The 70,739-nt window shown below is 34.1% G+C and overlaps 8 protein-coding genes and 1 long non-coding RNA gene across 14 annotated transcripts in view; 3 read left to right on the forward strand and 6 right to left on the reverse strand.

Annotated features, from left to right (window-relative positions):
• The window catches only part of LOC112767412 (structural maintenance of chromosomes protein 3), a gene marked incomplete at its 3' end in the record, with an annotated part of 3,333 nt that extends 3,321 nt beyond the window's left edge, over positions 1-12 (reverse strand). Inside the window, 1 exon segment of the mRNA XM_025813271.3 lies at positions 1-12. This exon segment is cut by the window's left edge and continues 110 nt beyond it.
• A 2,979-nt stretch (positions 13-2,991) lies between these two features.
• LOC112767422 (protein CHLORORESPIRATORY REDUCTION 42, chloroplastic) lies at positions 2,992-4,217 on the reverse strand. Its single transcript, XM_025813278.3, has 2 exons — positions 3,791-4,217; positions 2,992-3,271 (listed from the first exon to the last, which is right to left on the reverse strand). Exons 1-2 carry the CDS (start codon positions 4,081-4,083, stop codon positions 3,163-3,165), a joined length of 402 nt encoding a protein of 133 aa, XP_025669063.1. The 5' UTR covers positions 4,084-4,217; the 3' UTR covers positions 2,992-3,162.
• Positions 4,218-4,771: 554 nt separating this feature from the next.
• On the forward strand, positions 4,772-8,757 carry LOC112765694 (uncharacterized). 4 transcript variants are annotated; one of them, XM_025811567.3, is made up of 7 exons: positions 4,772-5,067; positions 5,494-5,752; positions 6,210-6,290; positions 7,204-7,324; positions 7,770-8,072; positions 8,180-8,245; positions 8,471-8,757. In XM_025811567.3, the coding sequence occupies exons 2-7, from the start codon at positions 5,562-5,564 to the stop codon at positions 8,561-8,563; spliced, it is 855 nt and encodes a 284-aa protein (XP_025667352.1). In that variant the 5' UTR covers positions 4,772-5,067; positions 5,494-5,561; the 3' UTR covers positions 8,564-8,757. The 4 variants fall into 4 exon arrangements, with proteins under 4 accessions (XP_025667352.1, XP_025667351.1, XP_025667353.1 ...); XM_025811566.2 differs by having other exon boundaries at positions 4,788-5,067; positions 5,473-5,752; XM_025811568.3 differs by lacking the exon at positions 6,210-6,290 and having other exon boundaries at positions 4,799-5,067; positions 5,473-5,752.
• Positions 8,758-9,512: 755 nt separating this feature from the next.
• On the reverse strand, positions 9,513-16,835 carry LOC112764765 (serine/threonine-protein kinase TOUSLED). Of its 2 annotated transcripts, none has more exons than XM_025810537.3 (17): positions 16,699-16,835; positions 15,480-15,722; positions 15,044-15,133; positions 14,606-14,809; positions 14,117-14,167; positions 13,777-13,884; positions 13,247-13,291; positions 13,009-13,121; positions 12,854-12,920; positions 12,522-12,588; positions 12,042-12,136; positions 11,789-11,968; positions 11,352-11,562; positions 10,966-11,230; positions 10,652-10,706; positions 10,335-10,496; positions 9,513-10,185 (listed from the first exon to the last, which is right to left on the reverse strand). In XM_025810537.3, the coding sequence occupies exons 2-17, from the start codon at positions 15,699-15,701 to the stop codon at positions 10,090-10,092; spliced, it is 2,031 nt and encodes a 676-aa protein (XP_025666322.1). In that variant the 5' UTR covers positions 15,702-15,722; positions 16,699-16,835; the 3' UTR covers positions 9,513-10,089. The 2 variants fall into 2 exon arrangements, with proteins under 2 accessions (XP_025666322.1, XP_025666321.1); XM_025810536.3 differs by having other exon boundaries at positions 16,014-16,735.
• An 11,249-nt stretch (positions 16,836-28,084) lies between these two features.
• Positions 28,085-32,762, forward strand: LOC112765805 (ribonuclease III domain-containing protein RNC1, chloroplastic). 2 transcript variants are annotated; one of them, XM_025811655.3, is made up of 5 exons: positions 28,085-29,085; positions 31,059-31,260; positions 31,503-31,703; positions 31,808-31,894; positions 32,011-32,762. In XM_025811655.3, the coding sequence occupies exons 1-5, from the start codon at positions 28,274-28,276 to the stop codon at positions 32,326-32,328; spliced, it is 1,620 nt and encodes a 539-aa protein (XP_025667440.1). In that variant the 5' UTR covers positions 28,085-28,273; the 3' UTR covers positions 32,329-32,762. The 2 variants fall into 2 exon arrangements, with proteins under 2 accessions (XP_025667440.1, XP_025667441.1); XM_025811656.3 differs by lacking the exon at positions 28,085-29,085 and having other exon boundaries at positions 31,513-31,703.
• Positions 32,763-37,001: 4,239 nt separating this feature from the next.
• On the reverse strand, positions 37,002-40,563 carry LOC112764792 (uncharacterized). The gene is made up of 7 exons (XM_025810576.3): positions 40,025-40,563; positions 39,584-39,721; positions 39,320-39,481; positions 38,707-38,868; positions 38,426-38,542; positions 37,911-38,018; positions 37,002-37,744 (listed from the first exon to the last, which is right to left on the reverse strand). The coding sequence occupies exons 1-7, from the start codon at positions 40,418-40,420 to the stop codon at positions 37,295-37,297; spliced, it is 1,533 nt and encodes a 510-aa protein (XP_025666361.1). The 5' UTR covers positions 40,421-40,563; the 3' UTR covers positions 37,002-37,294.
• A 13,719-nt stretch (positions 40,564-54,282) lies between these two features.
• LOC140180465 (uncharacterized) lies at positions 54,283-56,481 on the forward strand. The gene is made up of 3 exons (XM_072221645.1): positions 54,283-54,915; positions 55,001-55,930; positions 56,023-56,481. Exons 1-3 carry the CDS (start codon positions 54,283-54,285, stop codon positions 56,479-56,481), a joined length of 2,022 nt encoding a protein of 673 aa, XP_072077746.1.
• Positions 56,482-62,505: 6,024 nt separating this feature from the next.
• LOC112766642 (cysteine proteinase inhibitor) lies at positions 62,506-63,542 on the reverse strand. The gene is made up of 2 exons (XM_025812540.2): positions 63,320-63,542; positions 62,506-63,043 (listed from the first exon to the last, which is right to left on the reverse strand). The coding sequence occupies exons 1-2, from the start codon at positions 63,419-63,421 to the stop codon at positions 62,804-62,806; spliced, it is 342 nt and encodes a 113-aa protein (XP_025668325.1). The 5' UTR covers positions 63,422-63,542; the 3' UTR covers positions 62,506-62,803.
• Positions 63,543-63,722: 180 nt separating this feature from the next.
• LOC140180850 (uncharacterized) lies at positions 63,723-65,376 on the reverse strand. The gene is made up of 4 exons (XR_011874874.1): positions 65,031-65,376; positions 64,620-64,692; positions 64,422-64,517; positions 63,723-64,119 (listed from the first exon to the last, which is right to left on the reverse strand). It is a non-coding gene; the product is annotated as an uncharacterized lncRNA (long non-coding RNA).
• Positions 65,377-70,739: the final 5,363 nt, after the last annotated feature.

Genomic DNA, 70,739 nt, shown 5'->3' on the forward strand with positions numbered 1-70,739 from the left:
GCTATAGTGGCGCACCTTAGCCTACTTTTTCAAGGGGGGACGTGGAGGAAGCGGGAAAAAAAAGAAGCGGCAAAAATTGGGATATTTTTCGGTTTTTGTTTTTAATACAGGATTAAAGAAGAAAGAGCGCAATCAGTACAATTAAATTTAGAAAAATAATATCAATATATTTTTAAAAAATATCATTCTTTATATATTAAAATTTAAAATATTATAAGAGACTAATTTGAATGTCATATTTGTTACTAAAATTTAATTTTTATATATTATTAGTATAAATAATTAGGATAAATTACATATATAAATTGATTGAGAATTAAAATTATGTAAATGTCCTAAACTGAATTTAGTTGCATGCATATCTAATTTGACTCTTTATGTAAATCGAATCAATAGTATATATATGTTGTGCCAATAGTAAATCGAATTAACTTATTTCTATTTTCTATTAATACATATATATATGTAAATCTATTGTACAACACACATATTAAATTGAATCAGCTTTGTGATTCGTTTATTTATTATTTATTGACTTTAAAATATAAATGTCAATCAAAAAATATCTCCCATTTGAATTCAACTAAAATATCAAACAAATCAAAATGAATAATAATAGAAATTTAAATTTTGTATTTTAGTTCAAATTTCAAAAAATTTACATTTTTACAAACTTATAAATTTAAAATGGAATAATAAATAATTTCTAAAAATTCGTTAAAAACATCATTTGACTAATTATTATCTAAAGAATCATTATGGGACTTTTAATATTAAAAAATTTAATATAAAGTCCTCAAATTGGTATAGGTGTTAAAACCCGAGATTTTTTCAGAAATAACAGATAGTTATACAATATAAAAATACCAACTATTAATAGAAAATCGAATAAATTTACTACTAGATATAACATATATATATATATATATACTAAATCAAATCCAATTAATTCGATTTATATAGAAGATCAAACGAAATATACATATAACCAAATTCAGTTTAAGACATTCGCATAATTTTAATTTTCTCTCAATCTACTCAAATAATTAAATATTAAAATTTTTTAAAATATTAATACATTAAAATTAAGCTCTTATAATTATTATAAATATTAAATAATAATAAAAAAAGGACTAATTAACAGATATGAAATGTGCTCATTAATCCATTAGTGGATCTAATATGATCAAGAATGATTACTTTTTATTTATTTTTGGTGACTATACTTTTTATTGATTCGTAATTTAATTAATTTGTATAGCACTATAAGTTTAAATAAGGATGCAGCTATGAATGTTGTCAATTATATTTGAATTAGTACATACTAAAATTAGTCACTAATATAAAATATATATTAAAAATAAATTAAATAATATATATTTATATACAAATATATAATACTAATTTTAATATACATGTGGTATTTTTGTTGAACAAATATTAATTGTTTTGTAATTTCCGTGCAAGGCACAGCTTGGACACTAGTTATGAACTTATGGTAGAAGAATGGAGTCATGATAAAGGTTTCTAATTCTCTATCAAATAAATTTGTTTCTTGATCAATATAAATTCGTTCATTTAATATTTGATTTGAAGGAAAATCTATTATTCAGTTTAAAAAAACATAGATGAATCATTTATCCGTTAAACATTAACTTCCGATAATCAATTTGAAAAACAAATATCGTGTTTAAAATTATAAATAATGGTCCAATGTTTCACCGTAGTGTCCTCTCCTCCTCTGAAATTGTTAATTTTGTTGAAATTTATGAAACTGTTGTTACTTGTTAGTATTGTGTTGTTGAAATCAGCTATAACAATGGAGGCTGTGTTGTTGACATTGGTCGAATTGTTCTTGAGACTGAGAAAGAATTAGTGGTTGAAAAATAAATTTGATAGAATTCATTTGCTAAAGATTTATTTCACATAACAAATTGTTAGAAATATAGAGACAAATCGAGTCCTATTTATTTTTCATTAGTTAATATAATATTTACCAATAAAATTATTACCGTAAAATGATTAGTAATTACCTTTTTCAACATTTAATGATAGTAGGGTTGGCAATGGGTATGGTAGGGTAGGGTTTGGACCCTACCCTAACTCTACCCGCGGGTTGAAAATTCTATTAAAACTCTACTCTACCCTACCCGCGGGTTGAGAATCTCTCAACCCTAACCCTACCCGCACCCTAAAGTTCTAAACCCTACCCTATCCTACCATACCCGCAGATATATCAAATTTTTTCAAAGTAAATACAAAATTCAATCATTTCAAATTTTATACATATTAATAACATAAAAAATAACAAACTAATACTCTAAATTACTAAATTAACTAACTAGTTTAGTGGTTGTTCACTTATTGTAAGTTATTACATAAAAGATGTTGTAGGTTCAACTTTCACTTCTTTCATTATATACCTAATTTTTATAAAATATGTGTTATATATTTGAGGTGCGGGTAGGGTAGGGTAGGATACACCCTAAACCTGTACCCTACCCTACCCTACCCTACCCACAGACATACCCAGACCGTACCCTACCCTACCCGCAGCGGGTAGGGTAGTACCCGAACGGGTTGGGTACCCGCGGTAGGGTATGAATTGCCAATCATAAATGATAGTCTCATGTTAAATAATATTAGGGTGTGTTTGGTTTTTTTTTTTTGGTGACTAGGGTGTGTTTGGTTTATATTTATATTTTTTATTTTTATTTTTAGTATTTTTTATTTTTTGAATTCTGAAAAGAAAAAAATGAAAATAAGAAGTGAAAATAAAAAAAATTATTATTTTCACTTTTTTCTTCATAAAATTTAAAAAGTAGATTGAAAATAAAAATAAAAAATAAAAATACAAACTAAATGCACTCTAAAATTTCAGGGTTATTATCCTTTTTCTTTTTATAAATCACCTTGTCTTTAAAAAAAAAAAAAAAACTGAGACTTTGAGAGAAATTTTATTACTATTTTACTTTTAATTAAAGACTATCATTCACCTAAAAATATATTTACATTTATCAACCGTACATACAAATTAATTCCATATAATTTTTAGATAAAATAACATAGAGGAAAATAGTTCAGTTACACAATGTAGCACAGGATATAAAAAATAAAATTAAAAAGTAAACCTACCAAATTTGTAAAATTATGAATCATAAATCAACTATACTCAGCCAGGTCCAAGGGTTTGAAGTATTTCCCATCTATGAGGAAGGTTCCAATGCTAAGCCGCACTGCCCACACATCTTTGGGTTTTCTTGACACGATTCTGCAGAAAGATATGCATTTAATTGAAGTCTTGATGATAATAGATGTGCACGATGAACAAAATAAAATCAAGCTAGCATGATTTTAACTCTTTAAATAATAAAATTATAAAAGAAATTTTCTTTTACCAATCTGTATTTTATATAATTACATCAATATTTGTTAAACTTTCGCACACAACAATATTTGAATAATGCACATATAAAGTAATATATTCTGCACATATATAATGGTCAAAATACTAAAAATTACTGGTTTCAAAGAGTTTCTCATAAGTATTTCACAATTGTTACATTGCCAGTTCATCAACTCTAAATACTTGTTTCTCCAACTTAAACTACAAACTCTGACAAGCTTTATTTTCAATGTATGTTTCAAATTATTGAGTATCACTAGAAAGAGTGTTAATCCAACTAATATCATTAACTCAAGTTTGTCTGAACAATTCATAGAAATAAAAAATAAAAAGAGAAAATTAATAGTCAAAAGAAGCAGAGATGAATGAAAGAGTTTGAAGTACCTTCCAACATCACCAGGCTTGACCAAACCAGAATTAACCCTAAGACATGGAACAGAAGCAGCAGTCTTAATCATTTTAGGAGCCTCTGTAAAAATAATAGGTGAACCTATCTCTAGCTTTGGACCCTTTGCTTGCAGTTCTATGTTATCTTCTGATGAGTCTTTTGATTCACACTTTACCACAGTAACAACATTTGCTCTTTGTAGTTGATTGTGTTGGAAGAAAGAAGTCTTCTGAAGCTTTGAAAAAACTGAAGATTTAGTAGTAGTAGCAAATGAAGAAGGTAAAGCCATGATTAGTTTATGCAGAGTTATCTTTATTTTCTTCTAAGAACAAAAAGAGTAATTGAAGGGCAGGACAATCTGTTTGGGAGCAAATTAGATATTTGTATGGTTCATATTTGAGAAGGCCACTCAAAAGATAACATAAAAGAATAAAATATTGAAAAATATATTATTACTCTTATTTTTTTATATGATATATTTGTATAAATTTATTAAAAAAAAATATTTTCAAAATAAAAATAAAAATATTCATTCTTAACAGATATTTTTCATTAAAATATTTAACTATTTTATCTTATCATATTGTATTGGATAATGTAGATCTTTTATTTTTCTATTTCATCAAAAGTCTTTCTTTATAATTTATTAATTTTAATCGATACTAGATAATTAGATTTTTTTTTTGGTGACTTCTAGATAATTAGATTTAGAAGATCAATTTTTAATTAATTAATATTAATTAAATGTTTTTATTGTTAAATTATTTTTTTCTCTAATTTTTTAAACAATTTAGGTTTTAAAATTTAAATTTAAAATAAAAATATTTTAAAATAGTAATTAAAAATTAATTTTTAAAGAATAATTAATTTTTATATTTATTATTTTAAAAATTATTTAAATACATAAATCTAATATGACACTAAAATTAAACTTATTGGTATTTTTCATTAAAAAATTGGAGGAAAAAAGAAAAGAAAAAAAAAAAAAAACCTAATTTACCAACACTCACACAGACACTCTACCTAGCCTTCCTAAAGAGATCAGAGAAGAGAGAACCGGTTCGTCGTTGGTGGTTCGCCTGCTGCGTCCGCGTCTCTTCTGTTTCCGACGCAGCTGGCTGTTCTGCTCGTGCATTTGAGTCCCGCCGTCACCGCTGGTGGTTCGCCGCATCTGTTCGCGCTTCGGCCTCTCCTCGCCTCTGGTCGCAGCTTTTCTCCTTTGCTCGCCGCTTCTGTTTCTCTTGCTTCGCTTTTGCGCCTCTGCTCATCTCTGGTGTGTTCTTTTTTCTATTTTGTCTACCTAAGTTAGTTAATTAGTCAACTTAGGCATTTAGCTAAAGTAATTTGTTGGTTAATTGGTTCATTTAGTTCTTCATTTAGCTAATTAGGTTGATTTAGTTATTGTTTTAGCTAATTAGTTCATTGGTTGATTGAGCTGCTAGTTCGTTAATTTGTTCATTTAGTTCTATTTCACTTTTAAAGATTTCTTAATCACAAACACTAGCTCAAGAACAAGCATCAACTCCTGAGGCTTTTAAATTTTTATTTAAGTTTTTTTTTTTTATAGTTTTATATGTTTATTTAATTATGACCTGGTAAAAAAGGTGACCCTGTACTGACAGATGCCGTATCGGTTCTGTTAACCATGCTTGTTGGTGTTGGGGTTTTAACTTTTTAGGGTTTAACTTGGCTTTACCAGAAGTGGCACTAGCTGTAAGCTGCACTTCCATAATCGCCAATCAGCGCTTTGAGTTCTGAAAGGCGGAGATGAAGGTGAAAAAGCAGAGGAGGCACAGGAAGGTTCTAAGATTCTTCACTACTTGCTTTGGTTTGAGGAAGCCATTCAAGGTTCTCTGCGATGGCACCTTCATTAACCATCTCATTGTTAATCGCATAACCCCTGCCGACGATGCCCTTGCCAATATCCTCACTGCTCCCGTTAAGCTTTATACAACGAGGTCCTTTCTTTATTTATTTGTTATGTTCTTTTTTGTTTTAATTTCTGTTCATGGAAATAGTATATACCCTTGATTAGCTTTATCTGTAGGCAGTATGCAGTTGTAGAATGTATGACATTCTTGAGAATTTTACACTAGGAATCGTATATCGGAATAGTATATACCTTTTTACTTTCTTTAAAGTAAACAAATAGGTGTTTGAAGAGTTTTACAATAGACTTAGAAGTCCTAAAGTAAAAAAAAAAAAACTGGTACCAAATAACTTCCTAGGAAAATCTGTGATCGATTTATAAGTCCATGGAAAAAAAATTAAGCCCTTCAAAAATTGTACCTCTGGACTAATGTCTATAGCAAAATTCTTCGTGACATACTTGCCTTGTCTTATTACTCTTTTTTTCTTTTTTAATCTCATTGATATATAAATGCTTAATTGGGAAAAATGGCTTCAACGCTGCAGATGTGTTTTAGCCGAGTTGAAACGACTTGGTAGCTCATATTCTGAGGCTCTTGAGGCAGCTCAACAACTCATAATAGCAAGGTCATATTTCTTATGTTCCTTTCTACTTCCAGGTTTTCCTTAGTGTTGAAACAAATATGGATACGATGCCAAATAAAATCACTTGTATTGCAACCTCTTTCTCGTTTACCTTCTATTTATTTTATTTTTTCTATCGTGACATATATCCTTGACCCCTAAGTTGAATAAAATTTTGTACTACTTTCAATTGGTTAGACTCCTATACGACACTAGACTTTTCTACAGAGTAAACCAGCATCGAATTCCACAAAATTATACTCTTCGTGCAATCTGAATTTCATAATTATACAAGATTATCCTTGAGGATACAAAATTTGGGTCATTCCTTAGGAGTAGAGGGAGATATAAAAAGTATCTAGGTGCTTAGCCCCTTTGTTCATCCAACATTTTTCCTGAAATATTTGTAAATTATTTTATTAAAATAATAATGTGGTCCATGTAATTAATAAAACTAATTCTAATTATAGTGAGTTAAATATGATGGCTGTTACTCAATAAAGGAATAAAATTAGTGGGATTTTAAATAAAATAAAAGGTATCCCTCCCCTCTCTCTTCAGAACAGAAAAGTAGAGGTTACATTTTAAAAAGAAATAATGTAACAAAAGAAAAAAAAGACCTCTGCTCAACTCAACGGTTTTCTCTGTGTCATCAATGAGAAAGTGAAAGGAAAGAAGGAAGAGAGGGGGACGCACCCAGAACTAGCCGCATACTAAATCAATTTTGATTTCCGAGATAATGATTTTGAGGATTTCATCTTTTGTAGTGTATTTTCCAGCTGAGTATATACCGTGTTTAGGGACTACTGTAGAGTGTTGATATTTTTCTATTAGATGAGTTTCAAGATGTTTGAATTTGAGCACCAGTATTTATGTTGATATGGACATTCACTTTTATCTAAATTCTAATTTGCAGATGTGAGCATGAAAAATGTACTGGGGCAGAAGCCTGCGTCATACAGGTCATTGGAGAAAATAATTCCGAGCACTTTTTTGTTGCTAGTCAAGACACTGACCTGCGGAAAAAATTGCGAGAGGTTAGTATGCTTTTATGTATAGATTTTAATGTTGATTTTGATAATTGGATGGAAAACGTCATTCACATAATTGAGGAACAATATATTTGATAAATATCTAGAAAAGAATCTCTCCTGTTTGAATATGTTGTTGGTAGCAAACATCTTTTTCTTTTAGAGATAGGAATTTTTTTTTTTTCGTGGCTTTCTTTGGTGTTTGTTTAATGGGGTTTCTTTAACTGATATTAAATTGCATTATTACATAGCAAATTTTTTTACATATTACCTATGCATTTTGTATCTGTGAGGATGGATTATCCCCTTGTCATTTTAATAAAATTTCTTTTTTTACAGAAAAAAATTCCAAAACTTGTTGAAGTGTTGTTATACTGATGCATGCAATACACGTAGAATTGTACCTTCTGGTATAGGTTTATTTTGTTTTAATGATTTAATCTGTCTGTAGGTTCCTGGTGTGCCTCTCATATATGGTCTCAGAAACACACTTTTCCTTGAACCTATATCTGCATTTCAGTTGCAATATGTTAAAACTGCTGGAGAAAAACGATTGCATATGGACGATAGAGAGTACCAGATATTTAGGAGTAAGGTAATGAATAGATTATCTGGTGAGGAAGCAGACGAAATAATGGAAAACAAGGATTCAAGAGATGAAACTATAAAAGTAGAGGCATTAAAAAGGAGCAGCACCGCAAGGAATCCAATGGAAATCAAGGATAAACCTCAGTTCAAGAGAAAAAGAGCAAAGGTATTCACAATTTGTGCTGTAGCTGTTGCAAGAACATAAGTTAGACAATTTTTTATTACGTCAAATAAATTTTATTACTTACCATTCCCATTATTTCAACCATGCAGGGACCAAACCCACTTTCTTGCAAGAAGAAAAAAGGTCGTGAATGCCAAAATGTTGGTACTTCAAAGGTACAGTTGACTCTTAACGGTTAGAAATATTTTCTACTAGTATAGCATTAGTTATTATGGAATCTAGAAAACGATTTAGATATCAATACAAATTCCTATTTGATTGTGTGCATTGGCGTTGTTTTGGCATGGACATTGAGCAAATTCCAAATATGATTTTCCAATATGTGCGTGCATGTTTTCTGTGTTTTTCTGACATGTTTCTTAATTGTTGCTATTGTGCAGGAAACGAAACAAGGAGACAGATCAGAAAATGCAGTGAAGAGAAGTAGGAAAAGGAAGAGGTCACAAAAACGGCAAACAGCAACAGAAACCTAGGTTGATAATTTTTATATAATTATTATTAAATACGTGTTTAAAGTTTTTGCGCTTAAGATGAGTGGAGAGAAGTAAATCTTGATCGTTGTTAGCATGGCAGGGCAAAGTACATACATACATTAGTTCTATGTTATTTTTTTTTATACTGTTACTATTTATCATTGAAATATTGATGTTTTAGAAGCTTTGTTCAATGTTTTATTGTCATGTTATGGGAATATTTAAAAAAAAAAAACTGGTTGACGTTGGTTGAAAAAAGTTAGTGATCTAGAATCATTCTTTTTAAAAAACATGGGAATATAACATTCCTAAAACAATTAGCACTCAGACATTTTATAAAACTAACAAATAATGTGGGTATTTTTTAAATAATTATTCTTGGGGATTTAACATAATGGCCCAATTTACCAAATAAAGAAATAAATAGATAACACCCCATAATATCTTTCTCTTAATTTATCAACACTGAATCATCAGAGTGGTGCATGACTTTCTCTGTTACTCATCACATCCCCACCCCCATAATGTCTAATCTGATTCATACGATCAACTTTGTTTATGAACAAGAGAGAGTTCAAAAATATTTTAGCACTCCATTTTTTCTGTGTATCTCTTCAGAACCATCTATTTTCCCGCAAAATCGCCTTGACTATATTGATCACCTTTAAACCTTATGATTTTGATGAAATTCATCATAAATTCTTAATTCCCTTTGTTCATGTAGCATAAATATTATTTGCTTAAAAAGTGTTTAATAGTACAGTGATATCAAATTTATCATTACCAAAACATCATGGAAGGTCCGTATTTATACTTTAAATTTCAGTGGAGCTGAATTTTGCAGACCCAAGAGACGAGTATAATTTGCCCTAAAGATTTGATTAGCTTTGGTTAGCACCTACATCACATAGATATATTCATCCATTTAATTTTACTCGTCTGCCAGTGGTTTTGAGCAAGTCAAATACTAAACAAACATGCCCTTCTCAATACACACTACAACTAAATAAATTTTAGGGAAATGAGGTAGTATCTAATGAAAAAATAAAATGAAACTTGGGGCTAATGTACCAAAAAAAATTACAAAAGCTTTCTCCCTTGTGAAAGCACCTATACATCTACTTTATATATAAAGACATATCAATCAAACAACCTTTTTCCTTTTCCTCATCCCATGTTTTCGAACCAAAATATAAAATGGAAGGAAAAAAAAAAAAAAAGACAACTGGCCTTCCCTTAGGGGTTGTTTGCGGGTTGGGAATTTGGAGCGACCATCGACGGGGAAGAAAAGATTTGTAGCGTAAAAAATTCAAATGGTAAGTTTTCTTCCCCGCCAAAACGCTAACTCGCAAAACAAACCCTAAGAGTGAGGAAACATCTTTCTGTCTCATTTGACAAAATAACAAGATCTTTACAACCTATACAAAATCCAACTGCTAAATCAGCACCTCAAGTTAGATCAGTTCTTAGATTCATGCTCTTTAGAGCCTCTTGAGTAAAATAGGTATGTCACTGAAAATCATTCATTACTTCTTTGAGTATGTGAGATATGGATCTTGAGCAATTGTTAATACATCTGGTCTCTCGATCTGGTTATACGTGAGACACCGACGAATGAAATCCTGACAAAAGATCGTAGAACAATTGATAGGTTTGTTTGACAGTAAGAAAAAATGAACTTAGGGTAGCGAAAAACAGCATTTGTGCAAGAAAATGTAACAATGGATTCTGGATACACAAATATAACCTACAAGAAGCAAAACATACTCACCTTTGCCTCATTAGAAACAGCAGGCCTAGTAGGAAAGTCAACCTTGCGCGCCTTAATAATTGTGTCTTCACGAAGTATTCTCTCTTGAGTTTGGTCATGCCCGAAAGGACGTCTACCGAAGAGCATTTGATAGAACAAAATGCCAGCAGACCAGACATCAACCTGGTTTCCAGAATACAAGTCATCAAAGACGGCGGGCAAAACAAAAAGGCCTCATTGGTTTGGATAAGGATTTACAACTTAGAAGCGAAAAAAAAAACCCCAAAATGACAAAGGATTGATAACTATGTATTTTCAATTTAGCACAATAAATTTACCTTCGATGAAATATAAGGCGTCTTGCTGAGCTCAAAGCATTCAGGAGGCAAATACCTGGAAATTGAAAAAAATAAAATAAGAAGGCAGAAAGAGGTTTCCCCAAAATAAATGGAAACGAAAAAGGCAGCATCAAAGTTAAGTAATGCTATATGAAAAATCAGACATATAAAATTTTATTATAAAGAAGCATCACAGCTGAGATCAGCATATAATTTAGTTGGCTTCATATCTGTAAAATAAAATATAGAAATCGGACAAAGTCGCATGTCAACAACTAAACCTTGTCCCATACATAATGGTCTTCCAGACTTACCAGTATGTTCCAGCTCCCTGGGATGTAAGTTCCATACCCTGGGATCCAACATCATCCTCCACTATCTTGCTGAGACCAAAATCAGTCACTTTTGCAATACCAAGCTCATCAAACAGAACATTTCCTGGCTTTAAATCATAATGGATAATTTTCTGTGTTCTTTTATTCATGTATATAAGGCCTTGAAAAATCTGAACCAGAATGACTCTAGCCTCCTTCTCTGGCAATATAGGTGTTGCTTTAAGGACAGCATCAAGATCTTTCCCTGGAAGAAAAGATGAGTGGATTAGACAAAACAAAAAATGAAATATGAAAAAATAATGAAATAAAAGAATGTTTATACTTCATGTTACAACTCACAAAAATATATAAATAACAATATTTACCACTACAATATTCCAGAACAGTACAGAACGTATTTTGGTCAATCTCAAATATGTCCCATAAACGAACAATGTGATGATGCACAAGGGACTTGTGAATATTATACTCCCGAATTGCATGCCGCATGTAACTCTGCTTCTTCTCTTCACTCCATTGAGGATTTAAACCGTGAAGCTTGCAGGCAACATATCTATGCTCTACCAAATCAAAAGCCTGCTGGAAATTTCTTACTTCAAATCACTGCAAAAAGGTATTTATTTACAATAGCCAATATAGGCGAAGGAACTGTCTACATTATGGTTCTAGTAGCACCAAAAATTTGTGCAGTATTTGTTGATGATTATAATTATATTATTATCATTTTTGATAAATTATTATTATTATTATCATCATCATCATCATCATCATCATCAGTAGCGTACTTAGAGAAAGCTCTGACCTTGTAAACCTCACTGAACCCTCCCTTTCCGAGAAGGTTTAGAAGGGCATATCGATGGTTTAGAATCTGAAAGTTGTTGAACCGTGAACCATCTTCATCCCTTATACGTTTCATTTCACGAATCAACCTTCCCTTCTCAAGTTCATAGCGATCCCTCTCACGCAAAATAACTTCTTCCTCCTGTAAAGCTATCTGCTATAGAAACTTGTACACCAAAAAATATATAATATTGCAAGCAGAAGGTGTGACTTACCCGTTTGATGCTAGCCAGTCGAGATTTATAAATTTCATCATGAATGAGAACATCTTCTGATAATCCAGCCTCTGCATCAGTTGTATCGCCCTTATCTATACCACAATGAAAATCCACAATTTACAAAATGTTAACAAAGCAGAATAACATAATACAAATTAGTCTGGAAACTAAAACACAACAGGTAATCTAAGCTTTATTGTGCTGTCAAAAGGAGCATAATATTAGTTATTATTTATATATCTGGAAAGTGAATACACAATGAAAGCAATTAGATGTCAATAAATACAAAGTACTAAATGCCTTGATTGACACATAGCCATCATATGTTCATATAATTAGTACACATAAGAAAGAAGGGGAATGGAAAATGGTAAGATGTAAAACAACCCTAAATTTGATCCACTCAAACGGTCAAGCCCTCCCCTCCCAACTTTAGGAAACAATGGACTAAAAAGAGAAGGGGGCATAGGATAATACCAGATTGTTTTTTCTTGAATAATTTGCGCTGACGTTCAATTGCCTCCTTTGTTTCTATTAGTTGTCTCTACAAAAGTAAATAAATGAAAATAAAAAATCAAAAGAGAACAGAATTCACGTATGAAATGCAACATTTTCATAGGCAAGGTTCCAATTTTGGCCATAAAAAAGAGGCCTACAAACAGAAGGAATTTACATGCTCTGCGATATGGCAAATTCTTTTTATATAAATACCAAAATATTAATGACATTGAATTAAACACCAAGTAACAAATAAAAAACAGCAGTATAAAAAAAAATTCTTGAACAAGTAAAAAAAAAATGAGACATACAAGCTGGGCATTCAGATCCTTTAATGCTTGACCATCTTCCCACGTTTCAGATAAGACAGTTCCAGCTCTACAATTATAGCCAAACAAATGAGAAGGTCAAGAAAACAAAAGAAAAAAAGATATATAAAAAGAAAATTACTGTTCTTCACTCATACCTGATTACACCAACATTTCCAAGTCTCAATGAGTCTTGCCGCACTTTCAGCCTGGCCTCTTGTCTCTCAGCCTTTGAAACCGATATCAGCAAATCAGATATTATTTTTGTCCGCTGCAAAATAGAAGGAACAAATGTAAATTTGATGCATGATAAAAGGAAAGCTCATTGTTGATATTTTATTTTGGGAGGGGAAAAGTAACTGATATTCTCCTCTTCAAAATTTAGAATTATCTCACCTTTGGCTTCATTTGTTGTTCTTGATCTGTCAGGTCCTTAAGTTCCTGCACATGTGAGAATCAAGAATTAAAAGGAAATAAATCTGTCATTAATCCAGGGATGTTATGCTACCAGTTTCAAAATGCAATTTTGTGGCGTATTTAGTATATTTGGGGTCAGCTTGCAATTAAGCAGTTCAAACAAATAATAAAATCAACAGTTTCCAATACTTCTTCAAATGCCTGATACAAAAGGTAGAATTAAAGGTTTCCATGCTGAAAATTGCTACTTAGTATGTGAAATGGTAACATTGTTTGAACAAAAAAAATGGGTACCACAATATCAATTGCCCAGTCACTTGTCCTAGCAGTTACTGTATATGATTCTATCATTTTTAAGACTTAATTGCATTTTATTCCAAACTTGTGTACAATGTATGATAAGTCCATTTTGTTGAAACATTTTAACAAATTGTGACAGTGTCTTACATTAGCCTTCTGATTCACAAATCACAATTACTATTTTTGTGAATAGTTGCTAAATCATGTACCTTTTCCAACTGCCGACAAAGATTCTGATATTCAGAGGTCTCCTGTTTTGATTTACGCAAGTCCTCCTCCAATGCTACAACCTTTGCCCGTAAAGATGCAACCTCCTCCTATTTAAAGATAGCAATGAAATCAATAAGAAAAAGATGGAATTAACTAAGAAAAATACTTTAGAGGTAAAAATATCAGCATGGTATATAAATCAGTTCATTGGGATCCAGAGGAAGCAACAAATGAAAGAGATCACAACAGCATATCAAACCTCTATTTATTATTTGTTTTCATCCTAATCTACACATACATTTATTTTTCCACAAAATCAAACCTCAGCAAAAGACTTACCTCTAAAGAAGAAAAATTATCATTACGAAGTTGATCTTTGAGTCTTCCATCCTGCAAAAGAATATGATCTTTACAGTAAACAATCAAGAAGTACAATATAATTGATCAATTTAAAAAATTCATTACTAAGGCAATATGTCATTCCGAACATATTGCTAAACAAACTTTGCTCCAAAACAAGAATAATTAACAAAACATTACCCTGGCATTTAAAGTAAACACTAAAAGAAATAAAATAAATCCACGTGAGGCCATTTCCATCAAACTCTTTAAAGATATGATTATAAAAAATATGACCTACTTTCCGCACCCCAACCAAGAAGGATGACTCTATTATTAATAATAAATTTATAATCCGATAAAGATGTTATATTAACAATTACAATTGCAATTATGCGTTGACTATAGATCACGGTAATTACTAAAACAATTAAAGTGACAATTGAAAAATACAATAAAGAACCAAATGTCTTATGGCAAAGAACATACCTTATGATATAAATCGGTCTGGCCATTTGAGGTCAAAGCAGTTGGAGGAGGTATTTGTGTTCTGGTCTGATCATTAGATCTGGAACCCCGGCCCCTTCCTGAACCAGAATTGCCTCGTCCACGACCATGTTTCTTTCTATTCACATCGTTACTTATTTTTATCTCGACGGGCTCTGAACTAGTTTGTCTTCCATCAGTCATAACCTGATAATGTAAATAATGTCGGTTGGAGACAAGAAGCTGACACAAGACTACTAATTCTTATGAGCGATAAGTTCTCTGGATAGTAGTTCGAAAAGATTAAAAAAAAGAATAATATTAAAAAGTAAGCAAAAGAGGAAGCATTCTATTCAGTTGAGTTTCCAAATTCACAATATGAGCTGTAGCTACTGCCTACTGCCCTACTAAATAAACCAAGTTGTCAGGATAAAAACAAACCTCGAGATGTTCAAAAACATTAGAGTTGTCATCTTCTTGAAGTTTTAGCCGCTTCTGCGTGTTGGCTTGTATTAAGAATTCTTCACCATTCTGGAACAGAGATATGAAGGTAAGGACAAATTGATTAATTCCGTAACTCATTGAATTAATACAGATCCACAGATCTACAATCATTCCAGATCATTAGTATGCACAAAAAATTGACAGTCTTCTAATGCATAGACATTAAACAACTTATGAACACCACTTATAAAACACATACATCTATCGCATCGAATCATCCAAAACCATATATAGATGGAAGAAACACCAGTCACGGTCGATTTATCGCAATCGATAGCAATTCAGTGCGCAATACCCTAATAACAGCTATTATGATACAACTATACAAGCATATATTACCAAACCAACTGCATTGAATTGAGCCGGGACTTACATCATCATCAGAATCACTGGAACTACATGCCTCAGCTAAATCCTCAGCAGCTCCTCCAAATTTCCCAGTTGAAGGGGCAGAGGACCAACCTGGCTGCTGAGCAGCGGTGGAGGAAGCCTTGCCCACCATTCGAGCTTCCAGCTTCGCAATCTTCGTTGGAAGGGACTGGTCAGATTGGTTGGAGGAATTGGAAGAGAAATGCACAAGCATATCATCAGACATTATGCCTCCTGCAACTCAAAACTGTGTTTGCCATTTGCCAACAACAAACAAAATGCACCTTAAAAAACCATTCAACCCCAACAAGAAACAACAACAAAAACAACCACCAAATCTTTTTCAACTAAGTTAAGTCTATAGATGTAACAAAATATCACCATTGAATCACATAATGAATTATGTCTTTAGACAAACAACTTAAATCCTTTTTAACGGTTTCATCTGAACTTAACATGGCTCAAAAAAATTCTACCCTTTTGAAATCAACCACAAACACAGTGAAAGAGCAAGTTAATGAGTAGTGTTAGGCCATACCCATTCGTGATCAAGGAACCAAAAGGTGGTGAATTATCGAAAACCCGCGTAGAGAAAATTGGGATTTAGGCAAACTTGGAGTAAAACAAAAGTTAACAAAAGTTAGCAGAAGCTGTTGAAGGGACCAAAAGCACATAGAATTGGTCTGGGGATGTGATGCAAGGAAGAATGAAAAGAGGATTTTGAGTGTGTTTGGAGGGGAAAGAGCAAAGAGAATGAGAAGAAATGGAAATTTTGAAAGAGGGAAAAATCTAGGGTTTTTTTTTTTGTTTGGTAAAGATGCAGAAGAAGATTCAGAAAGCTTGGGAGGGAAGAATATATTTTGGGTATCAGAATGAAGAAACCATGGATGCAGAACAAAGGAAGTGAAAAAAAGACTGTTTTTTTCTGTGTGGGTATGTTCCCTTTTGAAAACTTTGTAGTGGGGCTCTTTTTTGGTCAGAATAGAGGGTTTTCTGTGAGAAAGATTATAGGTCTATGGCAGAATAATAATACATGAAAATTTAAAAAAAAAAAAAAATGAGAAGAGAAGAAGAGAAAAAATAAAATACAAATTTGATGATGTGATTTTACATTTTAGTGTGTGTCAGATATTTTGATGTGAGACTGGTGCTACCTAAAATCTAGTGAGGCATTATTATGGCGATAGCTTCTTTTTTGAGTTTTTCCCCCTTTTGCTGCTTACCTCTTTTCTGTTGAGATGAAAAATGGACCTTTGAATTGAATTTGAATCTGTTGAGAATCCTAAGAATTTCATAGTGAAAATACAAGCATAGCTAACTTTTATAAGTGGAAAGAAGATGAAGTGTTTCCCATTTCATTAATGAAATATGCAAAGGGGAAGTAGGCTTCAGGAAAAGTGGTAAAAGTAAAAACTAAAAAGTATAAGCTTGTAAATGAAGCAAAAATTATTTACTGAATTTGTTTTTGGGGGTCTGGAGGTAATTCAACTGATGGACAATGTAAATTGGATACAGAAATCCACATGGGCTCCGGTTAAGATACAGGTCGACCCGGCCCAACAACCCAATTTTTCCAATCGATTTTTAATCGGTTAAGAATTAAGATACTAAATCTTTTTATGAATCAAGTCAAATTAAGTGAAATAATAAAATTTAGATTAATGTTATTTATAATTAGTTTTATTGATGTTAGATCAATTTAATTTGACTTGATTAATAAGAATATTTAAATATATAACATTATTCTATATATTTTTTATTTTTTTATCTAATATACTATATTTTGAGTTGGTCTTACTAGATTTTGAAGTGTAATAATTTTGAAGAAAAACAATATATATAAAAAAAATAGCGATAAATTATTATATTTAATACCTAATTAATATATTATATATAGTACAAAAGTAAATTATTACAAGTCTATTTTACATTTATTTATTCTATCATTTAATTTTTTTGTTGACATATTATCATTTTCTTATATATTCACTCATCGTTGTAAGATATTTGACCCTCGTAATAAATAACCTAGCGACATTTTTTCCTTTTACCTTACTAAGCCAAGTGACAAATATGCTAATTTATATAAATGACCCTCAGATGTGGTTGACTCCCATAATATACAATTTGACTACAATATGAAAAATAGAATTCAACCGGAAAATAGAAAAAACACAAAAATCTTTTTCTTTCTAGAGAATAAGTTACATGACATTAACAAACTTTGTTAAATATGTAACAATTTTTCGTTGACTTTTGCAGTCAGTTTCATGAGCATTAGTCACATAACAAACTTATATTTTACAAAAACATGAACTATTTTATTAAAGCATTTTTGTTTTATAAATACTGCTACAAAATTAGTAATCCAATTTGTTAATAATATATAAACAATATTTTATATTATAAAATTTAAAAGGATGAAATATTATTTTTGAGTGAAAATAAATTTATTTCTTTTTGTAAATCGATATAAAATCAGATTGCGAGATTTTGAGTACAAATAGAGTTTAAGTTAAAAATTTTGAACTCATAGATAAAAATATAAATTCTCTAAAGTAAAAATATTAATAATATGATAAAATAAAAGATTAATCATCATTAAATTTATAATTTGCATCATAGGTAATTTTACTATTTAAATTTAAAAATAATTAATTTTTATTTTATCATTTTATCAATTATTTCACTTTAAAAGAAATTTGATCCCACCATATGTGAATCTTACTTATTGTCACCACTACAAGTAAGCTAGTGGCAGTTGATATTAGAGATAAGGTTAAGACCAATACGTATAAATTGTAATTACTGATTACTAATTACTAATTGGAGTGGTTCACCTCTTACTCTTACTCTTAATGATAAGGAGTTTAAATAATGAATTTGGCTTCTCTGAAATTATTCATTTACTTTAGAGAGTAAAGTAATGCAATCTGAACTCTTAATAATATAAATGGTTTTGATAATTTTAAATAAATAAATAATAAATAAATGCATTTAAAGAAGTTAAAAGAAGGGTTTCTTAGTGCTCTGTTAGGGTTTCTTAACGGAGTTCCTAGTGCCGTCAAGGCTACATTGTCAAGATCAATTAAATCTCAATACAAGTCTATCTGCATGGCTGAGACAACGAGGGATGAAGATCGGATCGAGGAAGACAACCTGAAAGGAGGTAGGAATGTGATTCTACTGGAAGAGGCAGACATATCAAAGGTATTAACGCTTGCTCCAATAGTCTCTATGGCAGACTCTTTGCTTCCAAAACCTTCTCAATTGGAACCATGGGGAATGCTTTAAAGGCTATATGGGGAAACCCGGAAGGATTTAGCGTGAGTGACAAAGGGGATAATTCCTTCCAATTCTTTTTTAATAAAGAAGTGGATGTCTTGCGTGTTGAACGTGGTTCTCCATGGCTATTCAAAGATTATGTGCTCCATGTCAAGAGATGGAAGGAAGATCAGAACTGTGATGAAGAGATTATTTCCAATTTTCCAGTTTGGGTTCAATTTTGGGGTTTGCCAGAATCTTTTAAAACCCTCGAAGTTGGACGTAAATTGGGAGAGAATCTGGGCACAGTGTTGGAGGTAGGTAAATTTCAGATGCGAGGCAGAGAAACTAGGATTGTGAAAGCCAAAATCAATATCGATGCTGCCAGGCAAGTGAGAGATCAGTTAATAGTGGCAGGACCTAATAAAAAGGAGGTAGAAGTGGCACTGCGCTATGAGAGACTTGGAAAGTTCTGTACCTATTGCGCAAAATTGGGGCACGAGGTGAAAAACTGCCATGATCTGCTGAAGGACACAGAGAGTGAGATGGTAAAAGAGGATGACATTGGCGAATGGGTTAAAGCTAACCAAGTGGGAACGCGAATCTACTCTGAAGGAGAAAGAACATTCAACAACTCAACCCAAAACCAGAATAAGGCCACTCAACGTAAGAAAAAACCGGTCTTAAACTGCTTATTGGAAGAATTTGCAGGGATGTCAATGCAAGAAGGGAAACAAAGTTTGAAACCACAAGACACTGGTAACAGGGCAGCACCTGAGTCACCTCAATCAGCCAATTCTAGAACAGAATGCATGGAGGTTATCATAGCTGGTCAGTCCAATACCAAGGAGGATGAAGGGCAGCTTATGCAATTCGCTATTGGGGAGTGTCTCACCACAGAAAAAGGTAGGAAGTGGAAAAGGTTAGCAAGACAAGATGCTGCAGAGTCAGATACTAAAAGTGAACCCAAAAAAAGGTTGATGAGTGGTATAGCTGAAGTAACTACAAAGAAAGCAAGAACAGAGGATGAAAATGCAGTTGAACAGATGGTGGAGGGTGCCAGCCTACAAATGGCACCCAAGGCGCCATGAGAACTATAGTTTGGAATTGTCGGGGTTTGGGGAGACCCCTGACAATTCACACCTTAAAAGGGATCTGTAAATCCCACTCCCCCGAGATTGTGTTTATAAGTGAAACAAAGAACCAATCTCGACAGGTGGAAGCAAAAATTCGGGTATGCGGCTACGAAAACTGGCATATTGTTAACTCGGCAGGAGTGGCAGGAGGACTTGTGCTAGCTTGGAAGGACAACATCAGTGTTCAAATTATTAGCAGTGGAGAATTCTTTGTGGCAGCTGAAATTAAGGAAGTCGGAAGCAGTGAGGTATGGGCGTTCATTGGTGTCCATTTGAGTTGTTCAGAACAAATTCGATCCTTACAGTTTGAGGAGCTTATAACAATGAGCCAACACATGGAAGGAAAAGTGGTAATAGCAGGCGATTTTAATGCTATAACAAGCCAAGCGGAAAAGGAGGGTGGAGGCCAAAAATCAGCAACCACCATTGCAACATTCACTAATTTTATTGACAGTAACGAATTGGTGGATATTGGAATGGTGGGGCACCCTTTCACGTGGACAAATCGAAGACAAGGAGAGGATTTGGTGAAAGAGAGGCTTGACCGCTATTTAGTTGGGATGGAATGGAAGTTGAAGTTTCCGAATGCAGTGGTGCACAGGCTCACAGAGTCAGGCTCGGATCATGCTCCAATTTTGATGGAAATCGAACCTCAATCCTGGCATAGTAAAAGGCGGTTTAAATACCAGGAACGTTGGTGTGGAGAAGAAGATGTCAAGAGAATTGTCAGTGAAGTGTGGAGAATGGAAGTTGTAGGCTCGGCTATGTTCTCCTTGGCCCAAAAGTTGAAAGTTTGTAGACATAGACTAGTTCAATGGCAGAAAACTCACAAAGTAAACTCTCGAAAAGAAATTGAGGACCTTCAAGCTAAACTAGAGGAGTTGCGGGTGGCTAGAATCAATGGGGGAGAGGAGGTTACCAGTTTGGAAGAGAAGTTGGAGCTGGCATATTTGAAAGAAGAGAGCTATTGGCGAGAAAAATCTAGAATCAAGTGGCTAAAAGAAGGAGATCAGAACACTAGATTCTTTCACCAGAAATTTCAATCAAGGATGCGAAGGAACAGAATTTGGAGATTAGTGGGGAGGGACAATGAGATTGCATCGAAACCGGAGGATATTGCAAAGGTAGCTGAGGACTACTTTTGCGATATTTTTACTTCTTCTTGTTCGGCTGATCCGAATCCATACTTAGAGGATTTGGAGTCTAAGGTTACAGCTTCCATGAACCGTAGGCTCCAAAGGCCAGTAACTATGGACGAGGTCAAAAGAGCTACATTTAGTGTTCATGCTCAGAGTGCTCCTAGTGATGACGAGTTTACAGCTAAGTTTTTTCACTTTTTCTGAGATATAGTTGGAGGTGACGTTTTTAAGGCAGTGAGAAGTTTCTTTCACAATGGCAGAATTTTAAAAAGCTTCAATCATACTCAAATTTGTTTGATTCCAAAGGTGCCAGATGCCAGTGACATGACTCAGGTACGACCGATCAGTTTGTCTTCAGTTATGTATAAAATTATTTCTAAAGTTATGGTGCACCGATTACAAGGTATTATGAATAAAATTATAAGTCCAAATCAGAGTGCGTTTCTCAAAGGAAGACTCATTTCAGATAATATTCTAATTGCCCACGAATGTATGCACTATTTGAAAAATAAGAGAAGTGGGGCAGAGCATGAGATGGCTATTAAACTAGACATGAGCAAGGCTTATGATAGGGTTGAATGGAATTTTTTATGGTATATTATGGATAAGCTGGGGTTTGATGCTAAATGGATTAACTGGACTAAGGAATTGGTAACGACTGTTTCTTACTCTGTTGTTGTGGAAGGTCAACCATTTGGCTATTTTAGGCCAAATAGGGGCATCCGACAGGGTGACCCCCTATCTCCATATCTCTTTCTTTTTTGTGCAGAAGGACTTTCCTTCTTGCTACACAAGGCAGAGCAAAACAAATTAATTCAAGGAGTTCAAGTTAATCGGAGATGCCAAACAATTAATCACCTTTTGTTTGCTGATGATTCAATCCTTTTTTGCAAGAGCGCACCTAATACAAGCCAAAGCATTCTAGAATTGCTAGAGACCTATGAGGGTTTTAGTGGGCAAAAAGTCAATTTGAATAAGTCGGCTATCTTTTTCAGTCACAACACTCCTCAGAACACAAGACTAGCAGTTGCTCAGACACTAAATATTGAACATATCGGAGCATAAGACAAATACCTGGGACTGCCCTCTATAGTTCAAAAATCAAAGAAAGCAACCTTTGGAGCTATCAAGGATAAAGTTCAGAAGAGGATTATGGGTTGGAAAAGAAGTATATTGTCATCAGGTGGCAGGCACACGCTATTGAGAGCGGTGGGGGAGGCGATTCCTATTTATACACTCTCTTGTTTCAAGCTCCCAGACACGCTGTTGACTGAGATTCATAGCATGCTCTCGCAATTTTGCTGGGGTCAAAAAGGCGCAGAACGAAGAATGGTTTGGATTAAATGGGACACAAGGACGAGACCAAAGAAAGATGGAGGGCTGGGGATCAAGGATCTAAGGGCGCAAAATTTGGCTTTATTGGGCAAGCAATGTTGGCGTCTAATGAAATACCCTAATTCTACTATATCAAGAATGCTCAAAGCTAAATATTTCAGATATACAGATTTCCTACATGCAGAGATAGGAAGCGTACCGTCGTGGGGTTGGAGAAGTGTTCTTGAAGGGCGCAAGGTGATCGAGAAAGGCTTGTTATGGAAAATAGGCTCTGGCACTAATGTTCGCATCTTCTATGACCCCTGGCTCCCACCACCAGTGCCCCTTAATGTCCCTCAAAATGCACTCACAATCCCGCCAAATATGCAAGTGTATTACGTTAGTGCATTACTAAATCCTGATAGAAGTTGGAATAAAAATCTAATTGAGTCGATTTTTTCAGTTGATATATGCAATAAAATTTTTTCAATCAAACCAACAGAGGAGGAGGATGAAGTTAATTGGTGCTGGACAAAATCTGGTATATATGAAGTTGGGTCAGGATACAAAATTGCTTATGGATTCTTTCATTCTCCTGCTTCATTGAGGTCCCAGAACATACACAACAGAGTCTGGAATAGCATTTGGGAGTTGAAATTACCACATAAAATTAAGATTTTTCTATGAAAAAGTCTTCATGAAAAGCTTCCGGTGTTGCAACAAGTTCACAGCCGGTTCGCATCCACTCCTGCCACTTGTCCAAGATGCATATTGAAGGCTGAATCAATTTCTCATGCTTTGTTCCAATGCCCCCTGTCTTCAATAATATGGGGTCTAAGCTTAATAACCCCTGACCTATGGATGAGAGAAGAAGAAACTTTTTTCAATTGGTGGCAACGAGTCTTATCCTGGGCAGCGACTCAATTCGACGGTAGACAAAAGACCCTCCTCATAGCGGCGGTGTGTTGGAGCACTTGGAAAGCGAGGAATCGGTGTGTTTTTGAGAAGGTAATAAGCCAGCACCAGAGATAGTGAAAGAAGCTAGCAATTTAGTGCGTGAACTCGTGAATCATACATGATAGATGCTACTTTTCTTTACTCTTACTTTACTCTTCTTTAAGCTCTTAGTCTTTCAGTCACAGCTGATGATAAATGGGAATACCCAATTCTTTTGTACTTTCTTATGGAAACACTTTTATTTTATATTAATAAAATAATATTTATCTTTGGAAAAAAAAAAAGAAGTTAAAAGAAGACTTTTTAATAGGATTTTTTTAGAGATAGTGCGACAACTGCAACAACTTCCAAAACCGCATGATTTTTTCTTTTTATTTTATTTTCTTTCTCTTTTATTTTGTTTTTTCTTTCTTTCTCTTCAACAAAAAAGAGAAATTTTATTTTTGATTCTATTTTTTCACAACATTTAATTCTCTTTTTAAGTTTTATTATCATGTTCTTCCATGATATTGTTGTTGTCTTCGTTAGCTTCTTCTTCTTTACTTTTGTCTTTAACTCACATTTAAAATTTCATCGTGAAAGAGATTAACGGTGACCATTAATAATTTTTCATCTTTTTGAATTCTTAATTTTTTTTGAAAAGTCTGGTAAAAAAAATTAAATTAATTTAAAATGGGTCAAAATTGTTTTTTATTATTTTTTATTTTAATATAAAAAAATGGCCACGGATTTTACTCCTAACTTCATATAGGAGTATGATTCACCATCAGTAAAATATTTACAAAATAAACCCCGTTTCTTTATTTTTGAAAGAATTAATAATTAAACATTTGCCCACTGCGTTTTTTTGTTTTACACATTCTTCCTGTTTCTTTTAATCTGAGGAGGAGAGTCCAAAGCTCTGCTAGGGCTTTTGCCCCTCTTCGTCCCATCAACGTCGCTCGTTCCTTGGTCCTCCCCCTCCGCGGTAGCTCGCTCTCTGATCCTCTCTCTGCGTCGTGGTCGTTCTCTAATCTTCTCCATTCGCGGGATTGCTCGTTCTCCCCTGTATCGTGTTTGTTCTCTGATTGTCGACGCCGCAACAAGCTGCCGCCACTGCCGCTACACTCGGATCCACCACTTCATTGTTTTCTGACTCCTGCCTCTCTGTTCCTCTTCTTCACCAGCGACTCTGATCTCTGTCCTTCTCCCTCCACCTTTCCCTCTGCGACCTACTCCTTTAAGGTTCCATTTTGTTTTTATTTTTATTGTACTTTATTTTCTTTTCTATCAAAAAATTTTATGTGAATTTGAATGTTCTTCGTTTGCCAGAGTATTGAATGTTGTTTTGATTTCAAAAGAATTTGATAATAAACCAATAAAAAATTTCAAAATAGATTAGGAGTCCTTGATTATGCTTGAATGATTGAATTTGATTGTTGTGATTTGGTTGGTAGTAACTCTTTTGATTTCTAATTGAATAAGGCTCCTACTTTTTTGTGGAAGTAGGGCAATGATTTTGAAGAACTAAAATACAATACATGGTGTCTTGTATGATGGAGACATTTGGGTTAGTATGAGTTAACCAAACATTTTCCCTTATCAGTTAGTTTCACTTTCTATACTCAAATATTTCAGGCTTCAAAGTTCATGTTCTCTTTTCTTATTCTGTAGTTATGTTGCACCGGAGTATGCATGCAGTGGAATGCTGACTAAGAAGAGTGATGTTTATAGCTTTGGGATACTTATTATGGAAATAATTACCGGAAGAAGTTCCGTTGATTATAGTAAATCCCAAGGAGAGGTTAGAGGCTATAACCAATAATAGTATAGTTTTGGTTTTAATCTTCTTACACTGTTCTATGCTGATTATTTTCTCTCTTTTTCTGTTTTTCTAACTAGAATTTGGTATATTTGCAGGTTAATTTAATTGAGTGGTTGAAAGCTATGGTTGGCAATAGAAAATCAGAGGAACTCATTGATCAGAAACTTCCTGAAAAGCCGTCTTCAAAGGCTCTTAAGCTTTGCTCTGTTGGTTGCTCTTAAATGTGTTGATCCAGATGCCACAAAGAAACCTAAAATCGGACACATAATCCACATGCTTGAGGCCGACGAGATCCTATTCGGTGATGTATGTTCTTTCCCTTTCTTGAACTCTGTATTATACATAACTGGAGAGCAAAAGCAAGATGATTCAGCATTGCTATAATCTGATTCTCATTTATCACTATTTTATCATTCTTTCTTGTAGGAACGGAGGACTGGAGGGGAATCGTTGCGATCCCATGGCAATTATCATCTTGAGCAAAAAGACTCTAGCAGGGATAGAAAGCGAATAGGTGGAAAGATCAATGATCGAAATGAAGATGATAATAGCAGTAAAAATCTTGTCCAACCCACTAGGTTGAGATGATAGTTGTTAAATGGTAAATGTAGCTATGTATTTATTATTTTTGGTTTTAGTAGTTTGCCTATATTAATTTCTACCACAATCTGGACAACATGCAATGAGTGTATTTTTGCTGCATAATTTTCCCTCCCACCACAATTTGGGATTCATTGTATACTCATTCATTATTACTAAAAAATCAAAATTTTGATATCGTCCTTCTGATTTATAAGACAAAAGTAGCTCAAGTGTTTTATAAAAAGTAATAATATTTTCAAGTTGCTCAAACTGTAGTATCAAACTACCGTTGTCTCATTCTGGTCCCATCATAACTTATGGCCCCATCATAAATTAAGTGCTTGTCATTTTGTGAGTGTAGTTTTTATGAGCACTAAACCTCCCAATGTGAGAGATAAAAAAAATCCATGGCAAGGTAAAAATTTTCACTATTTTCCAAATCAAAACTACAAACAAGTCTCAAAAGTCAAAACTTACAAGCACTACTAAGCATATATACAGAATTCTTGTACAAGAACATAAACACATAAAGTAATTGGTGAAATCAATGATACAATAGACGGCCGTTGCTTATGAACTTTTTGGCTAGAGAGCTCGGATTGCAATCACACCTCAAAGTTGAAGGACTATGAGTGAAGAACTCCAGGTAAACCAGAAAAGAATTTAACCATCCGATCATTCATTCGTTCAGGTTAATACACTAATTGTGATGTAGAGAGACTCTGCAAAAAGTGTTTGCTTGGGCCTCACACAAAGGAAAATGATCATAACCTGCTTGATAAATACACAGTGATGTATTATTCCTTTTTAGATTCAAAAGCAGAACCGAAAGGGACAAATTTAGCTTGAGAAAAGATTGACACAAAATAATAATACCACAATGCAAAATTTTACAAAAGTACTTACATGCTTACCAAGTTGCAACTGCTACAGAAGCTGCCTAATGCACATTTTAATGGTTGAATCCAGAAAGAAAGTAGATCCTCGACTATAGCAATTATCTATTTCTTGATGCCCCTGGAAAATCTATTTGAATTGGTATTTATATGAAATGATATGAGATAGAGCAGCTTCAAAGGGAAAAAAAACTAAAAATCTATTTATAAGTGATTTGCAAGTTTTGAAAAGGATGATAACTTTCTAAGGGGGAAAAACTAAAAATATAACTAAACTTATACATCCTCAATCATAGACTTCAAAACTCAAGAAAGGGAGCAAATTGAGTTTATAGAACTTCTAAGATCATTCCTACTACCGAGTACCAATGCATATCCTATGGTGCATGGAATATAAGTGATAGTTCAAAGATTATAATTTTGACTAATGTTCCTCAAGAAAAATTTTATGATTGATTTTCATAAACCAAGTCAACCTCTTCCCATTTTAAAGAACAGATAAAAAATAAACATACTAGATCTACTAAAAAAAATACAAAAACAACGCACAAAAAAATAATATAAATAGATAGAAATGCATACCTAATATGTAATAGAGATATATTTGTGTTGAAATTTGTGAAGATTAGATTGAAAAATAAAAAATATATGAAGACTACGTTAGAATTTGTCAAGGTTAGAATGAGAAGTTAGAAATATATGAGGATTTCAATGGTAATATAATAGCGGAAAATATGTGCGAAAAAATAAATAAAATTTGATAAGCAACTTTAAAAAATTCCTACTGAGATATTTTTAAAAGTACCCCTAATTTTTAAAAGCTGCAAATACAAGCTATTGAATTTTTTAATCTACCAAATACAAAATGAGGTAAAAAACACAAACACTTTTTGAAAAAACTTTACCGAATCCAGTCTTACCAAACATAAATACTATAATTTTTGAAAAGCTATTTTTTAAAAGTTTAATTTTCATAAACTATTTTAAAAAATAAAAATTTTACCAACTAGAAAGTAGACATAAATAAAATTAGCCTATGAAAATTAACTTTTAAAAGATGACTTTTTACTAAAAAGTAGACAATGTGCACCTTATCCAACTAGCGTCGTTGAGTCCAGAATTGCCAGAACCCTACAACTCAGCGTAAAACCCTCTTTTCTCTTCTACTCTTACACATTGTTTGGATCAAGAGAATTTGGAGGGAAAGAAAATAAAAGGAGAGAAAATAGATGGAAAAGTAGGTTTTTTGTTGTTTGGATGAGAGAAGAAAATAAAGTGGAAAGAAAAAAATTTATGTGGAACCCAATAAAATATTTTCATCTCAAGGATGAGATGAAAATAAAGAGAAATATTACAAACATAAATAAAATTACATATTTATCCTTTATTATTAATAAATTATAACTTATATATAATATAGATAAGAGTATTAATGTAATTTTATACTATTATGATTTTCTTTCTTTTTACTTTTCTTTCTATCCAAACAAAATAAAATTTTCTTTCTATTTTCTTTCCATCTATTTTCTCTTCATCCAAACACTATACAAATCACTCTATTTTTCTTTCTATTTTCTTTCTTCTCATTTTCTTTCTTCTTATTTTCTTTCCTTCCATTTTCTTTTTTAAATCCAAACAAAGCCTTAGCACTGATAAAGTTTTTCCTTCTAACAGTAATCTAACGATAACTTCCGTCATCTTCTCAAATGGAACTCACTTCCTCTTTCATACTCTCCCGCAATTACTCCTTCTCATCCTCCCTCTCCCCATTCCAAACCAACAACCCCAAAGTACCTCTCATCACTACCACCACCACCACCGGCAGTCCCCATTCCCTCCGCATTATCGCCGTCGCCAACGCCGTAAATGACCCGCCCCCACAGAATCCGCAACCTCTTCCTGAAAACAGCCCCCAGCGGCTCCTGAAGGAGCTCGCGGAGCGCAGGAAGATAACATCCCCAAAGAAAAAATCTCCGCCAAGAAGGTTCATCCTGCGTCCCCCACTAGACGACAAAAAACTCGCAGAGAGATTCCTCAACAGCCCCCAACTAACTCTCAAATCATTCCCCTTACTCAGCTCCTGCCTTCCTTCCAGGCGCCTCAACGCCGCCGACAACACGTGGATTGACGACTGCCTTCTAGAAGCCAAGCAAGCCTTGGGGTATCCTCTAGAACCTTCAGCTTCATTGGATGATGATAACCCCGCGAAGCAGCTCGACACTCTGCTGTACCTTGCGTTTCAGCACCAGGGGTTCGAGAGGTCCCGTGCGAGGCACGTGAGGTGCGGGCACTCGAGGCTGTTCTTTCTTGGGCAGTACGTGCTGGAGCTTGCCTTTGCTGAGTTTTTTCTTCAGAGGTATCCGAGGGAGGGGCCGGGTCCGATGCGTGAGAGGGTGTTTGGCTTGATTGGGAAGTCGATGATGCCGCGGTGGATTAAGGAGGCGAGTTTGCACAATTTGGTGTTCCCTTTTGATGATATGGATAAGCTTGTTAGGAAGGAAAGAGAGCCACCCGTCAAGTAAGCTCTCTCTCTCTCTCTCTCTATCTCTGAGTCTTGGTTATACTACATTGTCCCTTTCTATGCTATTGTGCTACTATTTAACTATCATCATTCGCTTTGCACTATGTTTGGGAGTTTCGAATAGAGGAATAGAAAAGTGTGATGTAGAGCCAGTTGCTTGTTTGGGAGTTTAAGACAGTAAGGGAAAGAAAATTAGATTCATTGTCTGGGAGTTATGTAATTGGTGAATGGAATGAAAATCACAAAATCATTTGAACCCTTGCTAACTTGCTTACTGCAATAGCTTTTTACCCCTCCTACTCCGACTGGCACCTTATGAGAAATCAAAGTCTTTGGGTTCCAAAAATCCCCAGAGGAGTATGGCCGCAATGATGAAATTTAAAGGAATTGACAGACAGGCATTAGGGAGTGTCAGGGCAGTCTGACCGTCTTCCTGGTCGTGTCTAGCTGGCTAGGACAGGCCAGTCAAGTTTGACCAGCCAAATTGGCCTTGGCACCCCATGGTTGTGTCTAGCCCAGACCGAGTTTGGCTGACCAGACTAGCGCTGACCAGCACGCAACGACCCACTCTCGCCACTAGAGCAATTTAGTGACAGCCAACAGCCAGCCAAGGAGAACATAGTGAAATGCAATACTAGAGGGCTAGGCCCCCAACTGCTGTTCGGCAAATGAGTGGTGGGCACACACATCGCTTCATCCGGTGTACACCAGTCCCTTCAGTCCGCAATGATCCTTGAATATCCGGGGGACTGTGTGCCTTAAACTTGGTCGTACTCATAACCACATTAGGTCTCCGAGGTGAACAGCCTCTGGTCAATGGAATTGTTAGATAAATTACTCAATTGGAAGTAATAACAGTAGCAATGAGATTTGAAGCATAACTTTGTACATGCAACTCAAGCCTCATATCACTAGACTTGTCCAAGTTACTTATCTGGTTAATTTTCTCAAATGCAAGACTTCTATGACAGATGTTTTCATTTAGAAATGAAGTGAAGCAGAATGCAGTTTCAACAGTGAAATTGTGTTTATGCAAAGTGGTATTTTGACTTGCTGGTCAATAGATTAGTATCCTCTTTGGTTAATGATACAAAATTACATGATGGACCTTATGTAAACAATGATGACTATGTGATAGTAGTATAGTTGCTTTTATCGTTTATTTATCCCATGAGAGTGCCTTGTCTGCTTTTGTCTTTTATTTCTCCCATAGTCCCATGGGAGTGCCTTGCCTGTGAATGTACTCTGTATTTTGAAGTTGCCGCAGTTTTGCTGATGGAATAATTATTTTGATTGATGTAGAGGACTTTAGTCTAACCAGCACACTAGAATTCTACTAAGAGGATATGCCCTTATTCAAGTTTAAGAACATCCCTGCATTCTCACATGGGGAATGCTTCTTGATTGGTACCCATGACTGATGAAATTGAATTGATTAATTAGGGTAACCTAATAATTTCTTCTCATGAATGAAGCTTGTGTTTTTAGGTGCTTGGAGGATGCTAAATATCTTTTCTCTTTTATTTTCTGTTTTGGTGTTTCTTTTTTATTATTTATTTATTAGCTTCAAAATAGAAGCTACCTGTGTAATCCAAAGCTAGATCCTTGTAATCTTGGATAACTAATGTAAATAGATGTTATTATTTGTAATGTTACCCATGACTTTGTGGCATCGGCATGAGACCATGACTTTGTATGTCTATCTGTTGCCATCTTCCTTTCAAGACCATGGTGTTACAGCTCATGGTTTGTAAATTATAGACATATGAGTCTTACAATCAAAATGATAGTATGGTGAAAAGAGAAACCATGCTGAGTGACAACTCCAGAACCCCCAGTTTTCTTTTTAATTTTTTTTTTTAAATTTCTCTTTTTGGACCCATCTTAATCAATGGAATTGATCTTTAACATAATATGTTCCTGAAGTGTATTGTTCACAGATTTTCTGCATTTCTTATTCCATTTTGTAGGTCTGTCTTTTGGGCTCTATTTGGGGCAATCTATTTGTGCTTCGGTATGCCGGAAGTATACCGTGTTCTTTTTGAAGTCTTTGGAATGGATCCAGATGCTGACTATTGCCAGCCCAAACTGCGTAGACAACTCGAAGATGTAGATTATGTGTCTACTGAATTTGAAGCCAAGATAAGCTGGCAAGACATGCTTGCCTATAAGGCAAGCTCTACAAACCTTTCTTTCTTAGCGTTATTTGTTTTAACAGTTAGCATGCAAAAACCTAGAGATATTATGTAGATATCATAGCTGTTAAAACTTGGACTAGCCGAATTATAAATTCAATTCTGTTTCTACGCACTACTGTGCTGCCAAATATACTAGCAAATTTCTTGGCTTATTATATAAATCGCATCTGTTACTATTAGGAGACAAAGCAATGGTGTTAACTGTTCTGCATTCAGCCTCCTGCAGATGCCCTGTTTGCACATCCGCGGTTGTTCAGAGCCTGTGTTCCCCCAGGCATGCATCGGTTCAGAGGGAATATATGGGATTATGATTGCAAATCAAAGGTTATGCAGACCCTTGGATATCCACAGGAAATGAATGATATGACTCCAGATATTACCGAAGCCCGGAACATAGAGCTCGGACTTGGATTGCAGGTAGAGCTATATTGTTGCATCTAATGCCTTCCCTTTATCCCGACTGGGGTTACTGCACTCACGTTATGAGGTCTGACCTTATTGAATTCGTTGTCGAACTGCAGCTATGTTTCTTGCATCCATCAAAGTACAAACTTGAGCATCCTCGATTTTGCTATGAAAGATTAGAATACCTTGGCCAAAAGATACAGGTATTTCATTTGACCACACTCTGGTTTCACTATTGAAATATATAACTAAAACTTTTTGTTGTCTTCAATGCTTACGATATAATCTTTTTCCATTTTTATTCTTGAATATTGTACAGGATTTGGTGATGGCTGAACGACTGCTGATGAAGCATTTAGATGCTCCTGGGCTGTGGCTACAAAATAGGCACCGCCGCCTTCTTATGAACAAGTATTGTGGAAGATATTTGAGGGCTAAACATCTTCACCATTATATTATATATGGTGAAAGTGTTCAAGATAAGTACGAGCACAATCGGCGACTGAGAAACCCAGCCAACACAGCAGTTCAACAAGCTCTTCATGGACTTTCATATGCTGTTTATGGGAAACGTGATGTGAGACGTCTGATGTTTGAGGTTTTTGACTTTGAGCAAGTCCAACCTCAAGAAGTCTAAAAAATGAAGAGATAGTAGTGAAACGAGGATAAAAGAACCTTCTCCTTTTCCTCATCCTTCGCCATTTCCTTCTTCCTTTACATTTTCTCTCGTTTTATTCTTTTACACTTCATTTAGGCCATACCCTGATATTTTATAATTCACCTCCTAGTCCTAGTGATTTCTGAGTTATTTTGAAGTTTCCTTGGTGTATATAATAATTGTATATTTTCTTTTAATCAATTTTGATGGTGCGGCCTATACAATGAAAAAATGCATTGAGATGAGGATACATGTGACTATTGTTCCGTTGCATAATGTCTGGTTGGTGGAGTAAGGCTGCCCTTGGTTGATGTATACTCGTAAGACATTAGAGATATGGATACAAATTACTAGTGTGTATATATATTGTATTTGATAAAATATTGAATTAAGACACAATAAAATTGTGAAAAGTCTATATTGTCCTTCATAATAATATTTCTTTTGGGAAAAATAAGATATTCACCGTTGCTATCCCCATCTCTACCATCATAGATTCATCCGGTACACATTTAGCCAGAAATCAATAACCGAAAATTAAGTAATGGAAGAACACCACTTATTTTTCAAAAAAAGGAAAACAAAAAGGAAGAACACAACATAGGAGAAAAACGACAAAGATGGGAGGCGGCAGAGCCGGAGCCAAAGACGGAGGAAGAGGCGACCAAGGGGGGAGGAAGATGAACACAGATATGAGGAAGAGGCGAGGTAGAGAGAGAAGGCATTGGAGGATTGCTAGAGGCCATGAGGAGGAAAGGAGAGAAGAGCACAAAGGGGAGGTGAAAGCACACGAGCAGACCACAACAACGGCGACGAGGTGAGAAGAAAGGAGGGAGGGAGGAAGAAAGGGTAAAATTGAAAATAAAAGAAATGAGGATAAAATTGTAAAAATTATCTGTGTCTATATCAAATGTTGTGCCTCAACTTATTGGAGGTACACTAAATACATGTTATTTATATCAATTTGTGTACTACTGTGTCTTTTAAAATTTAGAGTAATTACTCCGAAGATTTTAGAATTGGACATTTTAGTCCTCAAAGAAAATTAATACACAGATCAATCCTCAAGGTTTTACTCCGGCAGACAAATCAGTCTCCAATTCATTTTCCGGCAAAGTAATTACCCAGATCAGTCCCAAAGATTTTAAAAATGGACATTTTAGTCTAAAAAAACTAATGTACAAATCAATCCCCAATGTTTCTCTCTGTTGGACATAATAGTCCTCTGTCCAAAAATAAAATAAAATAAAATAATTATTATTATTAATTGCACAATAATATTGTATTATATTTTTTGTATTTTTGGAATAAAAATAATAATAATAATAATAATAATAATTGAAAAAGTCAGTTAAAAGCAACGCACTATCAATTATTTTGGAGGAATGTTAATATTATTTGTATTTAATTTGATATACTGATATTATAAAATAATTTTATGTGTATTTTTAATTACGTAATATTATATTAATAAAATAAAATAATTATTTTTTGGGCCACAGATTTCTTACTCCTAACTTCATATAACATCAGTAAAATATTTACAAAATAAACCCCGTTTCTTTATTTTTGAAAAAATTAATAATTAAACATTTGTCCTTTGCGTTTTTTTGTTTTACACATTCTTCCTGTTTCTTTTAATCTAAGGAGGAGAGTTCAAAGCTCTGCTAGGGCTTTTGCCCCTCTTCATCCCATCAACGTCGCTCGTTCCTTGGTCCTCCCCCTCCGCGGTAGCTCGCTCTCTGATCCTCTCTCTGCGTCGTGGTCATTCTCTAATCCTCTCCATTCGCGGGATTGCTCGTTCTCCCCTGTATCGTGTTTGTTCTCTGATTGTCGACGCCGCAACAAGCTGTCGCCGCTGCCGCTACACTCGGGTCCACCACTTCATTGTTTTCTGTCGCCTGCCTCTCTGTTCCTCTTCTTCACCAGCGACTCTGATCTCTGTCCTTCTCCCTCCACCTTTCCCTCTGCGACCTACTCCTTTAAGGTTCCATTTTGTTTTTATTTTTATTGTACTTTATTTTCTTTTCTATCAAAAATTTTTATGTGAATTTGAATGTTCTTCGTTTGCCAGAGTATTGAATGTTGTTTTGATTTTAAAAGAATTTGATAATAAACCAATAAAAAGTTTCAAAATAGATTAGGAGTCCTTGATTATGCTTGAATGATTGAATTTGATTGTTGTGATTTGGTTGGTAGTAACTCTTTTGATTTCTAATTGAATAAGGCTCCTACTTTTTTGTGGAAGTAGGGCAATGATTTTGAAGAACTCAAATACAATACATGGTGTCTTGTATGATGGGGACATTTGGGTTAGTATGAGTTAACCAAACATTTTCCCTTATAGTTAGTTTCACTTTCTATACTCAAATATTTCAGGCTTCAAAGTTCATGTTCTCTTTTCTTATTCTGTAGTTATGTTGCACCGGAGTATGCATGCAGTGGAATGCTGACTAAGAAGAGTTAACCAAAGTTCATGTTCTCTTTTCTTATCCACTGCATGCATACTCCGGTGCAACATAACTACAGAATAAGAAAAGAGAACATGAACTTTGAAGCCTGAAATATTTGAGTATAGAAAGTGAAACTAACTGATAAGGGAACATGTTTGGTTAACTCATACTAACTCAAATGTCCCCATCATACAAGACACCATGTATTGTATTTTAGTTCTTCAAAATCATTGCCCTACTTCCACAAAAAAGTAGGAGCCTTATTCAATTAGAAATCAAAAGAGTTACTACCAACCAAATCACAACAATCAAATTCAATCATTCAAGCATAATCAAGGACTCCTAATCTATTTTGAAACTTTTTATTGGTTTATTATCAAATTCTTTTGAAATCAAAACAACATTCAATACTCTGACAAACGAAGAACATTCAAATTCACATAAAATTTTTTGATAGAAAAGAAAATAAAGTACAATAAAAATAAAAACAAAATGAAACCTTAAAGGAGTAGGTCGCAGAGGGAAAGGTGGAGGGAGAAGGACAGAGATCAGAGTCGCTGGTGAAGAAGAGGAACAGAGAGGCAGGCGACAGAAAACAATGAAGTGGTGGACCCGAGTGTAGCGGCAGCTTGTTGCGGCGTTGACAATCAGAGAACAAACACGATACAAGGGAGAACGAGCAATCCCGCGAATGGAGAGGATTAGAGAACGACCACGACGCAGAGAGAGGATCAGAGAGCGAGCTACCGCGGAGGGGGAGGACCAAGGAACGAGCGACGTTGATGGGATGAAGAGGGGGCAAAAGCCCTAGCAGAGCTTTGGACTCTCCTCCTCAGATTAAAAGAAACAGGAAGAATGTGTAAACCAAAAAAACGCAGAGGACAAATGTTTAATTATTAATTCTTTCAAAAATAAAGAAACGGGGTTTATTTTGTAAATATTTTACTGATGGTGAATCATACTCCTATATGAAGTTAGGAGTAAGAAATCCGTGGCCTAAAAAATACTCATGCAAATATACTCAATCTCTTTTAGATAAATGTACTCAATTTTTTTTGTTTATACTTGAAATAAGAATGCAACTGAAAACAAATTAGAAGGTGTTTAGAGTAACTAATGATGTGATATTGGTTTAATAGATCTCTAATAAATTAATATTGATATAAATTAAATTAATTTATTTATATTTTTATGTGATTTTGTGTTTATGATGCTCGTTTCATGTTTAATGTTGTAATTTAAGTTTAAATGTTTGACTTATTAATCTTAATTTAAGTAGCTTATACTTATTATTGTTGTACACATTTAATTTTACAGAAATTCAACTCTGTGAGTAATTTTTGTAGAATAGCGCCTTTTTTTTTTCTTTTTAATGTTTTGATTCTCTTTTAATGTATTTATTTACTATTTATTTATTTAAAATAATCAGAACCATTTATATTATCAAAAATTTATATTACGTTACTTTTTTCTTTAAAGTAAATAAACAACTTCAGAAGAACAAAATCCTTATGTGTAAAAGCTTAACTTCAAAATTATCACCAGTTATATACCGAAAGCGCCATCCACCTCTCTGAAAATCCCTTTAATTGTGATACATAAGTACCCAACCCATCTTACTAATTGCGAGTGATGTAAAATAAAGTAATAAACACTTTTGTGCTTTTAAGTTTTAATATTGAATATTTTTAGTATTAAAATAGGAAGCTATACAATCCAGTTTTTCTCCCACAACACCTAGGTTTATCCCACTTGAAGATAACTCTTCAGAAAAGAGGAGGATACTTGAATTCAAATTTGGGTTTGGCTAGCAATTGGTAATATACGAAAAAGATTTGCATGATTGCATCCTTCACAAGTTTTAATTAGAGAAAGGTTTAATTATTTCGATGATCTCTATAATTTTATCGAATTTTTAATTAGATTTTTATATATATTTTTTTAATTAGACCCATACACCATATCAAATTTAAAAGACTAAATTTCTATCGTCACAAAAATATTAAAATCACCTAAATATTCTGTTAAACAAAATAAAATATTCAGTTAAGTATTCCACATATTCGTTTTATTTAACAAAATATTCTATTATTTAACTTAATTACGAAATATAACATGGTATAAGAAATCAATTGAAGAGAAAAATAAAAAATAAAAATCTAATTAAAAATTTAGTAAAACCAACCGAATAATTCAATCTTTTAGAAATTGCATGTCTTCCATTTCATTGAAGCTTGAACATTTAATGTAACATTCATTTGAATAAATTTGATGAGAACAAACATCAAGTTTTAGAGGGACTGTTCCTCAAACCCCCCACCCCAAACCAAGATGATATCAAAAGATTTATCACACTAAAAGGAGAAGGAATGATCAAATAGGTAGGGGGGAAAAGAACAAATTTAATTAAAAATAAAATAAAATAAAAACTCGAAGATCGCTATGCTATTTAGTAGATTACAGAAGGCGCCATAATCCACAATTCCGGAAAGCTACCACCAGTTGTAACTTCTCCCATATCCATCACTATTAGAGTGGCCAAACCTTGATGCTGAGAATCTAGTTTGATAGCTGTGAGGTGATCTGCGCGGAGTAGGGCTCGGATCGTGAAACTTCCTCATCTTTGACGAGTTAGACTTTGGAGTATAACTTTCATTTCTAAATGAATGAACCTTAGAGCTTTTATAAGGTGGTGTTGCTGGAGACCTCCAGCTGCTTCTTTTGGGCTTTGAAGGAGAGAACTCTGCAGGATGTTCTGTCATCCAACCACCTCTATGCTTTGGTTTACGGGGGGTTGTTAAGCCTTTTTCTTCTGTAAAAGGCTTTTTCTTTTTCCAGGACTTACCAATATCATGAGGAGCAGACCTATGTCCTACATAGTCATTCTCTTTTTGGAACTTCGGAGTTTTTGTATTAGATGATTCCCGTCTCCTCTTCCCTAACTGCAGAGGCAAACCCAGCAGATTAAAAACTAATCATTACGAACATTACAAACACAAACTAGGCAGAGAGATGATTATTATTTGAATTGTGACAAGAAAACATAAAAACCAATAACAGAGATGAAACAGTTAAAATACTAAGTAACCCAATTATCTTGAAATGTACCTTAACAGAACTCGTGCATTCTCGGGCAAAATGTCCTGCTTCACCGCACCTATAACATGAACTGGGTGTAGCTGCATCTGCGGCCTCAGTCCGCAACCTTGCACATGCCTATGTTAACCAAAAATATGAAGACATTTCAATGTCAACTCCGAATATTTTGGAAAATAGTATCTAATACATTTATAATGATGGAAGATGGGAGGACAAGTGGTCCTCCTTACAAAAGCAAAAAACAGAGGATCTGTAAAGCATTGCTTTTCAACTCCTCAAAATGTTTTAGAGGGAAAGACCTCTAAAAAGATCATAAGCTTTACACCAAATGGAGGCTAAACAGTTAATTCTATCCCAAAAGACTTGTTTATCACACCCTCGGAAAGAATGAGTCATCCAATAATAATAATGCTCTACTATATTGATTGGTGTTGATAAAATAAATAAAATAAAAATGGTTGAAAAAACACAAAACACACACACAAATCAGGCAATGCCAAAAAAAACATCATATAAAAACTTACCAAACCAGTGTGCCCCAATTGACCGCATTGGTAACAAGAAATTACTCTCGGTGTAGAATCGGCAGTATTGACACAACATAAGTGGCCAAATTTCTTGCACACGTAGCATTGCACCTCCTAGCCAAACAGGAAAAAAGCAGTGAGTCACTGAGTGAACATTTCTAATTCCATAGCCAAATGCAGCCTAATATTCTTTGTTAGTTCAACTACAGAGTTTTTACATTGTTGAAAGTTAAAGGAGAAGCTGGAAAAGAAAAATTATAAAAATGGCAGAGAACAACCTTGAGATCATCTGGTGAATAATCATTTTTACATGAAAACATCTCATGCCCAGAATCTCCGCACTTTAAGCATATGTTTAAGCTTTGAGATCCAATGAGGTTCTTCTCTGGACAGTCTTTGGCACGGTGACCGCCCTTCTTGCAAATATAGCAATCGCGTCCCTACAGAAACACATGAAAAAAATGTAAAAATTAATAAAATACCTTAGGCCTCTGGCATACCAATAATGTTCATTACTGTTACACCTTGGAGCTTGGGCAATCAACAATGATAACAACAAAGCCTTATCCCACCAGGCGGGATCGGCTAGCCTAGGCCATCAGCAACTCGCAAATGCCAAAAATCAATGTTTTCCTCATGCTTATATATTCAACTGAATTTGGTGGTTGAGACACCTCCACATAGGTAAACGCCATCAAATTAGAGGACGCAAGTAAGAAATCAACCTTTGTTTTAATGAGTATAGTATCTCAACACCCTCATGGTGGAGAACAAGTTTATCAAGTGCCAGTACAACATATCCAAGTAAATAGCAAATCAATAAAATGTACAATACCCATGTCATTGCCAGTCAGGCAGCAAAACTAAATTTGAAAAGCAAACAAGACATACCATGGTGCAATGTTTAGCATAATGCTCCAAACTGCCGCATACATAGCATGGTTTCTTGCGCTTAGCTGCTGTACAGTTGACTGCGGCATGTCCTTCTTCACCACAATTATAGCAAGTTCCCCAACCACCACTATCTGGAGCATCAAAATACCTCGGACCCCGCTGGTAGAATATAAAGACATACCAAACTAAGCTCCGACACAGTGTAATATAGCACTTTCAAAAATCACATTTTAGGACCAATGATTCAAGTTTTCAACTCACAAGAAGCTTTCTCAGAACAGCATTGTCACCCATCTGAACCATGGCAGGTTCTTCAGCAGGCTCGTCTTTCTCTGCCTCTTTGATTGGTTCAGTTGTTTCTACTGTCTCTATTGTTACTTGTCCTTCAGCTGTAACAACCTACATCAAATCAAATTTTCAGCTAAATTACTCTTTATCAGAATCTGAAAATCGGATGAGCTTTAAGTATCAACCACAACCATTTAAACAATCCATGCGCATCAAATAAATTGGAAAAGTAATAGAATTCCTTCCTCAAATTCAGTCTCATAAAACTGCTGATTTTATCTCAAATTAAGATTATCCAATCACGCACATCAAGGAAGCTAGATTTTAAGAATAAGAAGAACGAACACGAAATAAAAAAAATAACTGCATAATAATTATTCAATAGAACAACAGAAAAACGGAACCGTGTCTTACATTATGTTCCTCAGATTCCACTTTCTTCACCTTCTTCTTCTTACTCTTACTCTTCTTCTTCCTCTCACTTTTCAACTCCTCGCTATCAGAAACGTCCACAACTTCTCTCGCTTCATTCAATGCGCCTTCGTTTCGAGCCACCGCGACTTCATCCTGCCGCGAAGACGAACCACCGAGGATAATAGCATCATCGCCGTTGGAATCGACGTCGTTTCGCGGGAGCTTGCGCCTCATCAGAGCCTTCTCGACGATCCGGAGGCTGAGATCCTCGTTAGCCTCTTCGTCATCGCTGCTTACTTCGAAGACCAACGGCGGCGTTGAACCCATCGGCGATCCGTGTTCTTCTTCTTCTTCGTGCTCCGTTTTCTTCGCTCTCTGCTTATCTTTCCGACCCATCTTTGGCTTCGATTAGTTTGCTCCCGCGAAACCCTAACCCTAATTACTGCTCTGCTCTCAGATTCAAGGCGCAAACTTGTCTTTTTCAATTTCAAATAAGTACTAAAAATTAAAAATTATTGAAATTCATACTCTGCTTACCCTAATGAAGTAAAATTATATGTATTGTTAAGTCAATAAAAATAATTAACTTTATAAATTTATTACTCAAAATTTAATTTAAACATATTAATATAATTAAATTATGATTTTTATGAATAAATAAATTAAATATTTTATTTAGTAATATATATAATTTAAAAAGTATTTATGTTTATACTTTGTATTACAGATCTTGTTTATTTAATAAACGAAAGTAAATAAAATACGTTGATAATTATTTTAAATAAGATAAATAATAATATGTAAATTGATAATTATCTTTTAAATTACATATATTAATAAATAAAATATTTAATTTATATATATAAAATCTTTTGAATTACATTATAAAAAATTTACTAAAATTAAATTTTTATAAAAAAAATAGAACTAATTTTTATTTTGAAGATTTTGTTAGTGAGAGAACACTCGTGAAAAAGTTATAAATAAAATTTTTTATGAAATAATTTCTTTTAAAAAAATTAATGATAATAAATACATACATAATTTTTACTAAATTTCATTCAAACTTTTCAATTTTAAACATTTAAAGAGTATTGTTAATAATTCAAAAAAAGGAGTGTATACCTTTTTTTAAATACTAGATTTTATATAAATACAACAAGGCAAAATATTAAAAAAATTACAAATAAATTATTTTAGAACAAACAACATGCGCTTTATTACAAAATTAATTACGTATTGATATATCTTTTACAATTTGTTTAGTCAACCAAATACAATTTATGTTTTTTGTTTTTTTTTTTGTCATGATTCTATTTTTTTGCCCCCTTAAAGAGGAGATTTTCGTTTCTGATTTAGGGGAGGGTGGCTGGGTCCAAATCCAAAATATATTTTTTCAAAATCAAATTTGTCATTTTTGATTGGGTTTAAGTCAATGCTTCGAGTAAATTTAGTCCGACTTGAAGTCATGTTTTATAGTCAAAATATATTTTTTACATTGAAATTAGTAGTAAGAGTTATATTGTTATACTTCCATTAATATTTTTATATTAGGACAAATCACAGTATCAAACCAGAGGGGGGGAGAAATTACATGATTCAACCAAAGTCAAAAACATAACATGAATCAACCAGAAGCATGTTTTTATATAATTCGAATCAAACTAATTCGAACTACAAACTAGAAGTAATTCGAAGTTGATCAATTCAAAATATGCAACCAAAATTAGTAGGTAGCTCGAACCTAACTTATTCGAATTATGCATGTAGGTTGATCCAGGGTAGTTTGAATTACACTAATTCGAATTATAAGGGATGTAATTTGAAACTAGTTGTTTCGAATTATGAAGCCCCAGACGTGTATGAGTATGGTGTGAACGTGAATTCCTCTCATTAGAGTGAAATACAATGGCTAGTGAGAAGAGTTTTGTAGTATTGGTGCATTATAGATGGTCCATTAAGAGAAAAACACGCTCTGGTGTGAAGTTCACTGATAAGGATCCCCTTAGTATTTTTATAAGACCTACAACGAGCTTCGATGACTTCCTGAATTCTATAATACAGAAACTTGGTCTGTAAGGCGTGAAACGGGTTAAAAAGTTATTCTATCGCATTCCGATCTCAGTGCTGCGAGATGACGTGAAGTACGATTCTTTTGTCATAGGGAGTGACAAGGATTTGGAGGTCCTGTTCCATTGTCGTCGGCAGTTTTCCGAGGTTAGGACACGTGAGCTGTTGGCAAAGCTGGTCGATGTGGTATCTAGCTCGAGAGGTTCAAACCAGAATACCCAAACTATAGGGACGGTAGCCGGTTCTAGTTCGAGACCTGTTCGTGCATCTTCGTCCGTGCCTGTGCTTGCACCTCGGGACGAGCCTGTCACCTCCCTGTCGTTCGTTGTTGATCTCAACTGCAGTGGTGGCAGAGAGGATGGTATCTTTGATAGGGTGCCGATTTTTTTATAGTATGGGGCATCGGCAAGTATGGATGATGCATTGCCAGATGATGATGACGATGATGATGTGGAGCCGGACATCATTGCTGATGACAGGGATGATGACATTGCAACGAGTAATCCAGCTGGGGCTGGCGGTGGTTCTAGCTCTGGGACTCAGCAGTACTCTCCGCACTTTTCATCTTTGGACTTGGATGCCATGAGACAGGAGGGGGTTCTTGGAGAACCCACCAGATTTGGTGCCAGAGATACCCAGGAGAGGTCTTACAGAGTTCCATGTTGGTCAACAGTTTCAGGATAAAGAGGAGGCTGTGTTAAGCGTGAAGACATATAGCATCCGACGCGGGGTACAGTACAAAGTGGTGGAATCCGATTATCGCAGGTACGTTGGTAAGTGTACCGAATTTGGGAACGGGTGCGCATAGTTCATTAGGCTAAGTCTCTGGCAGCGCAAGGGTATTTGGGAGGCAAAACGGTACAACGGACCTCATACTTATCTCGCGACGTCGATCTCGAGCGATCACAAGAGTCTTCATTATCATGTGATCTCGGCCTTCATCATGCCAATGGTTAAAGCTGATGCATTCGTCTGCATCAAGGTACTGCTGAATGCGGCAGAGGCACATCTTGGGTTCAGGCCGACTTATAGGAGGGTTTGGTTGGCTAAGCAGAAGGTCGTGTCACAGATTTACGGAGATAGGAATGTGTCATACAACGAGCTGCCGCGATGGGTCTTAGGTGTCCAGGTGACGATGCCTGGTAGTGTTGCAGTGCTAAGGACAAGTCCTGTTCGAGTGGGGGGCAGGTGGACAGCTCGCAAGCCTAATTTCACCGGCTTTTCTGGACGTTCTCACCATGTATTGAGGCATTCCGGCATTGCAAGCCGTTGGTGAGTATTGACGAGACCCACCTGTACGGTAAATACGGGGGTACGCTGCTCGTTGCGATTGCATAGGACGGGAACTCCAACATCTTACCGGTTGCATTTGCACTCATTGAGGGTGAGAATGCGGAGTCCTAGTCATTTTTTCTATCCATCTCCGCCAGCACGTGACCCCGCAGCCGGGTATCCTGGTGATATCAGATAGGTACAACGGAATCAAGGCTGCACTTGAGGCTCCCGACGGAGGTTGGCTACCACCTGCTGCATACCGTGTATTCGGTATTCGACATGTGGCCGCAAATTTTGCCCTCACTTTTAAGGGCAAGGATGCAAGGAGGCTTCTTGTGAATGCGGCGTATGCCAAGACTAAGGTGGAATTTGATTACTGGTTTGATATTCTGCGAACTGAAGACCCTGCCATGTGTGAATGGCCTAACAGGATTGAGTATGCGTTGCATCGGGATGAGGGTAGGAGATTTGGTCACATGACGATGAATATCTCCGAATGTGTTAATTCCATCATAAAGGGGGTCAGGAACTTTCCAGTATGTTCACTGGTGAAGGCCACATATAGGAGGTCGGCAGAGCTATTCGTTTGCAAGGGGAGAGAGTAGAGGCCCAGCTGGCTACAATAAGAGATCTATCCTAAGCCTCGACATCGCAACTTGAGGTCCCTTCTCGCTTGCTGTAGGATTGTGACCTGACGACCTACAACCCACGCCCATGTTATCACGAAATTAGAATAACACCAAGTAATATAGCAGAAAAAATCTAGATGTAATAAAATAATAGCAAATGATAGAATAAAATAATAGCATATGACGCACCCTAACGCCTTATAATTGTAACCATCAAATCATCTTGAATATAATAGTACCTCGAGGGCAAAGGCCAGCTGAATGTATCATATCTAGCGGGTCTAAATCCAGAAAACAGCCAGAAGATCCATGACTGAAGTAGCTGTAACAGTCCGGCAAACTTCACCACGTGTCTGTTTGCCACGCGGCACATGCACCCATATAACCACGCGAGAGCAGTTGATCTGTAGCTGTACCCACCCATGTCCTCAAGCCTAGCTACGTATGGGAGCCACCTAATGTGAAAGCGATTGTCGGACTTATCGGCAAATAGCTGAGTCCCTAACAGCATCATGATATAGGCCCGGCATACCTCCTAACAGTGGGCTCATCGGCTCCTTTCGGAAGCTCTCCAAATGTCTCCTGGAACCAGCTGCAATTCACTGCAAACTTCTGGATTTGGTTCGCATGAGGTAATACACTGATATTGACCAAATTATAGGTTTAGATTTTTACACTAAAAATAGGATTGACGTTGCAAGTATAGTCCAAATCCAACCATTGATCATCAATCAAATTATTATTCTAAAGATTGTCACAATTCAAACACAATTATAACCGAGAGTATTTAGACTCCCAGGTCATTCTCCCTAGGAACTAATGCCAATAAGTGCACAATTTTGGTTGTGAGAATCAAATGGGTTTTCAATGATTGAGAGCAAACAAAATAAAGGAATTAAAGAACTAGACAAAATTTCAACTAATAAACTAATGAAAGAACAAAAGAACTATGTATGTAATATGAACAAGTAAACTATAAAGTGATTGAAAATGTGATTCAAAACATAAATGAAACCTTGACTTGGGATGAGTTATAGAATCCCTTCCTTACCATAACCACAACTATGATAATTATGATGGATTAATCTCACCAAGTCAACCCTCACATCGGAGAGTAAGTTAAGTGAGCATAAGTGTTCTTAACCCACAAATCCTAGCTTGCTTGCTAATTACCTTAGCAACAAATTAGCGTTAGTGAGAACAAGAACAATTAAAAACCCAAGAATCATCACTAAATGTTGGACAGTATGATTCTAGTAATCCATAAACTCATTTCTCCCAAGCCAAGGGGTGAAAATTACCCCATAATCAAAATTGGCATTTCATCAAACATATAGTGGGCATAAACATAAAACATGGCAAAATTGAGAAATTGATGAAAGCTATGAACCATAAATGATCAAAATCAACAAAGGCAACTCAACAAATATAAAGTAAGCATCAAACATCAAATTCAACAACTAGAAATTCAAAATTGCAAAATTATGCATATATTGATAAGAGAAATGAAAATAGATGAAAGTGTAGAACAAGTGTAGTAATTAAAAGAGAAATTAAAAAAATACTTACAATGAGATAGCAAAATTCAAAGCCAAAATTGAACTATAAAATTCTACATTGAAAACCTAATTAAAACCCTAATGAACTAGAGAGAAAACCTAAGCTAACTACCCTAAAACTACTCCTAAAAACTATTCTATGAAGTATGGTAGTGTATGGTATCATATATGGTTGCTTCCCCCTTCAAATAAGCTCCAAAGCCTTCAAAAATGGGCCAAAAAGCCCCCAAAACGCGAGTCCACATGACTTTTTAATGGAGGCACGCGCTGGTACCTGTGCGGACGCACAGGTCTGTACATGGGCACACTTGTTGTTTTTTCTCCTGTGCAGACGCACAAGTCTTGATTTCCATTCTGCCCGGAGCATGGGCACAGACCTGTGCGGACGCACAGGTCCTGGTTTTGACCCCTGTGCGTGGGCACAAAAGGTGTGCGTGGGCACAGGCTGAAATGCTTTTCTCCCTTTTTGCATGCTTTCTTCCACTTCTACCAAACAATTCTTGCCTCTAGGACCTGAAATCACTCAATAAACATATCACGGCATCGAATGAAATAAAAGTGAGATTAAATTGCTCAATTTAAGCACAAAAACGCATGTTTTCACATTTAGGCTCAATTTAGGGATCAAACACAAAAGTATGCTATTTTGGTGAATAAGTGTGAGTTTATGTGATGAAATCCATCCAATTATAGCCAAAATATATCATCAAATATGGACTCATCATACACCCATCAGCTCCTCGAAGCACACCCAAGTTGGTCGACCACCCTCGATGTACGTCTGAAAATCTGTCAGGAAACCACTAACATAATGTCCATCGATCGGCAGTCCTAACTGGTACGCCATGTCCTGCAGTGTAATAGTGCACTCCCCGAACGGCATATGAAACGTGTGCGTCTCTGGACGCCGGCACTCCACAAACGCACTAACCAGGGGCTCATCCAGCCTAAACTATCTCTCGTTCAGCCTCGTAAGATGGTGTAACCTGGCCATCTGCAAGTACAGAATGTACCTCTCGTCCAAACGCATACCCTACTACCGTCGCATGCTCGTAATACATCGGTGGGGATGCAACAAGAATGTACCATAATGTCTCTCAGCTCGGAACATATTCATATGACATCATTCACTAATGCACACTACCAAGTAATGTAACGCCTTAACATGGAAAATAACATCATATATCGATCAAACTCGGCCTATTGAGCAAATATCTTTAAATCATATTTCTTAAAAAAAAAAGAAAAATATTACGATACAAAAAGTTGGATTATTGATTACTATTCATGTTAAAAAAATAATCTTACTTTTATAAAGTTTCACCAGTTGTTGTCCACTTGTCCTTACTTCTCACACTATCCTATTTATTTGTGATCACTAATAAACCGCTAGCAAAAACCACTTATATAACAATTCTATCTAACTTAATGACCCTACATAATGACTACCATTCTAACATATAAAAGGCAAGAATATGAAAAAAAACACATTAAATCCTAAATTAGAGGAAAAAGTTCGCACTAACCTCGTCATTGATGACACCGGCTATATGGGTGACTCCATCCAAACGATAAAGTCGGTCCAGGTTATCCCCCATCAGCTGAATATTCTGTTCAACCCTTTCTTGGAGTCGTTTGGAAACACTTTTTTCTGGGATTTAGTGGGTCAGGGGTTTGAAATAGTATTTCGAATGAGGTTGTCTCGAACTCTATTTATAGGCAAAACCATTGTAATTCAAATTGGGTTGTTTCGAAATACCATGGGTAGCTAATTTGTGGGTAATTCGAATCAGCATGCTTCGAATTACTATGGGAGTTGAAACCGGGTGCTAGTTCGAAACATACCAATTCAAACTAGTGTGGGTAAGTGTGTGTAATTCGAATCAGGTGATTCGAATTACTATAATGATTTGATCGATGCCTAATTCAAATTGCACCAATTCGAATTACTATGTGCACATAAAATTCGAATTAATCTGATTCGAATTACTATTGATTGGCATAATTCGAATGAGTCTAATTCGAACTATATAGAAACGTACTCCTGGTAGATTCTTGTAATGTTTTTCTCTTTGGCAGAATTGTGTAAAATCTATCTCAACTTGGTTGATATGCGTGTTTTGCCCTTTATATTATATAGTCTTATTTTTATTTAAAATAATTTATTTTAGTATAAATATTATATAATATTTATTAAATTTAATCTTTAAAAGCAAGATTTTATTAATTTATTATAAAATATTTATAAAATTGTATTCATTAATTATGTATTCGGTTGATCTAATTTAATCTGATTTATTTAAAAGGAAAAATATAGGGAGACAATGCGAATTATGAAGAATGAATATATTAGATGTTCAATTTAATATGTATGCAAATAATTATGTTGATTCTTAGTTGGATGGTGGTTATTCCTTTTGATTCGGTTTACTCATACACAGTTAACAATGGCTGGATTTTCAATTCATTAGGTGTGTGGATAGTTATCCTAATATTAGGATTTATGAGGTAATTTGGGGTAGGATACTTTTTTATTTTATTGGGTCAATTCTAGAGCGCATTATTCACATTGTTCACAAAAGTCATTATCTACCTAGCAAAATTCTATTTAAAATAATGGCTTTTAATTAGTAAAATAGATTCAATAAAATATTTGGGTCGGATTCGTATTTAATCAAATTTAATCGGATCCATATACACCATATTTTCCACTATTTATCTATAAATAATCGAGGTAATGCCTCAAGTGATCCTTGAAATTCCCAACTCGCATCAAATAAGTCCTTCACTTTTTAAAATGACCAAATGTATTCATCTATTCTCGGATCTATTCGTTCAAAACATTACTGATATATATTGTGAAGTTGGCACTTAATAGCACGCTGATGTGGATAGACAATGAATTTAACTCAAATTAATGTTTAAAATTTGTTTAAAAAACTCAAATTGGTCCATTCTCAATTATGAAATTCTAACCCCCAAATCTTCATCTTCATCGTTTGTTCTTATATGTTTTTCGTCTCCTTTTTTTCGTTCTTTAAACTAAAATTTGTTGAATGCAATTATGAACAATGGTAATGATAAATGTGATGAACAAAATGCAAGAAAGAGTGTATATTTTTGAACCCCAAATATTAGCATACACCTGATATAACTGCAGACCAATTGCACTAAAGGACACAAGACCACCAATAAATATTTGAAATAGTGTTCTCCTATACCAAGCAAACTGTTGAATCTCCCTAGGATATCTCTTTGTGGAAGAAGGGCTTTGAAACTCAATTCTAAAGCAGTATCCAACAACTCCACCGAACACGAGCAAGGAGATAACAAGGATTATAAATATAACAAGTATCACAGTAATGGAGCCAAATGGAAGAATAATTGTGGCACCATAAGATATTGCAATAATGTTGAGGATAGAGGCTATGACAAAAACTAGTCCAGTGTAAAGAATAGCTGCTAAACTAACACTCCTTTCCTGGAATCATAATCAAGTCACACAACAGACATAGTATGTTGATAGAAAAATATAATAAGACATCATTTATTTTCCATGTTAATTGTATATATGATTATCCATCCATTTCCAACAAACTGGCCATAGAAGGATGCTGATGAGTACCTAACAATTATCTCAATGTAAATTATATCCAAGTATTTAAGATTGTATCAAAAAGAGTGAAAGTGAGAGTGAGAGATAACAAAAACCTAAACACTCATCTTTCACTTCTGCAATGTGCTAATACGATGATGCTTCATGCAAAAATTGTTTCACTGAACACAAGCAGAGGTGCCACGGAGGAGCACTTGCGAAGCTTAGCAACTGCGAGCTAAGGAAGATGAAGAGATGACGCAGAAGAGAAGAAAGTGTTTTTGGCAAGGAACAAACGTTTGTTAATAAGGAAACGACATCGTTTGGCCTCTATTCTCCATAGACGACGTCGTTTAGCAAAGCATTTCTTCTCAATCAAGAATCTCATCTAATTTATTTAGAGCTTGTTTGGCGTCATTTTCAAAATATTTTTTTTAAAATGATATTATTTTAAAAGATCTTTTATAAAAATAAAAGTAATTTTGTGTTTCATGTAAAAAAAAATATTTATCAATTATGTTTAGGTAAAATAAGATAAAAGTATTTTTTTTGTTCATTTATTATGTGAATATTTTTTCTTTTAAAAAAAAGATGTAAATTGTAGTAAAAAAAGATATTTTTTATTTTTAAAAATAAATATTATCCATACTATCCAGAATAACCATATCGTAGAGCTTTAATACAATATCATGAAACCACTCATCTTAAAAGCTTATACTGATGAAAAAAATAATACTAATAGTTATATCTCTAATACTACCATAAATCTCTATTATACACATTATTCAACTATTATTGACTCTCTATACTTCCTCTTCCAAAAAAGAATTTGTACATAATCCCCATCAAATTATAGTCCCGTAAATTTCTTTTTATTTGGGCCTTGTGTCCTATTGTCGTCTCACAAAAAAACAAAAAGTAAAAAAGGTTTACTTATAAATAATTAAATTAAATGAAATCATAACTAAACTATTAAATACAAAGTAGTGTAATTATCCGTACCATACACGTGATAAAATTGAAATTATAATTTTAAATTATTTTTTTAAAATTATTTTGAATTATAATAATTTGATTAATAAAAAAGTAATATGTTATGTATTATTTTTTTAAATCTAGAATTAATTGGATTAACTCTAAAATAGTTATTAATCGGTTTTAATAATTTACTTTCTTTAATAAATCAGACATATATACTAAATATGATAATAAATAATATAGTAATAGTTAAATCCACCAACAAATATATTGGCTATTATCACACTATAAAACAAATTAAATATAAAGGCTATTAGCACTTATAAATCTATGAAATCGCACTGTCTTTGGTTCGAGTAAGGGTTTACTTATCAAATAAACTTAAAATATGAACCAAAAATATTTATAAAATGGACCTAGCATCATTTGAAAGAATAATGAAAAATAATCAATTTATCTTATTATAAAATGGATATGGCATCATTAGATATAAGTTTACTATTGTTGATAACTGGTCTAAAGAGTTTAGCATGCAAAATCGGTTTAGGCCCAAATTGAATGAGAACCTGGCCAGCGTAGTGAAGGGAAGAAGTATCTTGAACAAGGATGGGCAATGGCGAACGACAAATGGGCATGGCAATGGACAAGGTGAAGTGGTCAAAGGCTGGAAATGATGGAGATCGCATTTCTGAGAGTAGTGGCCATGGAGCAGCATTGTGGAGACCTCGAACCTAACGTAAATCTGGTCAAGAAAGGGCGCTCTCTTGGGAACCAGCTCTGAAACATGTGATCCTATTCTCACCAATCGTTGGAACTAATAGAGAACGCGAAAATGATAAGAAAATGAATATTGCAAGCTATGTGAAAACCAAAACAATAGAGAGTGAAATTTTGGCGACACCGAATAAAGCAAAATCAGAGGAGCAGAAATCAGATAATAAAGGCAGGAAGTGATGAAACTCCAGCCAAACCACCACCGCAGGTACCAAGTCGGAAGTCGCCATGACGGTCAGGGATGCGCGTCCTAAGGTTGGGGTTTTGGGTGTTATGCAGGTTGGGTCGAGTCTTTGGCCCCGTCCAAAATATGGGGAGGGATGGGGGTGAGTCGGGTGACGTTTTCGGGTTGGTACTTAGAATGTCTTTCGGAGGTGAATGCGTCATCATTAAAAGGTCATAAAGCTTGGTCAACAAGCATTCCACTATTCCAAGTGTCAAGTTGAGACAAGTCCAATGACTTTAGCCACTATAACCACAGAAAGAGAATAGCCACCACAGACTGCACCATATATATATATATAAATATATGAATTATATTTTGTTAAACTCTATATTATCGATTATTAAAAACATTTAAATCAGATATATTAATTTTTTTTGTTATAACTATTTTGTTTTATATATATGATTATTTTTTATTCTACAATCGTGCAATAATTTTTTTATTTTTTATATCCATATATATTCCTCAATTCCAGTCCCATTCATACGCATATTAACAGTTTTTTTTTCTAATAATGATGTTTTAATTATACGTTTTCCTTTTTTTCATGCATCTTTCTTTTTTTTTTAAATAGTGATGTTTTAATATTTTTTTTCCTTTTTTCCAAATATATTTTTCTTAATAATTACATTACTAATCTAAAATATAAAATGAAAAAAAAAAGTGATACATATATCCAAGAAAAAAAATAAACTTAAAAATTAGAAAAAATTATATTAAAAAATATAAAAATAATATATTCAAAAAGAATAGTCGTAATATACAAATTGAGTCAACAATTTAAATTTTTCTGAAACTAATTTAATCAAATACCAATATTAGAAATAAATTACTTAAATAATATTTAATCTATTATAGTTCTTAGACACGTATAGATTAAAGTCATTCTCGTAACGGCAACCAACTAAAACAACATCGTAAGTTTGATCAATTCATGCAAATTCAAACCATTTCCTTGTTCTTTGAAAATCTTCTGTATCCCTGATAGAGTTGAATTGCAATTCCTTTTATGGAAAAAGAGTTACGGAGGTGGCTTTGATGTGTTGGAGACCAAAATTCGGAAGTCACTATTTATATTTGAGTGTGACACCCATTAAACTCGAGAGGCCAAATAAAATATTATTTTTGGTTTTATTCTCTAAATCAAAAGTAATAATGACTTATTTAATTCAGCATTTATGATAATAAATGAGATAACTATTATATAAGTTAAAATAGCTTAATTTGCGATTATAATTAATATATGTATTGCCAATAAATAGATTAGGAAATAATAATTTCGTAACAAAATAATTATTCTGAATTACAATTAATTGATTGATAGAAATTATATTAAATTGTATGATATTTAAATAATTAACCAAATCAATTAGTTGATATAATTAATTTATTATAATAAATTGATTTTAATGGGTTAAAAGAAATAAAAAAAAATACCATTAGAAACATGTCACGACAGTTTTATCATTAAGTGCAGAAATTTAATTTTTATATAATAGAATAGATATTTACAAATTATTATATTAAGGGGTAAGTACGATTTTGGTCCCTAAAGTTTAGTGCCAGAATCGAAATCGTCCCTCTTGTAATTTTGGATTTAAAATCGTCCTTAATGTTGCATTTGTATTTAACTTCGTCCTTTGTAATTAAAAATTTTTTTCATGACAATTCTACCCTTTTAATTTCGCGCGAAACACTTGATTTCTTTCCTTGGATGATAAACCCTTAACGTTTATTACAGCACCCTTTATTCACAACGCTTCGTAAACCAAATCCGTTACATTGTGCCCTAACCCAGAATCGGAGAGGACCGTAGATGTTGATGGACTGAAACTGAAGAGAGGAGGCGAGATCGAGAAACTGGAAGGAAGGGACGTGAAGAGTCGCTGAAGCATTACTGATAGGGTTTGAGTAGGTATGATTTTCTTCCTTCTTTTCAGTATGGTAGCTCTCGCTGCAGTGGGTAGTGTCGGGTTAGATTACTTAGGGTTTGGGGGTCTGTTTATCGTTGGAATGAGGCCATGTGTGTGGAGAGTAGGGATTAGCATCGGTGTGAAATAGGAAGGTGCGTCTATTTCATATTCTATATTAATGTCTAAGTTTTGTTGTACTCTGTTTCAGGGTGTGGTAGAAGACGATGGGTTATTTTAAAGTGAAGGTCTACCATAGAGGATGCTTTACGTACAAGAACGGTCCATTAGAGTATGTGGGAGGAGAAACAACGGTGATAGAAGAGATTGATGGTGATCGGTGGTGTGTATTTGAAGCGTATGCTGAGCTAAAGCAACTTGGTTACGTCGAGGAGAATATCTCATCGTTGTGGTTCAAGGATCCAGTTGCTGAAGACATGGAGAAAAATCTGAAATTGTTTAAAACTGATGCGGATTCCATTGAGATATGTCGAATAGCAGAGTTGAGAGACCATGCAGAGTTGTATGTTGTCCATAAGGTTTAGGACGAAGAGATGTTTCCTGATGATGGCTTCATTGATGTTGGGGATAAATATGGGATGGGTGACATTAGTGAGGGGCAAGAGCTGGTTCTGTATGGTGGAGTAGATGAAGGGCGAAAGCAATCTGAACCATTTGCTACTTACTCTAGGGCAAAGGACGACAACGAAGTTGGGTATGATAACTCTAGTGGTAGTGACAGTCTCGATTCGGAGTATAATCCATATGGGGAAGAGGACGATAGTGAAGATGATGTGCACTTTACTGATAGTGATGATGAGCTTGATCCTGAGGTAAGTGGGTTTCAAGATGTGTGAATGTGATGAGTAAAAAACCTAGGGCTGTAAAAAAGAATGCTAGAGCAACTGAGCAGTTTGACAATAATGAGGGAGGAGACAGTGATGACTTAGATTTCGATCACCAGGTTGGGGCTGATGGGTCTGATTCAGAGCATGAGGGTTTCACATTTCTAGTTCACAAGCTTCAGAAAGATATGAGTAAATACAAATGGGAAGTTGGCACAGTGTATGCATCTCGGCAGGAGTTCAAGGACACTGTAACTGCTTATGTTGTGCATACGGCAAGGTCAATCAGGTTTAGGAAGTGTGATTTGCAGAGGGTTAGGGCTGTTTGTTCGGGTGATTGTCCTTTCTGGGTGTATGCTGCAAAGATCAAGGTGAGGAAACTTGGCAGCTACGCAGCATGAACTTGATACACACATGCACACAAGCACACAGGGTGGGGATCTTACACTCGAAATGGCTCGGCAAGGCGTTTAAGAAGAAGGTTGAATCAAATCCGAAGGTGAAAACAAGGGAGTTGGTTTCGAAGGCACAGAAGAAATGGAACTTGACTGTCACTAAGTCATTGGCCACTAAGACCAAGCAGATTGCACTTGATCAAATTCAGGAAACCTTCCGAGAGCAGTATAAAAGAATTTATGATTATGGACAGGAGCTGATGAGGGCAAATCCAGGATCCTCAGTTCGCTTACAAGTGCAGAGGTCCCCATATCTTGACAGTGAAGCACCAGCATCATCCAGGACCACTTACTGCATCTTTCAGAGGATCTATGTGTGCTTGGAAGCATGCAAGCAGTGCTTCCAGCATTGCAGGGATTCCATTGGCCTAGATGGATGCTTTCTGAAGACACCCCAGGGAGGACAACTTCTCACTGCAATCGGGTGGGATCCCAATGACCAAATGTTGCCGATTGCATATGCAGTTGTGGAGGCCGAGACGAAGGGCTCATGGAATTGGTTTCTAAGTCATCTTGTATCTGATGTTTGGCTGGATAAGATGGGAAGATCTACCTTCATGTCTGACCAACAAAAAGTAAGCAAAGTTCACTAATTTTATAGCATGAATGACATCCATTCAATTCTCCCTAATTACAATTTCCTTGATTTCATGCGTGCAGGGTTTGTTGCCAGCATATGAGGAGGTTATACCTGGTGTGGATAATCGATTCTGTGTGAGACACTTGTACAGCAACTTCAGAAAAAAGTTTCCAGGATTACAATTGAAGAAACTGATGTGGAAGTGTGCTAAGGCAACTCACTGGAGGGATTGGGAGAGGCACATAGCCGAGGTGAAAGCTGTGAATCAAGAAGCCTATAGGTACCTAATTGCTATCCCTCCTAGGTATTGGTCTAGATCTAGGTTCACCTATAACTCTAAGGTAGATACATTGGTTAATAACATGTCCGAGAGCTTTAATTCTACTATTGTTGATGCTAGAGAAAAGCCTATAGTCACCATGTTAGAGGAAATCAGGGTTAAACTAATGACTAGGTTGGCAGAAAATAGGGAACTTGCACAAAATTATTCAGGGACAATCTTACCTAGGATTAGATTCAGGTTGGAGAAGAGATCTAGGTTAGCTGGGGATTGGCGGCCAAACTGGTCTGCAGCTTCGAAGTATGAAGTGGTGAACGAATTAGACAAGTTTGCGGTCGACTTAGGATCCCATGAATGTTCATGTAGAATTTGGCAGATGAGTGGCATACCCTGTGTCCATGCTATCAGTTGCATCAAGTTCAAGGGACTTGACTTAGAACCTTTTGTGGCTGGGAGTTATAAGAAAGAAACTTACATGAGGTGCTATGACTCAATCATACATCCCTTGAACAGAGTAGATATTTGGGAGAGGACTGCACACTCTGATGTTATGCCTCCCCCCTATCGAAGGCCTAGTCATAGGCCAGTGAAAAAGAGGAGAGCAGCTGCTGGAGATGAAGAGCAGAGCAGCCGCACTCACCTATCAAGGAAGGGAGAGAAACAAAGGTGCTCTTTGTATGGATCTGTTGGGCACAACAGAAGCAGATGTCCTAAACCTATTGAGGAGTTGGTATGATTTTTAATTTGTCTTCCTTCTATTAATTGGTCTCTCATATATTATTGCTATCCCATTATTAAATTGTATATGTTTGTGTGGCTCAGCAGTCAAAGAACAAAGGAAAACAGCAGCAGGGAAGCACCAAATCAAACCATCTATCTGCCAAGGGAGGAAGGAAGACTGCCTCTTCCCAGCCCAATCCCAAGCAATCTGTCAAGAGGAAAGCTGTTTCAGCAACTCAGCCACCTTCTGCAGCCCAATCCAACAATGCAGCACAGCCAAAAAGGCCTAGAGGCAGGCCCAAGAAAACTACTAAGCCCAAGTCCTCAACCCAGTCTGCTCCACAGCCCAACAAGGTTGCCAGCCCAACAAGTTCAGCACCTCCTTCATCCTCATCACAACCAGCCACCAGAACTATTCCTTCATCTCAGCCTACCCTTACCACATCTTCAAGCCAACCTGTTGGTCACTTCTCTACCAGGCTCTCTGGAGCACCTCACATTTCTCCAAAGAAACTGAAGTTAATGTCAAAGTTGCCTCCAAGTAAATGGGAAATGCTTTAGGAAAAGGAAAATGGGATATGTTTTATTTTGGGTTATGTTGTATTTTGTGTCAAGATTGTATTTTGTGCATGTTGTCTTATTTTGGGTTATGTTTCTGTGAACTTTGCTGGGAAAGTGCAGTGTGACTTGTTAGCTACTTCTTGCTGGGTTATGTTTCTGTGAACTTTGCCTATGAGCATCTATGTGTTGTACTTGGTTGCTGGATTGGACCAGCCAACCCTTTTGGGATTACCTCTGTGCCTGAAACACTTTTTATTATGTATGTTACTATGACATTTACCATATTCAGAGCATGGTTGTCTTTGATTCAAGTTTGTTATATTGTTAGGAAATTAGTCAGTAATGGAAAACAGGTATTTACTAAACAGAAATCAAACTCACATTACAACAACCAACCATGCATACATAATTGTCATTTATACATGTTGAGAACCAATTCAACAAAACACATTCATACCAGGTACATCATTGTCACCTAATAACTTACCATCAAAACACTTTTCACCAAAACACATTCAACAAAACCAACCCTAAAAGAACCAACAACAACAACAGCATCATACCCAAACACCCTTTTCATACCAGATTCAATGGAATTACACACTTACGCCTAGACATAGAAAAATTCTGCAGCAGCAGATACAGGAACCCAGCCCACCCAACAAACCCTAATAGAGCAACGACCATTAACTTCCACTCTGCCGTTTTCGTCCTTGATTTCAGGGAGGCAACCTTCTTCTTCATCCTTGTGATTTCTGGATTTCCTACCTTTGTCTCCGGCTCTGCCCAACGAAAGAAGTTGCAGCCTTCATGCACCTACACATAATCACCGTCTTCACTCTCCACTCCTCAACCCAAATAACTCAACTCAGAAGAAAAGAAAGAAAAACAAACTCCATAGTAAACACAGCCCCAGAATCTGCGCCCGTAGTTCTCCTTCGTCCCCGAGGTTCGCAGCACCAGCCTCTCACCATGGGAACAGAGCAGCAACGTACCATGCGAGGAAGATTTGCTTCGAGACGAGATCGAGCTTTCGGCAGCCATGGCGTTCTTCCTCCACGACGTGGGCGACGGTGGTGTCGGCAGCAGTTCCAGATTCAAGCAACTTGCCCTTATTTTTTGGGGTTAACATATACATTTATATTCCTATTCCCTTTATTTTTATATAACTATTCTTCTAACTACCCTATTGATGAAAAAGGCATTTATGTCAGAAAAAATTTTTTAAGGGCGAAGTTAAATACAAATGCAACATTAAGGACGATTTTAAATCCAAAATTACAAGAGGGATGATTTCGATTCTGGCACTAAACTTTAGGGACCATAATCGTACTTACCCCTTATATTAAACATGGACTAAAAAAAAGACACTAAACAAAATAAAAGCATCAATGGTAAAATATAACCTAAAAAATTACTTAAATTCAAAAAGAACCTTGATGAATTATAATAAATCTATATATGAGAAGTAAAAGTAGAATAAACAATTAAAAATAAAGTAAAAAGAGTAATTAAAAAAAAGTAAAAGAAAATAGAAAAGATAATGTGAGGAGTAGATAAAAAATATATTGTAATAGAAGATTAATATAATTAATACAAAGGATGAAAGAGAAAAATTAAAATACGATCTTATTAAAAAAATTTCAAAACTAATATTTTAAAAAAGAACCTATTAATAAACTTTTATAAAAATATTACAAATAATTTAAATTATCTTTAAATAAAATAATAATACCTTTAAGAATTATTAATTAAAATAAATAAAAAAAAGAATTAATATAAAACAAAATCATAGAAAAATATTAACAAAATTAAGATAAAAAAATAAAAATAAAAAATTACAAATATTTGACTTGAAGTACAAAATAAAGAAGAAGAAAAGGGATATATAAAATAATAAGATAATAAATTAAATTAATTGAGTTTATTTATTTCATTGCTTTATTTATTATTACTAAATAATTTAATATTTATCTCGATCAAATTAAATAATAAGTTAATTATAATTAATTTGGTTTAATGAATCAAACAAAATTTAAAATAATTTAATATTTACTCTAATTAAATTACATATTTAAAGTTATGATTAATGTAATTTAATGAATCAAATAAAATATTAAATGATGAAATATTTATCCTAATTAAATCAAATTACATAATTGATTAGTTATAATTAATACAATTAAATGAATTAAACACATTAAATTGAAAAATAATTTAGTTAATTTATGTCTTAAGAAAAATTTTTAAAAATATTTATTTTTCAATAACTTTTATAAAATATTTTTTTATAATATTTTTAACCTATGGTCTAAAGGCACAATTATAATAACCCATTAAAAAATATTTAATTAGTTAATACAAATAATTAGTATAATTGATTTAGTTCAATAAATTAAAAGAAATAAATATGAAAGGAAGAGATAAAGGAAAAATGAAATTATAAAAACGTATAGCCATTAGAGAGCAATAAAAAAGTCCCTTTTAGTTTTTTATTTATTAATTATTAATTTATTATAATTAATTTCGCAACATTTATTATACGTTTTTCATCTTATAAATGAATACAATCAATTAATTGATATCAATTATCGATAATTAATTATAATTGATATAACTCATTTCGCTATACTATCTAAATAATTAATTAAAAATGCACGTCTCAATTTTTTGTTAAAGTAGAATAAAATAAAATACATAAATTGAGTAGATATAAATCTGAAAATTATAAAATTTTATTAACAACTCAAATAAATTAGTACCATAAAACTAAATTTAATGTCTATTTTAAAAATAATTACTGAACTTTTATTCTTTTAATTATTAATAATTTAAATAAAATAATACCCTATAACTTATTTTGTTATCTATTTTAAGTAATTACTAATATTTTATTTTTTTAATTATTTGCTTGTCTTATTTATCATTTATGCTTTCAATCAATTATATTAATAAACAAATAAACTAAATTAATTCTGGTTATACTTTGACTATTCAACAATTCAACATCATCTTTTTAATTTGGGATTAACTACTAAGGATAGAAAATAAAAAAAATTAGAGTAATTCAATATTATGAACATTAATTATTATTGTGAAATAACCTAAAATCATAATGCAATTTATTTTTAAAGAAATAATCAAGTATTATTGTTAATTATGAAATAACCTAAAATCATAATGCATTTTATATTTAAAGAAACAATCATCCAGTAATATCTATTAATAGAAACTATCGTCAAAATGTTTTGATTAAAAATATGAGGGATTAATTACCATTTATTATTAATAATATATCGATTATATCAAAAAGTAAAAATATAATTATCCGCATTTACACTATTAGAAGAATTACGATCATAAATAAAATTTTGTCAAAAAAAAAAGAATAAAATTACATACATAGTGAATTTAAAAAATAAATATTGTTAATAAAAAATGGGGATGAAGGTGGAAATGAAAAGTGGGGATGTATCTTTGGATTTTTGGAGTTGTTTCCGTGTTAATCTTCATATCAGAAAAGTGATCTTTACTGCAGGGCTTTAGTGCATAGTTGTCAGAACCGAACCGGTGATCAAACCGGTCAGGCTACTGGATCACTGGGTTATTGGTTCAACCGGTAGGTCACTGGTTGAACCGGTTAACCCGGTCCCGCATAAATAAAACGTATAAAATAGCTAAAAACTTAAAAATTAACAGTTAAAAAACATATCTCCAATAACATTTTAATAAACATTAAATCTCAAATCCTAAAAATAAGTAGTAATACCAAAAGAAACATAAAATTTGTTAGTACTATTAGTCTATTACATAAACAACTCAATTTAACACAATGAAAATAAGCTGAATTAACCGCATTGAACAAATGGCCCCATGCATGATCAGTATTTGATGAAGCCATCCTAAATTCCTAATCAGGAGTTGATCCTTGTCAATTTCTGTCTCTGTCTCTGTCATTGTTCCCGTACAGTTGTTTTCATGTGAAGTTTATATTTAAGAATCGTTAGATGATTTGACAAGTTTGACTAAATTATCATTTAACGATTTTCAATTATCAACTTCATATGAAGACAAATGTATGTGAGTCTTTACCTATTATTATATACTATAAATATTTGTTGAAAAAATAATATTAATAGATATCGTATAATCATGAAAAAATAAATAAATTGTGATTAATAAAATTTATTTATTTATCTTTTAAATTTATATTAAATATAAAAGTATAGTTAAATAAAATATAAATTATTTAAAAATGAGTGACATTAAAATGAAAATAAATTGAATATAAGTAAACTAAAACATTCTATATGTATTATAATTTGTACATATAATGACAAGAAGCATTGCAGCCTGGTGGTCATGCTAGCGTCTTTGCTATCTTTCCAAAATCAAAGCATGACACTTGGCAGCGAATGAGCATATGGAGCACGGTGGAGTTGCGGAACGCTGGTGCGCCGTAGGTTCTCCTTCAGTTGCGACCGAGCAGTTCGGTCGAACCGATGCTCACCGGGTTTGACCGGTTTTTGCCGGTTTAGTACGGGTTTGATCGGTTAGTTTCGGTTCTCTACCTTAAGCGGTTAGAAGTTTGGACCGGACCGATGTTAGGTCTGGTTCACCGGTTTTTTGGTCGAACCGGCCGGTCCGGTCCGATTTTGCTAACTATGCTTTAGTGGATTTAAAGAGATAGAAACAATGATATTTTTAATCAAAATGTCAGTTGGAACAAGGGTAAGGTTCTCATATTTATTATATATTATGCGGCTGAATATGGTATTGTTAAGCGTACTAACCAGGTGGATTTAATCATACTTCTTTGATTGATTCTTGGTGCCCTCCTCCTATCAATGTAGTTAAGCTAAATTGCGTTGCTAGTCTTTTTGAGCAATACCATTAGGCTAGTGATTGACGGGTTATGTTGCAAGTATTCTGATAGGGCTCATAAAATGGTGTGAACTTTATACAATTTGAATGGCCTGAAAAAAGTATGAATAAGGAGGTTTATGTGAAACAAATTATTTGGAGGCTTATCTTATTATAAACAAATAATCTGCTGTAATGCGAATGGATGATGTTCTTGTTTGCGAAATAGGTCGGTTCCTAGTGGCAGATGACTGTCGAACTATCACCTTGGAGGCTGAATGTCCGATCCTTGAATCCGAGCTTTTCTTTCCGATGTGGCGTGAGAGTATAAGCGGTGGAGATGGGGAGTGTACCTGCAAAGTCACTCCAATGCTTAAGTCAGTATATTGTATTGTTCGAACTCCTCAAAGAAAATATTTTACCTTGCTTTTATATGATAGGTTTCTCGTCAGTTATGTTCCGAGCATTAACGTCGGTTTTGAAATGATTGATAACGTAATTGACTGCTATCCGTTTGGACGTCAGTTATGACGGAAACGTTAATTGGCCGAGTTATAGCTCATAAAAGCCGAGCTATAACGTGTGATACCGAGTTATAACTCGTATTGATAACTGCCATATCAGATAACAATGACATTCTCTGCAAGATCGGTGAGATGTTGCAGCAAAACTACGTAGTCCACGTTCATTTGATTCAGAGAACATCGGACTCAATTGCTAATTTTTTAGCAAAGATAACAATTAAATATAATCTGTCTTATACTAAATTTCTCTTCTTTTATAATGCTGTTGAAGAGATTATTAAGAACTAAGAAGAAGATGTCCCCTCCGACTTAAATAATTTTTATGTTTTTTTAGTCACAAAAAAAATCAGTAAAATTTATTATTTTTTATTAACAATTAACTAATAATGTTTAAAAAAATGAATTAAAAGTATATTATCGAATTACAAAACTAAAAATTCAGACTAATAATTAAAATATTAGCAAAAAATAACAAATTCTATTGGTAGTTTAGTTTTATTTTCTTTACACTATAGTACTTTAGTTAGCTGTTTTAAGGTCATAAAGAAACTCAAATAAAAAAGTTTACGTTGTAAAGCATACAATAATGCGAGTCAGCAAGTAAATGTCACCCTACTCTCAATTATAACTTCCATCATTCAATAAGTAATTTTTTATTTTTTATACATTCTATTCATAATGAGAAATACTATTTGTACACTAAAATTAGTCACTAAAATCAAACACCAATATATTTATGTATAAATATATGTGTGGTTTAATTCATTTTTAATGTATATTTATATTCCAACATGTTATATTGGTGGCTGACTTTAGTGGCTGATTTTGGTGTACACTTAGCATAACCCATTGATAATATATTACACCCATTTATAGTATTTCAGAGCATAGCTACATTTATTCCATACATATATTAGTGAAAATTAAATACATAGCTAGATAAGTGCTCTAGACACTGAAGCAGCATTATCATTATCATTTTCATTATCATCATCAGTAACAAGCTTGAACTCTTGCAGCTCCTTGAAGTTCAACCATGGCTTCACCAACACTTTGGCTTCATAAACTTGTTTCTTCTCATCACCATCTTTTGCCTCCATAGTTATTTCATATATGCTTCCAGCAACTACTTGCTTCTTTGCACTTATCACCCTCACAAGCTCCAAGCTTGAATTCTGCAGCAGAAATTAGAAATTATAAACATATTATTCAAATACAAAAATATTAATCACTTATATTTTCTCAAATTCATTCGAACTAAAAGTATTACTTCAAATCATACAAACATAAAAATAGAATAATAAACCCATTTTGAATAATAACCCCACTAACATACTAATATAAAGCACAAGACATTAATTAAGAGACAAAAATAACCCAAATTAAAATGAATTATTTATTTAATCTGGGAAAAAAAATAGAAACAGAAGTAGAAGACGAAGAAGAAGAACCGAATTTTTGTTATGTTCTTCAAGAGCAAAGCGAGCAAGGTTCTGGATCTCAATGCTGTTCTGGCTTCCTTCAACCACACGATTGCCACCTAGTGTAGCCATTTTCTCTTATCTCTGATTTCTTTTCTTTTTTCTTCACCACTTTATAATTTTTTACATGAATTGTGATCTTGGTTTGTTAAATATCTATGTCCCTTTATATATAGTTTGACACTGACTTGCAGGTTCAACGTTTTGAGTGGTTAATAATGGCACCCTCCAACCATATCTAAATACTAATATCTAAATCTCATGTAATTACCCGCACGTGTTTTTATTGGTGCATAGTCTTACAATGATTTGATAGAAAGGATTAATACTTGTAATTTACAATTCCATTAATAAAAGTACTTGAAGTTAAGAGTTAACGATAATTAGAAAATCTCACGTTCATCCTTAGATAACACCAAATTTGTCCCACATCAGGTAATAAAAAAGTTTTATAAATATTTTTAATGTCTAAGAGAGTTGGTTTAGTCCGCCGAGTTGAGTAACGCCAACTTGTGACTCAAGTGAGGGCACCAAGGTGATGGAACATGGTTTAGGCTACGCTTGGTGGGATTAGAAGCTTGCACCATGCTGGCTTGCCCGCTCCAAGTTGAGAGTTGGGCCCTGGCTCCCGAGCGAAGGCTCGAGTGTCCTGGCTCGTAGGCTAGAGGGCACCGCGTCAGGCTGGTTTAACAGAGCAGCGAATACCTCTGGCTCCCAACAGTGGAGGGATCACAAGCTGCTGCACCACTAATCCACAATGCTGGGTGTGCCTAACCATTGAACCATCAACTTTTGTTTTATTCAATTTAACACAATTTTTTGTTATACACTGCAATCACACATTACTATATAATTTACACATACTATTCTATATCAATACTGTTAATTGTATTTTTTGTTTAATCGAGCTTTGTGATTTGTTGATTACTTTATCAGCATTTACATATGCAATTAATCCTAGGAAATAGCGCCATTATAAAAGTTGGTAATAAGTTTCAGTTTTTACCTCCACATGAATTGTACATAGCAACTGATCAATCAGAACAAAATAAAAGCAACGTATTTAACTCACTTGAAGTAAGACTGAATAAATGAATCGATTTGCTGTTTAGCTGGGAGCGTGATGATAACATAAAAACGTGCAAATTGTGTTCTCAATTTCTGAACTCTGTATGAGAAGAATTGAATCTAACATTAAGTCTCGAAAATCTCTTAATGAAATAGATAACAAAGTCCCAACTAAAGACTTGAAAACCAACAGCTCAGTTACCTGCTGAAGATCAGAGACACGTTGTTGCAAATCCCAGTTAGTCACAAAAACAACCACAATTGAAAATGAAGTCCTGCAAATAAGCTTCTCAAAATTAGTGGAGAGTCAGTATTTGAAATAAACGTTACTGGAGCAATAGGGACAAAATTAAGTCGAGATGAAGTTGATAACAGAGAGGAAAATATAGAATCAAGTTAATTATTGACTTTTTTTTTTTTCTTTTCAATTACCAGAGAGACCTATAAACCAGAATCAACAAAATGAAATAGAGTGAAAGTGCTGGGAGTGATAGGAACGCCAATGTGAGTGGATGACGATGCAGTGCGATAGAAAATAATTTCAACAAAGAAGGATCAGATTCAGAATGGTGAAATAAAAAATTGAAAGCAATTCTGAATTAAGGAGATTTACCTGTCAAGACAAGGAACAGTGGTGGCACCTGACGGAGTAAAAGAAAACCAGTGGTGGCAGCGGAAGAGGTCACGGGTTTGCAGTGACGGAGGGAGAATCCACGGAGGACTTGCGAGGGAAGTCAGAGTCACCGCCGAGAAGAGGGTTAGGGGTTTATGTTGGGATGCGATGGTGGGAGTAAAGTCTCACATCGGGCATGTATCTCAAAGAAGAAATGTTTATATTGTTTATGAGAAGAACTATGTTTGCCGAGCTTGGTAACACTGGTTAACACTAGCTTGTTACCTAAGCAATGGCATTACGGTGACGGATTTGGGCCAGAGATTGCGGCCCCTAGGGCTGACCTGTTTGCTCTAAGCATAGAGCACCGAGATAAGAAGAACAGCAGGTCACTGCTTTCTCAGCCTTCTTGGCCTGGTTGAGTGGGCCTTCCATTTTTTTATGAGAAGTTTTTATTACACTTGAATTTTTTTTCACAACAATTAAAAAACAAATCTCCTTTCATATATTTTTTGGAAAAACAAATTTAAAATCAAATAAAAATTAAATTTTACACTAATAAAATTTATAGGTAATCAATTTAATCCTGATAACTTTTAAAATTCATTAATTAACTCAAATTTTATAACTATCTAGAATAAACTAGTAAAATGATATCCCAAACTTTATATCATTGACAAAAAAATCCACAAAAAATGTTAACAACAAATAAGCCTCCTTATAACTTTTAAATTTCATTAATTATAGGTTGAGTTTTATAACTATCTAGAATAAACTATTAAAATGGTATTCGAAAGTTTATATTGTTAACAAAAAAATTCACAAAATAATAATATATTATTAAAAAATATTAACAATTAGTTTTCTAAATATTTAGATAAATTTAATAGACAGAAATAAAAAATATACTATATATTCAAAACATTGTAAAGAAAAAATTAAAAATTATTTAAAAGATATATATAATATTTATAAAGATATAGAAAAAAAAAGATAATTATTAAAAAGATATGATATAGAATATTATAATTATTGACAAATTTCATTGTAATTAATCAATAAATATTAACAAATTTAATTATTTAATACATAATACTTTTTAAAAATAGAATCAATACGGAGACTAGCATTAGAACACACTATGTTCAGTATACTTGGTTCTAAAACTTAAACTCATGAATGATAAAATAAAATACTATAATAACATTCACAAAATATAAAAAAGAACCATGATAATTTTTAGAAGAATATAAGATAAAAAAATTAAAATTATTGATCCACGAAAATATAAGAAAGAATAATGATAATTATTAAAAAAATACGAAATAGAATATTAGAATTATTAACGAATCTCAACATGATTAATTATTAAATATTAATTTGTGTACGATTAATTACATAATGCTTTCTTAAAATATGATTGAGAAAAAAAATGTATACAAACTGTCACCATAACGCATTATGTCAGCATGTTTGACGCTATAATGCAATCCGTTACGTTATAGAATAATATAATGATAATCAACAAATTTTATCATAACCTGTTGTAGAATAATATAATAATAATTGACAAATCTCACCATAATTAATCATTTTTTTTGTCTCTCTCATCATAATTAATCATTAACAAATCCAATTATTTAATACATAATATTTTTCAAAAATAGCATCAACTTGTAGACTAGTATCAGAGTGCACCACATGAGCATACTTGACTCTAAAACTTACGTTCATGAATCATGAAACGAAATACTATATAACACATATAGAAATATAAAAAATAATCGTGATAATTTTTAATAGAATATAGAATAAAATTTTAGAATTATTAATTCACAAAAATATAAAAAAAATCATAATTATTAAAAAATGAAATAAAATACTATAAATACTAACAAATATCAACATAATTAATTATTAAATATTAATATTGTATGATTGATTACATAATAATATTAAATATTAAATCCCACATCGAACATGTATATCAGAGAAAACAAATTTATATAGTTTATGAGAAGAGAATCATTTGCCGAGCTTGATAACGCGATGGGCATTATTGGTTGGATTTGGGCTTGAATAGGTGGCAACGCATGAGACTGTACTCACACAGCAGCGAGCATGCTCGATTCATGACAGTAAAGGAATAATACTGCAACCTCAGCCCACATGGCCTCGTGGGCCTCTCTAACCATCGTTATTTTTAAAAAAAAATTCTCACTCTCGGTTCATACTTTGCAAATTCTCCTTTCATATATTTTTTTTTGCACAACTATTACATAATCTTTTCTATTCATAATTTTTTTTTAATTCTCCGTTCATTTTTTTTTTTTTGCACAATTATTACATAATCTTTTCTATTCATAATTTTTTTGGAAAAAAAAATTAGCATAAAATAAAAACTAAATTTCACACTAAAAATTTATAGCTGATCAATTTAATCCTTACAACTTTTTTAATATTATAATCGAATTTTTTTAACAACAATTAAAAAAATTTATCCATTCATATATTTTTCTTTGTACAACTATTACATAATCTTTTCTATTCATAATTTTTTTGGAAAAAAAAATTAGCATCAAATAAAAACTAAATTTCACACTAATAAAATTTATAGCTAAACAATTTAATCCTTATAACTTTTAAAATTTATTATTTAAGTCGAATTTTATAACTATCTAGAATAAACTGGTAAAATGGTCCCCTAAAATTTATATTGTTGACAATAAAATCCACAAAAAATGTTAACAACAAATAAGTCTCTTTATAACTTTTAAAATTCATTAATTAGGTTGAATTTTATAACTATCTAAAATAAACTACTAAAATGGTACTCAAAAGTTTATATTGTTGACAAAAAAATTCACAAAAAATGTTAACAATAAATAAGCCTTTGAAAGATTTAAAAATGAGATAAAAAGAATTAGATATATATTCTAAAAATAAATTTTAGAGATCAAATTTTTTATCAAATATTTATAACATTGTTCTAAGTTCTTATGCTTGATATGTCTCACATTGGTCATATATATTAGAGCACACGTTTATGAAACTTATGAAAATGTGTAATGTTTTCCGAACTTGGTAACGCGAGCTTGTGACCTGAGTGAGGACATTATTGTGATGGAACATGGGCTTGGATATTTTTTGTTGGGTTAATTGGGTTTGCAATATGCTGTCCTATCCTCTCCAAGTTGAGAGTTGGGCCTCGGGACTTGGGCGTAGGTTGGAGGGCAAAGGGATAACAGGCTGTTGCACTCTCGGCCCATATGGTCTGGTATGTCTTGCTCATAAAGCATCACTTTTTTTTTTTCTAACTAATTTTTTTTAACAAAAACTTTAGAGGCAGATTACATTTGAATTTTTTTTAGGACAAAATGCATATATAAACTAATTGGAGGCCAATATTATACATATCTACTAAAATGAAAAATGTTATAAGGATCTACCAAGTGGATTTTTTTATATAATTCGAATGAGACCCATTTGAATTATAAAATCTAATACTAATTTGAAGCAATGCAATTCGAATTACTAGAGAAAATGTAAATCGAAGGGGGTAATTCGAATTATGCATGGATGAAATGTACTACTAATTCCAATGAGGCTGAATCGAACTATGCATGCACGTGAATACCTCACTAATTCGAATTGGTGCAATTCGAATTACACCCAGTTTCACCCATAGTCTACTAATCTTTATTGAATCCCCATAATAAATACAATAAAGAGTACAATAAAGATTACAGTTCATACCCTGACCCAAAACACGAGCCTAATCTAATAAGGTTGAAAGTCCCAACTACAAAGGTAGCCTCTACTCCAGCTCCTATAAAGGTCGGACCTGACATAAAAGGACAACTTATGCTTACCCACATAAGTAACTACCTCCCTAAATCTCTCAGCCACTTCTAGACGGGAAATCTTAACAATCTTAAGATAAAAGGACGATTATCCACCATCAGAAGTAAAACTACTCCAATAGTGGTTATCGGCATATCACTTATAAATACGCTGACATCCCCTCAGGTATACTCAAGTTCCAATATATTAAAACCTGCTAAGACCCTTGTTAACTTAGGTATCAGAGTATTTTGTAGGTACCACCCCCACCCCCACCTTTTCACAAACAACTCGGACGAGATATGGAACAAGTTGAAACCCAATCCATTGAGGATTTAAGCCTCACTTACAAGCCCAAAGGCAACCCAGTTTCAAGTAACCCTCGGAATATTGGCACCGTTGTCGGGGACCTGGGATCTAACACTCCATGGCGGACGATCAGTATGAAGACGGACGCACAGCGTCTGAATCAGAACAAAAATACCAAGACAGGGTCAACAGCGACTAAGCCCTAGTGATACCTCCCCCAATAATGGAGGAACCACATGGTAAAGGCCCTTCTGAAGACCACCACCAAAGGAGGGTCCATCCGAGGTTCGTCTCCCTGAAGGAGAAGAATAACCTCATAGCGCCGACCTCATGAGATTGCTGCATGGACACCATGGTCGACTTGAACAACTAGAGCAGGAATTAGAGCGACAGGGAGAAGTGTAACACCCTAACTTTTAGCACCTCATGATCGCACTAAAAGTTCGGGCGTCACCTACCTCTACTCCTTTTATTTCATACTATATTTATTTAATAATGAGCCTTTGTGAATACAACCCGAAATCCTCAATTAAAAAAGTGGAATATTTTGACTTTTAATCACTTAATCACAATAAATATATATATATATATATATATATATTATATATGTATGTATGTATGTATGTATGTATGTATGTATGTATGTATTCACATATCATTATATACATAGACTTATTTTAAGATTCTCAAAATACAAATCATATCCCCTCTAAAAACTAAAAACAATAAACGACAAGGGAAAAATAAAATTTAACAATTCAACTTGTAAACATAACCTTTTATGCTCTGGTAACTCCGCACTAAACCTTCACACTTGTAACTGAAAGGAATGAAAATAGGGGGTAAGAACGGGGAGTTCTTAGTAAAGTCATGGTGTATAGTTATATCCATTTTATATATACTTGGTTAGCAACAACAGTCAACAAAGTACGAGCCAATTCAACAATTATAGAACACAAAACTCAATCACAAGCACACACAATCATAGAAAACACACTCACAAACAAATATGCGCAAACAAGTATGATGCATGTCAATCTCTAGTGCAGGTAATGAGCTCATCTGTCGGTTTCAACCTGCTCCCGACGTAACTCAGCAACCTTTGTCTGAGTTTGGTTTCCAGTGTCATAACCTCTGTAAGCAACATCTGTCTTACAGGTGCGACTCTCTTGAGCCGATGTATGCAAACATAACCTTTGTAAGCAACCTCAGTCTTACAGGTGAGGCTCTCTCTAGCCAATTGTATCGATAATCTCTGTAAGCAATCTTTGTCTTACAGGTGCGACCATCCCCTGGATTGGCCGATATATCTCTGGAAGCAAATCTTGGAGGACTCACCACCATATCTCTGCTCATTTTCAGCAGGTACACAATCATTTCAGCTCGTTTTCAATGCCAAACAATACTTCTACTTATCTCCTTTACGTTTTGTTCTTTCTTTCGTTTCTTTTATTCTTGCTCTGTGCTCTCCTATGATAGATGTTTCTTTAATATTTTTCTTTGACTTTTTTTTCTTCTTCTTTTCTCTTCTATTACTCCATAATATGAATTATCTTT

This window comes from Arachis hypogaea, chromosome 17 (assembly GCF_003086295.3).
Source record: "Arachis hypogaea cultivar Tifrunner chromosome 17, arahy.Tifrunner.gnm2.J5K5, whole genome shotgun sequence".
NCBI classification, from domain to species: Eukaryota; Viridiplantae; Streptophyta; class Magnoliopsida; order Fabales; family Fabaceae; genus Arachis; species Arachis hypogaea.

Bases quoted from the DNA above. Each gene is read 5' to 3' on its own strand.
- LOC140180465 (XM_072221645.1), top strand. From the start codon at position 54,283: ATGAACTTGATACACACATGCACACAAGCACACAGGGTGGGGATCTTA. The intron at 54,916-55,000 runs GTAAGCAAAGTT...TCATGCGTGCAG, and splicing joins TCATGTCTGACCAACAAAAA to GGTTTGTTGCCAGCATATGA. The intron at 55,931-56,022 runs GTATGATTTTTA...TGTGTGGCTCAG, and splicing joins CTAAACCTATTGAGGAGTTG to CAGTCAAAGAACAAAGGAAA.
- LOC112764765 (XM_025810537.3), bottom strand. From the start codon at position 15,701: ATGTCTGATGATATGCTTGTGCATTTCTCTTCCAATTCCTCCAACCAA. The intron at 11,969-12,041 runs GTAAGTCACACC...ATAGCTTTACAG, and splicing joins GACTGGCTAGCATCAAACGG to GAGGAAGAAGTTATTTTGCG. The intron at 10,707-10,965 runs GTAAGTCTGGAA...TTCAATTTCCAG, and splicing joins CAGGGAGCTGGAACATACTG to GTATTTGCCTCCTGAATGCT.
- LOC112765805 (XM_025811655.3), top strand. From the start codon at position 28,274: ATGGAACTCACTTCCTCTTTCATACTCTCCCGCAATTACTCCTTCTCA. The intron at 31,704-31,807 runs GTAGAGCTATAT...GTCGAACTGCAG, and splicing joins AGCTCGGACTTGGATTGCAG to CTATGTTTCTTGCATCCATC. The intron at 31,895-32,010 runs GTATTTCATTTG...AATATTGTACAG, and splicing joins ACCTTGGCCAAAAGATACAG to GATTTGGTGATGGCTGAACG.
- LOC112765694 (XM_025811567.3), top strand. From the start codon at position 5,562: ATGAAGGTGAAAAAGCAGAGGAGGCACAGGAAGGTTCTAAGATTCTTC. The intron at 6,291-7,203 runs GTCATATTTCTT...TCTAATTTGCAG, and splicing joins CAACAACTCATAATAGCAAG to ATGTGAGCATGAAAAATGTA. The intron at 8,246-8,470 runs GTACAGTTGACT...GCTATTGTGCAG, and splicing joins AAAATGTTGGTACTTCAAAG to GAAACGAAACAAGGAGACAG.
- LOC112764792 (XM_025810576.3), bottom strand. From the start codon at position 40,420: ATGGGTCGGAAAGATAAGCAGAGAGCGAAGAAAACGGAGCACGAAGAA. The intron at 38,869-39,319 runs GTATGTCTTGTT...GTGTTTCTGTAG, and splicing joins ATGCTAAACATTGCACCATG to GGACGCGATTGCTATATTTG. The intron at 38,019-38,425 runs GTAAGTTTTTAT...TGGTTAACATAG, and splicing joins AATTGGGGCACACTGGTTTG to GCATGTGCAAGGTTGCGGAC.
- LOC112766642 (XM_025812540.2), bottom strand. From the start codon at position 63,421: ATGGCTACACTAGGTGGCAATCGTGTGGTTGAAGGAAGCCAGAACAGC. The intron at 63,044-63,319 runs GTTCTTCTTCTT...TTTCTGCTGCAG, and splicing joins AAGAACATAACAAAAATTCG to AATTCAAGCTTGGAGCTTGT.
- LOC112767422 (XM_025813278.3), bottom strand. From the start codon at position 4,083: ATGGCTTTACCTTCTTCATTTGCTACTACTACTAAATCTTCAGTTTTT. The intron at 3,272-3,790 runs GTACTTCAAACT...ATCTTTCTGCAG, and splicing joins AAGCCTGGTGATGTTGGAAG to AATCGTGTCAAGAAAACCCA.